A 72,089-nucleotide genomic window follows, 5' to 3' on the forward strand; every position below is an offset into this window, starting at 1 on the left:
AAAAAACTACTATATCCCAGATAAGTATTTTCAAAAGTGCAGGTGCAACTCATGTGTAGTCATTAAATCAATTATGTCCAGCTAAATTCTAATGAAATAGAACAAGATTGAATAGAATATTAGAGAACTAAACAGTTCAGAGCTTATATACATGATGGTTATAAAGAGTGGGTGAATGTGTGTATATCCTGGGTTTATGTAAAATATATTTCTTAATGGGTCTTACAAAAAACCTAGATGTTTGAAATCCACTCTTCTGGATCATAGTGAATTAAGTAAGTGTCCCCCTTGTGAGGAAACTCTCTGGACAACCAGTCAACTTTCAAAAGATGCTGGAGAATTCATTATTAATTCTTGTAATACATTCATTTTAAATTGTAATACAAAGCTAGCAAACACATAGTAAGACTAAACATACATCCATTAAATGAAAATAAATGAATGCCTAACACAATTATCCCAGCAGAACTGCTCAAGAAACAAGAACAGAAGTGTGAGTTAATTAGATGACTACTATGCCTAGCTTTTGAACCCAAACTTGACCCCAGGTTTCCTGACCATAACAGTACTCTTTCCCTTACAAGTAGGGCTTTCTAACTTTACCATTCTTCACAATAAAGAAATATAGAAATATCTGAGGGTTGTTATATGGAGGAAAAGGAGGATAAAACTATGGAGCTTGGGGCCCTCTAACCTATTGCAGTCAGAGAAGTTTGCTTATAACTGTTCTATATTTGAGATTTTATGTACCATATTTTGTGGAAGTGCTGCAATAAACTTTGTAGCTTTCCCATATTTACTTGCCCTAATTGGAGAAGACTGAAAACTTTAATCAGTATAACACCTGTACCACCCATTGTTCTCCTGCTGAGCTGTGGACATAGAACCTAAAATCCTCAAACCCTTTTCTCATTTGACATTTACTTTTTGTGAATATAAGAAGCATGAGTGCATTATGCTCAGTGATGTGCCCTCAAGGAATTCCCAGGTACTTTATTTTGAAGTAAGGTCACTGACACCCACCCACACACACACAAATAAAATAAAACAAATAAAAAGAAAAAAAAAAGAAAACACTCAAATTAGTTCTTAAGTTGAAGATTTTTACTATGGAAATAAATATATTTGATATTTATTTTGCTTTGGTTCATCTAGACCTAATTTTGATAAAGCAAATCAGAATCCTTTAGCTAATTCTTCTGATTATAGGATGGAATGGTAAGTGTTATACTCTGTGAGGTTTCCAAAAACTCAGTTCACAATACTCTATTCCACCTAGTTCTATTAGATAATTTTAGGGCAGTAGAGCATTTATACTTTTATATTTATAGCCTAAATACTTTATTCCTTTTAAATCTCTATTTGTATGGCATCCTACTTGCCCCACAACACACATGTGAACTATTGACCATATTATGTTTTCCTCCAGATTTTTTTCATTCTCATTACATATTTTCTGAAAAGGCTGTGACTAAAAGGGCCAAATAAGTATGGACACTATGGTTTAATAGAATTAAGGATAATGTTTCCATTTTGGTTTTCAGCATCCTTTTTCAGGTTTCCCAGCATTTATACTGACCTTTTTGAACTTACACTGTGAGCTTCACCTCAGATAAAGACCAACAAAGCTACCATAGCAAAATGTCTTGCTCTCATTTAAATTTGCCTTGGTTGTTCTAGACTGTTGATAAAGCAAATCAAAATTCTTTAGCTAATTCTTCTGATTGAAAAATGGAATGGTAAGAGTTATACTCTGTGAGGTTTCCCAAAACTCAGAAAAATCACCACATTACATTAATTGAGATTATTATATCATAGAACTTAATGGATATTAAACTTTTGCAGAATAAAAAGGCAGCATCAGACTTAATTAGTTAAAATTAACCATATATCCAATAATAACCACATACATTATAAAGTGCTAGGAGCCACAAGCAAATATACGATGTATGGCACCTTTGGTTGTAAAGTGACATGACGCCAGCTAGCCACTGAGATGATTATGTTAAGATTTACATTCATATGGAAATTGAACCCCCGCTGTTCACCTTGGCCTGCTACTGGACTCATGTTACGGACTCATGTTACCAGACTCTTGGAGAGTTCCCATTGGTTGGGGAAGGATAGTAGGAGGAAATTCCGGGGGAGGTCCGGGGGACCCCGGGTTCCGGGAGACACGAGGGTCCGGTGGACGCCCGCGTGGGAGGACCGGGTTTGGCTTGCCGGCGGTGGTTTTTTCGAAATAAAGTTTTGTTCCTGCTTGAGTGGCTCGTGATTCTGTGCCCAGCCAAGACTGCGGCAATAAAGATCAATTAAAACATATATATTTAATAAGTATAGCAGAATCCTACTGTCTTTCAAATACTCAGTTTTATAATTCTATTAAGCCTTACTTGATATTCTAGCCCAAGGTTTTTATTGTGCATAGCTAACAGTCCACATACATTTTTTACACTTAGTCTGATCAATGAAAATGTTTTTTTGAACATGCGCACCAATAGATTATATATATATATATATATATATATATATATATATATATATATATTCTGTGATAAATCATAAGGCATATATGAAAGTAGGACAGACAAAATTCCTTTAAAATTTTATGTTTTATGATTAAAACATCACTACACTAAAATATCATTACTTTAAGAATGGATGAAAAAACATGAATGTATCTTGCAAGAGACTCATCTTTAAATAAGAGATAATACAATAATAAATTATATAAGTAGACTTTAAAATTAAGGAATTAAATGGAAACGGTATAATATGCAACACAAATTAATGAAAAGTTATGAAATTACACTGAAGGTAAATAGACAACATCTACTGTGAATTCATAAGGAAAATATGATGATTAAAAATTGTATATACATAATAACAAAGTAGCATCAGTATATACAAGCAAAAATTATTTGTACTAAAGGGTTTTGCAGACAAAGTAGCATTCATATTAGATTTTTAATATACCTCTCTCAGCATCTCAGTAATTGACAGCATGGGGTGACAAAAATATCAGTGAGGGTATGAAAATTTGAACAATTCATGCTAAGTGAAAAAAAGCCAGCCCCAAAACATAAAGGTCAAATGTTTTGTCTGATATGCAGAAGCTAATCTAAAATAAGGTGGGAGTTTTTTAAAAAGTATAAAAAACATCAGTGGAGTAGACAAAGAGAAATGGAGGGAAAGGAGACAGGACATGATAGGGAAAGACAGTGGAATGAATTTGACATCACATTACTATGTACATATATGAATATACCACAGTGAATCTCACCAACATGTACATTCACAAGACACTAATTTAAAAATCACTATAAATAAATAGCAGAATTATCAGTACAGTAGAGGGAAGGGGAGAAAAGTTGGGAAGAATGGAGGGAAAAGGGAAGTATTGGGGAGTGAATTAGCTAAAATTATATTTTATGCTCTTATATTGATGTCAAGATAAATTCTATTGTCATGTGTAACTAAAAAGAAATAATAAAAAATAAAAACAAAAAAGCATTTTTTTTCTGGTAAATTAACAAAAATTGGTAGAAAATCATGTGATGTTTGCTAGAAAAATAGATATTTAACTACCAATTATTTTTTTTCATATTTCTTGATTTATTGCAAGAAATGTCTATTGATGTCTTAGGTATGCTTGGTGATTTAATATAAAACATTAAATCTAAAACTTTGGAATTTATTGTTATTTATTTTAACATTCTCATAAATATAAAAAAAGCAACTCTATAATCCATGTTGTCATGTTGCCCTGTTTGCTTGAAATATTTTGAATAAGTCTTTATTTTTATCAATATTATAAGACTCTTGTATATTTCATTATTTTTATATTCTTGATCAACTCTATTATTTTCTATTTATACTGCTAGATTCTGTCCATAACATTTTTTGTATTATTTTTTGTTATTTCCATCCTGTTTACTAGATAGAAGGTAACTAAATCCTTTTTCCAATAACATTTTGCTTATAATGAATATATCCAATGTGATTTACTTTTCTTAAATGTGATATTTAGATTCAAAATACAACATCAACTATATTTTAAACATCATTCAGATTTAATATTTAATAATTTGCAATGTGATTTCCTTTTATAATGCTTGAGTTATTTACATGTATGAATTTTAAACATACTTTTCAAATATATTTTAGACCATTGCCTTATTATCAATTATTATTTTATGGGTAGAGAATTTACTTTGGAAAAATTTACTTCAGAAATTAAAATCACTACTATGTCATAACAAATAATCAGTATATGTTACTATTATATACATGACTTATAATGGAATTTATATTTTTGTTATTATAAGTAGTGTTTATATGAATAGAAGGTATATATTTCCTGATGTACATGTGTAAAATTTGTGAAATAAGTAAATAAGTAGGAATATAATTACAGGATCATAAAGTTTCCCCATTCTCCATATTATTAGAACTCACTAAGCTGTTAACAAAAGAAGTTTAGACTTCCTGTTGGTTCACATTCTTACCAAATTTATTTTTTTCACCTTATTTTTGTATATTTAAAGACTGTGAAATTAACTTTGGCTATTGATTATGTGCCCTGAAACCTAATTTATTCTAATCAATTTGTTAATGAATTCACTTGAGATTTGCATATTCAATTGTGTCATATGCCAAACTTTTTCCTTTACACTTCATGTATAATTTCTTTTTTACTCTTTTGACCATTAAGCACAGTAGAATGTACATATATGAATACACCACAGCAAATCTCAACATTGTGTACATACACAAGACTGGGGTCCTAATTATTGAGATATATTACATGCTCTAAGAATTATATCAAAATGGACTCTACTACCATATATAACAAGAAAGAACCAATAAAAATTAAATTCTAAAAAGGAATGTTGAAATTAATAATAATCCCGTTCACGTCTTGATAAATTAGTCATACGTAACAAGTAGGTGCAAACAAGAACAAGAAACATAGTATATAACTAGGCAGTCATATGCCCAGCTAAACTTTAGGAGTTGTAATAAAATGGGGGCAAGTAAAGATATTGGTGGATAATTAGAAGGATTTTATACAATTTCCTTACTTCTATCTTTGTTATCTGACTTTGGTATCATAATTATGCTAGTCTCATAAAATAAGTTAGAAATAGCTTTGTATTATTTGATTCTCTGGAAGAGGTTATTTAACATAGATTTATCTTTTTTAAAAAATATTTTTTAGTTGTTGATAAACCTTTATTTTATTTATTTATATATGGTGCTGAGAATCGAACCCAGTGCCTCACACATGCCAGGCAAGTGCGCTACCGCTGAGCACAGCCCCAGCCCTAGATTTATCTTCTTTATGGGTTTTTTTTAATTGTAGTTGTAGATGCATACAATACCTTTATTCTATTTATTTATCTTTATGTGGTCCTGAGGATTGAACTCAGTGCCTCACGTGTGCTAGGCAAGCACTCTACCAATGAGCTACAACCCCAGTCCCTGAATATTTTTAAAAACCCATTTTCTTGGCTTTGTTAACCTTCTTTCTCAAATGTTTATTTTCTATTCCACTTAATTTATGTTTTTAGTTTTATTTTATTTTGTTTTATTTCGCCTATTATACTGCTGTGCTTTTAGTATCTTGTTTAATAGATACTCAACCAATGAATTCCAATTTTCCTTCATTTTTTTGTTTAAATAATTTCAGGGGAAAATTATCCTACCAGAGGTTTTTACTTGAAATCCACACCTGTGGCCAAAGACAGATTAAGAGAAAATGAAACAGAAGTTTATTAACTTGTATATGTCATATAACTGTCCAAGGTTATTTTCAGTGATTAACCTTTTTTCTCCATGGTAGAGGTAGTACAAGGTGCATTTTTGTCTTTGTAAATCTGTCTTGCTTTTAGGCCAACAGAGAGAGAGAGCGAGAGAGCAGAGAGCTTTCCTGTATCTGCTTCTTCTCAAAAAAAACTTTAGCTCAATAATTCTTCCTCTTTGGGGGTGGCATATTCTGGTCTCCCATTCACTTAAGCCTTTATGCCACTTAGTTGCATCTCACATGTTTGATATGTTCATTTTTGTTAACATTTACTTGTAAGGATTTACAATTTATAATTTGCATTATTATTTTGTCTTTAAAGGACAAGCTACTTGCAACTTTATTTTTCTTTTATAATTGTCCCAAAATAAGGGACTTTCTGGTTTCTTTTTGCTACTAATTTGTAATATTTTTCCATTGGAAATTAATAAAGTGTCCTGAATACTAGATACTAGCATACAATATTGGAGAGAACAGCATGTTTCCAAGCCTACATGAAATATTTTAAAAATTGACCACACTCATACTCTCAGTCAGAAAGCTAGTCTTAACAAATAGTCTGTGTAAGTCTAATAGTTATAGCTTATTAAATGTGTCACTCAATCTTTCTCTGTCTTTTCTAACTTCATTGACTACAGTAGCCATCTACCCTATTTGGACATGGTATGAAGAGGCATGTACTTTATTTAGGCATGGTGTGATAAATAGACTACCTTTGATTGGCTGAAACTTGGATGCTTGCGATTGGCTAAAACTTGGCTGTTAAACTCTTCAATTAGGTTTCAATTTGTTTAAATGCTGAATCAGGTTATGGTTCATTATATAGTAACTTAAAGTACAGAGACAGCCTCAGGCTAATGGCCTCCTGCTTACTTAACAGATCACTCTTCTATTAATTTTTAATAAACAGTGACTTTGTTTCCATTATATGTCTAAAGATATTCATTATCTTTTGCTTAATCTCAAACAAAAATGTTCTGTAAAATCTTCATTTTCATTGTACTAATTCTTTTTATCTACAATATCATTATCATGTTTTAGGCATGAGGATAATAGATACAGTCATCATTATATTTAATAGTTCACACATTTACCCATATATTTTGTTAATTCCTTTACTTAACATTTTTCTTGCCACTCACCTATTTATATGAGTTTGCTTTTTTTTTCCCCTAAATTGGCTTTGTTGGAAAATATTCTCTGTATGGTAAAATCACTTATTTTCTTGCATTCTGAAAATGACTTTATTTTGGTTCACTCCTAAATGATAGTTTGCTATGTGTAGAAATCTTGGCTGATGATAATTTTCCTACAGCATTTGGATGATATTAAACTTCACTGTGTTATTAAACTAATGATTGATGATAAGAAGTCTAAATTAGCTCAACAGCCATGTTTTTATAAGTAAATTTTATTTAAATCTCTGCTACATTTTTTTTTTTTTTGGTACCTAGGATTGAACCAAGAGGTGCTTAACCACTGAGCCACATCCCTAGCACTTTTTTGTATGTTATTTAGAGATAGGGTCTCACTGACCTGCTTAGGGCCTCTCTAAGTTGCTGAGGATGGCTTTAAACTTCAGTTCTCCTGCCTCAGACTTCCCAGCACTGGGATTACAGGCATGCACCACTACACTAGGACTCATTCTCTGATACTTTTTGAAGATTTTATCCATAGTCTACTAAATGCCATTAATATAAATTTAAGCCAAAATATTTTTAATTTGTTCTTTTAAGTTACACATTACAATAGAATATATTTGGTAGATTATACATACATAGGGTATAATTTATTCTATTTAGGATCTCCGTCTTGTTGTTGTACTTGATATGGAGTTACACTGGTTGTGTATGCAAATACAAAAGTAGGAAAATTATAACAGATTAATTCTACTTCTTTCTTATTTCCCTCACTTTTCTTTCCCTTTGTTTCCCTTTGTCTAATCAAGTGGATTTCTATAATTTCCTTCCCCAACCTCCCTTGTTTTGGTTAGTATCCATAATCAGAGAGAACATTCAGCCTTTGGTTTTGGGGGATTGGCCCATTTCACTTAGCATGATATTCTTCAGTTCTATTCATTTACCATCAAATTCCATTATTTTATTCTTCTTTATGGCTGAGTAATATTCCATTGTGTATATATGCCACATTTTCTTTCTTCATTCATCCATTGAAGTATATCTAAGTTGTTTCCATAGCTTAGGTATTGTGACTTGAGCTTCTATAAATATGGATACGAATGTGTCAATGCAGTATGCTGTTTTTTATGTATAGATTGAGGAATTGGATATATGGGTCAAATGGTGGGGGTTCCATTCCAAGTTCTCTAAGGAATCCCCATACTGATTTCCAGAGTGGTTGCACCAACTTGCAGTCCCACCAACAATGTATAAGAGTATGTTTCTCACTACATCCTTGCCAACATTTATTGTCACTTGTATTCTGTATAATTGCGATTCTGACTCGAATGAGATAGAATCTTAGTGTGGTCTTACTCTGCATTTCTGTAATTGATGGAGCTGTTGAACATATTTTTAAATATTTTTGAACATTTGTATTTCTTCTGTGAAGTGTTCAGTTCTTTGCCCATTTATTGATTGAGTTATATATTTTTCTGGTGTTAAGTTTTTTGAGTTCTTTGTCTATTCTGGACATTGATGCCTTCTTTGAGGTAACGGTGGTGAAGATTATCTCCCAGTCTCTAAGATATCTGTACTCATTTTGACTGTTTCTTTTGCTAAGAAGAAGATGTTTAGCTTGATATCATCCCATATACCGATTCTCTATTTTACTTCTTCAGCTTTAGGAGTTTTGTTGAGAATTCAGTTCCCAAGCTTACATGTTGGAGAGCTAGGCCTACTTTTTCTTCTAGTAAGTGCAGAGTCTCTGGTCTCATGCCTATTTCCTTGATCCACTTAGAGTTGAGTTTTGTGCAGGGTAAAATATAAGGGTTCAATTTCATTCTATTACAAAAGGATTTCCAGTTTTTCCAGCACCATTTGTTGAAGAGGCTCTATTTTCTCCAATGTATGATTATGGTGCCTTCCTCTAGGATGAGATAACTGCATTTATGTGGGTTTGTCTTTGTATCCTTTTTTCTATTTCAGTGCTCTTTATGTCTTCTTTGGTGCTGTTTTGTTACGATAGCTCTGTAGTATAATTTAGGATCTGATATTGTGATGACTCCTGTATCACTTTTTTCTCTAAGGATTACTTTGGCTATTCTGGGCCTATTATTTTTTCAAATGAATTTCATGTTTGCTTTTTCTATTTCTGTGAAGAATGTCATTGGGATATTTATAGAAATTGCATTAAATCTCTATAGTTCTTTTGATAGAATGACCATTTTGATAATATTATTTCTGTCTATCCAGGAACATAGGAGATCTTTCCATTTTCTGAGGTCTTCTTTAATTCCTTTCTTTAGTTGTCTGTAATTTTTATTATAGAGGTCTTTTACTTCTTTTGCTAGGTAGATTCCCAAATATTTTATTTTTTTGAGGATATTGTAAAGGGGATAATTTTTTTCCTGATTTCTCTTTTAGCTGATATATCCTTGTTATATAGAAATGCAATTTGATTTATTGGTGTTGATTTTTAACCCTACTACTTTGCTGAATTAGTTTATGAGTTCTAGGAGCATTCTAGTAGAATTTTGGGGTCTTCTAAATATAAAATCATATGGTAAGCAAATAAGGATAGTTTGAACATTTCTTTTGCTATTTGTATACCTTTAAATTCTTTCATTTGTCTAATTGCTCTGGCTATGGTTTCAAGAACTATGTTGAATAATAGTGGTGAAAAGGGACATTCCTGTCTTGTTACAGTTTTTAGAGGGAATGTTTTCACCTTTTCTCCATTTAGAATGATGTTGGCCTTGGGTTTAGCATATATAACTTATAATGTTGAAGTATGTTCCTATCATCCCTAGATTTTCTAGTGTTTTGAGCATGAATGGGTGCTGAATTTTGTCAAATCCTTTTTCTGACTCTATTCAGATAATCATGGGATTCTTATCTTTAAGCCTATTGCTCTGGTGAAAATGTTTATTGATTTCCATATGTTGAACCAACATTGCACCCATGGGATAAACCCTACTTAATCATGGTGCACTATCTTTTTAATATCTTTTTATGTGTAATTTGCCAGTGTTTAATTGAGAATTTTTACACCATCAGGGATATTGGGCTGAAGTTTTCTTTCCTTGATGTGTGTTTTTCTGGTAATGGTCAGGGTGATACTAGTTTCATACAATGAGTTTGGAAGGGTTCTTTCTTTGCTTTTCTATTTCATGGAATAATTTGAGGAGTATTGGTGTAAGTTCGTCTTTGAAGGCCTTGTAGAACTTGCTAAGCCTATTGATTTTTATTTTGTTCAGCATACAGTATGCATTTATACTTGTAAATCTATGTATTTCTTTAATTTAGGAAAATTTCAGACATTTTCAAGTATTAACTTTTTGTGATTCTCTCTCTCTCTCTCTCTCTCTCTCTATATATATATATATATATATATATATATATATAGAGAGAGAGAGAGAGAGAGAGAGTGAGAGAGAGGAATATGCAAATGTGTGTGTGTGGTGTGGTGTGTGTGTGTGTGTGTGTGTGTGTGTATATATATCTTTGAATTTTATCAGTTCTTTCTTTGTGTTCCTAAGAATATATAATCTATTATAATTTTGGAACTTAACATACTAAATTTAATTACTGTATTAAAAAATAGAAGTATTATTTTATTTTCATGATATAAAGTTTTCATTTCTAACATTTTTAATTTATTTTTATCTTCACTCTTTCTTTTATTTATATTTGTATGTTTTTGCTTAATAATGTTTTGTCTTAGTTTGAAAATGATTTTCCACTGGTGCTTGTGCTTATCTTTCTCTTATATAACCTTATTGACATAAAATTCAATACCAAAAATATTACTTTAAAGTGTGCAACCCACTGGTTCTTAGTATATTCACAGAATGTTATAACCATTGTCACTTTCTATTTTTCAAATATATTCATCTTTACAAAAGGAAGTCTTTTACGAGTCCACAGCGTCTCCTCATTGCTCCTTTTCCCAAAACCCTGACAACCACTATTTTACTTTCTATATTTATGGATTTGCCTATTCTGGTCAATTAATATAAATGGAATCATGTGTCTGGCTTATTTCACTTAGCATCATGGTTTCACTTGGCAGTATAAATCAAAACTTTTTATTGTCAAACTATATTCCATTGGCTGAACATACCACATTGTATTTATGAATTCATTAACTGAATGGCATTTGGATTGTTTCACTTTATGACTGTTGTGAATAGTGCTGCTATGAGCATATATATGCAAGATATTTGTGTGTGTGTGAGAATATTTCAGTTCCCTTGGGTATATATTTAGGAGTGGAAATGTTCCTATGATAACTATGTATTTAATATATTGAGGAACTGCAAAACTTTTCCATACAGTTGCACCATTTTTTATTAGTCCAGCAATATAAGAAGGTTCCAATTTTTATACATGCTTGTTAACACTTGTCTTTTTTATTATAGCCATCCTAGTGAGTCAGAGCTGATATTACCATGTCATTTTGAATTCCGTTTCCCTAATGACTAATGACGTTATGCATTGTTTCATGTATTCATTGGCCATTTGTATATCTTCTTTGTTGATGTGTCTCTTCAGATAATTGGCCCATTTTAATTGAATTGAATTTTATTTTTGGAATTATAAATGGACTTTATATATTGTAGATACAAGTCATTTTATCAGATATATTATTTGAAAATTGAAAATAGTTTGTCCCAAATAGTGGTGTCCACTCCCCCCACCCTGTTTTTCTTTTGGTATTTTTGTTGTTGTTTTGTAATAGAGATTGAACCCAGGGACATTTACCCACTGAGCCACATTCCCAGCCCATTTTATTTTGAGACAGTGTCTCACTAAGTTGCTAATACTGGCCATGAAGTTGCCATCCTCCTTTCTTAGCCTCCTGAGTAATGGGATTACAGGTGTGTACCACCATGCTCAGGATTTTTTCTCTTTATTAATGATATTGTTTGAGCACAAAAATTTCAAATTTTGATCAAGTATACTTTTTTATTTTGTCATCTGAAGTTTGGTGCCATATCTAAGAAACCATTGACTTAAGGAGAACCAACTTAAGAAGATATTCACATAAGTTTTCTTATGAGGATTTTACAGTTTTAGCTCATGTTTTTTGTGTCTTTGCTCTGTTTGGAATTATATTTTTGATATGGTTTTTAGCAGATGTCACACATCATTCTTTTGGATATGGATATCCAGTTGTTATAACACTATTTGTTGATAGTCCACTTTTACCCATTGAATGATCTTGGAACCCTTAATAAAAATCAATGGACCTAAAAATGATTTTTTTTCTTACACTCTCAGTTCTATGCATTTTCTGATATATCTGTCCTTGATGCTAGTCTTCATTAATATATTTTGGTAAGAGGGTTTGAAATGTGGAAATAAGAGTGCTCCATTTTTTTAATTGGGTACCAGGGATTGAAATAAAGGGCACTCAACCACTGAGCCGTATCCCCAACCCTCTTTTGTATTTTATTTAGACACAGGGTCTCATTGAGTTACTTAGAACCTTACTTTTCATTTATTTTTGATTTATTTATTGTCTGAAGCAAGGAAATATGTCAATACAGATTCAAATATAGGGGACATACACCCCAACTCTATTTTTTTTAATTTTTAAATTTTTTATTGATATTTTAAAATAAATGACAGTGGAATGCATTACACACATAGAGCACATTTTTTTATATCTCTGTTTGTATATAAAATATGTTCACACCAATTCATGTCTTCATACATGTACTTTGGATAATGATGCCCATCATGTTCCACCATCATTGCTAACCCCCTGCCCCCTCCCTTTCCCTCCCAACCCTCTGCCCTATTAGAGTTTGTCTATTTCTCAAATGCTCCCCCCCCCTACCCCACTGTGAGTCAGTCATCTTATACCAGAGAAACCATTTGGCATTTGTTTTTTGTGGATTGGCTAACTTAACTTATCTTTGTCTTCACCAACTGCATCCATTTACCTGCATATGCCATGATTTTATTCTCTTTTATACCTGAGTAATATTCCATTGTGTATATATGCCACATTTTTTATTCATTCATCTACTGAAGGACATCTAGGTTGTGTTCACAGTTTAGCTACTGTGAATTATGCTTCTATAAACATTGATGTGGCTGTGTCCCTGTAGTATGCTGTTTTTCAGTCTTTGGGGTATAGACTGAGGAGAGGGAATCATGGTTCCATTCCCAGTTTTCCAAGGAATCTCCATACTGTGTTTCATATTGGCTGCACCAATTTGCAATGCCACCAGCAATGCATGTGTGTACATTTTCTCCCACATTTTTGCCAACGTTTATTGTTTGTGTTCATAATAGCTGCCATTCTGACTGGACTGAGATGATATCTTAGAGTAGTTTTGATTTCCATTTCTCTAATTGCTAGAGATGATGAACATTTTTTCATATATTTGTTGATGGATTGTATATCCTCTTCTGAGAAGCATCTGTTCAGGTTGTTGGCCAATTTAAAGATTAGGATATTTGTTTTTTTGTGTGTGTTTAGCTTTTTTTTTTTAATGTACCCTAGGGATTGGTGCTCTATCTGATTTTTTAAGAAGTGAAAATTTGATCCCAAGATGTAGGCTCTCTATTCACCTCACTGATTGTTTCTTTTGTTGAGAAGAAACTTTTTAGTTTGATTCTATCTCATTCATTAATTCTTGGTTTTAATTCTTGGGCTATAGGATTCTTATTAAGAAAGTTTTGGCCTAACCCCACATAATAAACATAGGGCCTACTTTTTCTTCTATTAGACACAGAGTCACTGGTTTACTTCCTAAGTCCTTGATATAACAATATACCGCCTATGAATAATCTGTTGTGTTTAAGATGTTTACAGTTTAGTCTCAATGTACAGAAATGTTGTATTCAATTATTATCTCTAATGTAATCAGTAGTTTTGTAAAAGGGTTTATAGTTTCTGAAGGTGAACAATGAAGTGGGGGTGGGTGTAGGACGATATGCTGAGGGGGAATGCTGTGAGGGTATAGAGTTAATATATCTTAGGATGTGAAAGAGAAATCTAATGAAGAGGGTTAGTAGCAGGAGAATAGATAGGAATTAATTTAGAGGAGACAAGTATGTGGGAAGATAGTAGATAACATAAAACAAACACACATATGTATTTAAAAAATATATGATGTTAAAATAGTAAAATTTGGAGGGGGAAAGAAAAATGAAAGAAGAAAACAGAAAAGAAAAATAAAAGGGCATATATAACAACACCTCTATATGATATTATTCAGATGACTCAGTCCTCAAAATCCTGTTTTTTGCAAAGTTCTTGGCTTCTCATATATTGAGGATATGAGAGACAGAGGATAGAGGGGTAGAAGAAAAAGAGAATAAAAATACTCAAAGGAAGAAACCAGGATTGTTGCTAGTTTTAGAGATTTGTATCTTTCCTGCTTCTTTTCTCATCCAATAGGTGGAATTGTCTGTTGTAAGCTGGCATCTCTGCCCTCAAGATGGTGGAGGTAACCAGGGTGAAAATACTGGTTCTAGTGCAGGGCACCTGGGAGTGGAGAGTGGCACCTGCCAGTCCCTGCAGGAAGACTGCACCTCACAGGTCTCCTTTTGGGACTACTTGTATGACTCAGGCACCTGGTGCCATCTCTATCTTGCCTGGAGATTTCCCAGTACCTGTTCTCTCTGTTAGGCTCCAAATATAGCCCTGTCTCCCTCTCCCTTAGCAGTTTCCAATTGTGGAACCTCTCACATGGGGGCTCTCATGGGTGGTGCCCTGGTCACATTGTGCACCTGTCCAACTGAGAGTTGTTTTGTGTTGGGCAGTTATTGTGTTGGGTTACCACCACTGTGTAGAGCGGGGAATTGGAAACCTCATACCTGGCCAGCTGGTGATCTGATCTGGGAGCTGCCCCCACCAAATATGATGAGGAAGGTGAGCCAAGATGGAGGGAGTCTGCTTCCAGTGCCGGGGCATCTGGTGAGGTGGAGGGAGCCAGTCAATGGCCTTGTGCTGTGGGTAGGTAGCAACTGAGTGACCTGCATTGGAATAGAGTGATGTCTGGAATTTCTGCAGAGGTGCTGATAGGTGAATCTTCTAAGGTGCTTGCAAGCCCTGCATTGGCTAGAACTTCAAGCTTTGGGTATTGGGAGCCAGGAGTCCAGAGTCCTGCTCCAATGCTGAGGCTCAGAGCCCTGCGCAGGGTCAAAGCACTGGTGATTTCTGTGGAAAGCAGCTGTATAGTGATCCTGTAACACTCTCAGAGATGCAGTATTCTGAGTAGGTGAGATCTGGATCATGGGGTCACACAAAATGCTGCCTTCAGCTGGCCTGCCATCTTCATTCTCTCCCTTTAGCACCTAACTTTTGCTGAGTCTATCTTTGAACTCGTGATCCCCTTGCCTCAGCCTCTGAGCTACTGAGATTACAGGTGTGCACCACCATGCCTTGCTCCATTGTTTCTAAGATTAAATATGTATTTATTCTATAAATAAGAATAACTCAGGGTCAAGTCACTATTCACTAAACACAGAACCAATTATAGGCCAACTACATCATACAAAATCCCACAAGGAAGATTTCTCATTTACCTCTCATCGTTAGAAAACTTCCAAATAAAGATTACTTTAGGGGGCTGGGGATGTGGCTCAAGCGGAAGCTCACTCGCCTGGCATGCGTGTGACCCACGATAGATCCTCACCACCACATACAAACAAAGATTTTGTGCCTGCCAAAAACTAAAAAATAAATATTAAAAAATTCTCTCTCTCACTTTCTCTTTAAAAAAATCTCTCTCTCTCTCTCTCTCTCTCTCTCTCTCTCTCTCTCTCTCTCTCTTTAAAAAAAAGATTACTTTAGGGTCTTTCTTTCCCTTTTTTTTTTTTTTTTTTTTTTTTTTTTTAGTCATGGTCTTTATTCTAAGATCATATGTTGTCTTGCAATTTGGTAGTTGAAGGAATTTGTTTGCAGATATTTCACATACCACTTAAATACCAAGGAGAATGCCCTTACTCTACATTTTTTGCCAGTTGTATAATTATGAATCATGTGTCAAGTTCCATACGTCTTGAAATAATATCTTCATTTTTTTTACATGTTTGATACAGCTTTACATGTAAAAGTACGACAGTGGGTATCAAGGCCACCAAAGTGTTTGTAAGAATCATCTGTGCTAGAATACTGTTACTTTCCCTTCTCTAATTTCATTATGCTCATAATAGTTACAACAAGTGAAAATGTATTATTTAAAATTTTAGACATTTAATTCTCCCCATTGTAAGAAAAATAAAAGGAGACACAGAGACAAGATTCAGAGGTAGGAAAGGGAAAGAAAGAGTGGCTGCCCCTCCAAGTAGCTGTGTTTATCTATATCAAAAGTTACATCAGGTCATTAGTACCATGACTACATTATTATTTGGTGTTCCTTTAATCCCAGGTGCTAGATTACTCAGATCAAAGTCAAGGATAATTAAAACACAGAGCCCTTTTCTCCAAGGATATTACCATAGAAACTAGATACTGCACCTGTATAGTTATCTTACTAGCTTCAAGGAGAAACTGCTGGCTATTCCAAGCATGGGAAACAGAGTGCCTATTACCCACCAAGAGTTTGCTCACCAGAAAAATGTTTCACTGTACATTTTTATCCTCAAAATACTTACACCCCAACCAGAATACTGTTTTTTTTTAATTTATTTTTCCTATTATATCAGAGGAGGACAGTTTATTCATGTAGTGGAAATAGACTCAGAAATTAAAATTGCATTATGGAAGCACAAACAGGAAAGCAATGCTTCCATCTTAGCCAATGGTGTATGGTAAAAGTAAAAAAAAAAAAAAAAAGTACCAATATAATTTATTGTTTACAAATAACATTGTCATTTTGAAAAATAAGTACCTATCTTTCTGAAAACATTTAGGGCTGCAAAAAAATGAACATTTCTAAATGATCAAGTAACAAAAAGGCATAATTGCTATTAAGTTTTAAACTTTGCCACCAGTTCTCCTGGGATTCAATTTCCCATTTTTTTAAACTTGGTGCATTATAATTATACATAATAGTGGGATTCATTATGGCATATTCAAATATACACATAACATGATTTGATCAGTCTCATTCTTCAATACATACATTTTCCCTTCTCTTTTTCCTCCTTATGATCCCCTTGCTCTACTGGCCTCTCTCCTATTATTATAATACAACATTTTTCCTTTTTTTCCCACCCTCACTAGATCTTCCACACATAAAAAAAAAAAAAAATATTTGACTCTTGACTTTCTGAGTCTGGTTTATTTCGCTTAGCATGATATTGTCCAGTTCTGTCCATTTACCAGAATATATTTATTTTTCAAAAACATTTTTACTCTTCTGCATCCCTAGTATTTCTGTATTAATTTTAAGGTTCAGATTCTTAAATTTTGCAAAATGAAACCTGATATTTTGGTAGGTGTTACATTTAATAGGTTTTATTCCTTTTTTTGCTTTATTGAGGATTTGTAATAGACTCATTTAAATTTGCTTTCCTGAAATTGCTCTGATTTTTTAAAATTTTTTTTGGATGTAAATCTCTGATGTTTTAAGATTGGATTTTGAAATTTAATTTGATATGCTTAATCTTAGTGATAGTCTTTAAAGATCTCTATGTCAGTTTCTTTTCTTGAGCCCAACCCTCCATCTTTGATATTTTGACAGTTGATAGTGATGAATATATTGCCTACTTTGATTGTTGTTTTAGAATCAGGTTTTTTTTTGTTCAGTCTAGTGTTCTCCTCTTATGGGTTTATCATAGGCAGAATGACACACACATCTTGCTTGGCTATTTCTGCTTATATCCCCTAATATAACCAAGACTGTATATTGCTGGCTGAAACTGTAAATACAAGGTAGATTTTTTCTTAATCTTAGTTAATCAATTAGGAACCTCTGCCCAGCTCCACCATGTATAGGTATGGGGTGACATGGGGATTTTTCTCTTTATGCAAGATTTTTATCATATATGGGTTGGCCTTCTTGAAATAATAATTAGAGTTATCCCTTCCTGGTTCTACTCCTGTAAATTTAGTGTCCCTTGCTCTAGTCTCCACATGCTACTGATTTCACTGCTCCATGTCTGGTCCATGGAGTTGGCTGGATGATTTTGATCAATAATGCCTTGTTAACTATTTAGCAATTTATTTATCATTTATCTGTGTTCCCATGTGTAAGTTTCAATGTAAATTTAAGTTCATTTTGACTGAATAGCTCCTCCATGACATGTAGATTGGTAGAAACAGGTATGATGAACAACAATTATGACATAATCTTAGTTTTGTAAAATATATGTAAACTCCTATACTCACATATGGGTATATGTTAATGAATTCTAGCTAACCCTTTCCCAACCCCTATGTATTCTTCAAACTATCCCCAAAATGATCTTGTAAAAATTAGACATTAGATAAATATTTTTGGAATCAAATTTCCAAGTAATCTGAGTCAATTCCAGAAGCCCTAATGTAGTATTTACAAAGACTTTTTCAAGTTACTTTTAAGTACAATAATGTTCTTATTGGGCACTTACTCTTTAATGAGATAGATGTATTTGATCTAGACTTTTGAACCAATTTTGGTAAAATTTTTACTTTTGAAAATGTTATTGTCTACAAGTATAATTGCCTGTTAATTCACTGTTTGTTACACCAGTTCCACAGTGCCCCCATGTTCACATTAATATTTGATATAAGGGATGGGGTTGTTGCTCAGTGGTAGAGCACTTGCCTAGCATGTGTGAGTCCCTGGGTTTGATCCTCTGTACCACATAAAAATAAATAAATAAAATAAAGGCATTGTGTCCAACTACACCTAAAAATAAGTATTAAAAAAGATTTGACATAATATCTTCAACAAATAATTGCAGAGAATCTTCTTAGTGCAGAAATAATTGGAGCTACAATTTATATATTTATTTGTTTGTGATGGGCACAAGATGTGAGTTTGGCCTAGCCATAGATGAAGGGAAGACTACATACTCTGTATTGCATTCTGGTACATTTGCTTGTGCTCAGTAAGACAAGAGGTCTCTTTAACTTTAAGACTTATTTTTTTTTCTGACAAAGTTTTCCTACAAGCATAACATTTTTGCTTTTTTATAATCTTAATCATTTGGCTTATGATATAAAACCTTAATTAATAGTCTTAAGATGCAATATCTAGGATCCTGTTATATTGTTTATTGCTCCATTGGCATGTTGTCATTTTGTTACCATTGGTCACTTTCATAGTAACAAAATGAAAAGCTCTGGAAAAAATAAAATGAAGGCTTCACTTCTGTTACTATTGAATCACTTTAGTGCACAAAGCTGCAGATAAACCAAATACTCTATGTAATCAGATATTCACCAAATTATAATGGAATGACCATATTCTTCTTTCATAATTCACTTATAACATAATTCACCTGAAATTTTTTGATAAAACATTAGCTGTTTTATAAGAATATATTTTGAGTTAGTATATAAAATTAAGAGGGCATTTTATTGTCACTGGAAGTCTCATTGCCAAATGCACTAAAATCTGCTTAAAGAAAAAAATCATAATACTTTATATTGACCTTTTGCTAATTCATTTGCTGTGTTTTGCATCAGCTGCTATAACCAGTGGAGTGAGAGTTGAAACATTAATACATATACAGCTATGTAATATGAATTATAAATTGTAATTCCAGGACAATATAAATACTACCTATTAAACTGCTTAAAAATACAGTTTCAAATGTTTCAGTTTAGATTTTGATGTTCTGAGGAGGGCCATACAAAAGTGATCCTGTAAGATGCTCCAATCACATTTAAGTTATAGTGGGCTAGCTTAGAAACATACAATATTTATTGCACTTAATGAGAAGATGATATTTAAACACTACAACTTTAAAGTTCTCTTTTTCCATGTTAGTTGCCAACATCTATCTCATTTTAATCACCAACCTAATATTACTTTCTTGGACATATCACTTTTGATTTACCATTCCGTTCACTCAAGTTATTATTCTGTTCATATTTCTTTCAATCATCTCATGGCACATTTCATAATTCATCTGTTTGGTGATATGAATGATACTGATACTTTGATTTCTCATTATTCACATGCTGATCTCTTTAAAGTATACTTCCCTGCATGCAACATTACTTTCATTTTTTCCTATAACTATTACTATTACTTTATGTTGAAATCATGGCTTCATTATTTACTGACTTTTTAAAACTGTCTTAAATATTTCACTGACAGATATAGATATCATTGTGTGTTCTCATCTTGCATAGCATGAAGTTTGAATTAAATACATTGTAAAATCTACCTAATGAGCAAACAAAACCTCACATAATTTTCGTTTTTATGGTGAGAGTACATAATGTCCACTCTATTTTTCCCAGAAATACAATATATCACAAATAACTATAGTCACTTTGGTATATAATGGATATATTGAAATTCATTCCTCCTATCTAATTGTAATTCTGTGTCTTCTGAGCTTCTCTCCATCTTGATTTATTTGTAATCATCCTAGCTTTTGGTAGCTACTATTCTACTCTCTCTACTTCTAAGATAAATATTTTCAGATCCAAAATTTGAGTGAGATCATGCCTTATTTCACTTAACATAATATCCTCCATATTCATTCATGTTGTTACAATTGACAAGTTATCTTTGTTTAAGGTTGAATAGTATTACATTGTGTATGTATATACTACATATTCTTTATCTGTTCATCCACTGATGAGAACTTAGGGTTGAGATTATCTATTGCCTATTGTGAATAATATAGCAATAAACATAAGAGTGCAAACATTATTTCAACATACTTATTTTACTTCTTTTGTATATATACTCAGTGTAGGATTATTTAATTTTATTTTAGTTCTTTTCTTTTTTACTTTTAGGAGCTTTCATATTTGCCAAAATAATTACACTGATTTATATTCCAACCAAAACTGTACAAAGGTTCCCTGTTACCCCCAATCCCACCAATGCTTGACATCATTTGCTGTAGGGCATGATGTAACTTGTGGGGCATGTTGCATCAGAAAGGAGGAAACCTAACTTGCTACCCGCTTCCTGGTCCTGGGGCCCCACATGGCTAGATGGCACCTGGCAATCAGCCAGGAGGCAGTGCTGTGGGTGATGATGAAAAATCAGATGACCTCTCGTGGACAGCTCGTGTCTCCCATTACTGCCTGTAGGATGGGTGTACACATGAACTCTCCCCACCCTGCTGACCTTTACCCTGATTGGCTCCTGTACATTATATTAGCTGTGTGTGTTTTCTCAGTAAAGGAGATCCTGCTTTGACTGGGCTAAAAACCCCGACAATTTGCCTTTGTGGTAATGATCATTCTCATGAGGATGAGGTGCTTGCTACCTCAGTGTGGATTTGATTTTTATTCCCCTGATGATTAGTGATGCTGAGCATTTTCTCATACTTGTACATTTGAAAGTCTTCTTTTCAGAAGTGTCTATTCAGTTTATTTGCCAATGTTTTAAGTTAATGCAACAAAATTATACATTTTACAACATACAATAAGGTTGTATATTGTAAAATTATAAAATAGTGGGTTTCATTGTGACATATTCATATATGCACATAATATAATTTACTCCATTTCATTTGCCAGTATGCTGAGAGCCACCGCCGAGTCTGTATGGCCCCTGGCATTTTGCCAACAGTATTGGTTGAGAGAGGAGGCATTACTATCCGCCTCGGCAGCTACTTTTGAGTTCTTGGGCTACTTTGGAGTTCTCATGGGGATTCCCTGGGATTCCCCGAGAGTTCCCATTGTTTGGGGAAGTGCAGGAGGAGGGATTTCAGGAGGAGAGATTTTTCCGTGGCCGGTTCCTGGATGAGCGGCTGGAGTTTGGGAGAATTCCCTGGGAGCCTGTGTGAAGTGTTTTCTTGCAGTTCAAAAATAAAGTTTGTCCCTGCTTCAGTGGCTCGTGGTTTGTGCCCAGCCAGACTGCAGCACCAGTACTTCCTCTTTCCCTTCCCTCCTCCCATCACCTTCCTTTATTCTATGGTATCCCTTCTATTTATTCATTTTTTAAACTGTGCATTATACTTATACATGAAAGTATAATTCATTGTAATATATTTCTTCTTGGACTTTGCATAATTTGGTTGATTTTATTCCAATTTCATTCTGCAGTTTCTCCCCTTTTCCTTCCCTCCTCCCTCCCCCATAATCCAGTTTCTCTGCTCTACTATCCTGCCTTTTGTTTTACTGAGATGTCCTTTTTACCCATTTATTTCTCTCTAGCTTCTGCATAGGGAAGAAAATATTTGACCTTTTATGGTGTCTGGTTTATTTAGCTTAGCATGATATTCTACAGTTTCATCCATTTAGCAGTAAATGACTTTATTTCTTCCACCTACCTTCTTCTTCTCTTCCTCTTTGTCATCATTGTCTGATGTCCTCCTCCTCCTTCTTCTTCATCCTATGATTGGGTCCAAGAGGTGCTTTACCACTGACCTATATCCCTACTTCCTTTAAAAAATTGCAACAGTGTCTCAATAAATTGCTAAGAGTCAGAGTAAGTTGCTGAATCTACCGTTGACTCTCTTGCCTCAGCCACACATGTCACAGCGATTATGGGTATGTGGCACTGCACCCAGCATGATTTCATTATTTTCAATGGATAAGCAGAACTACATTGTGTATATATTCCACTTTTTCTTTGTCCATTCATGTGTTCACAGATACCTATGCTGGTTCTGTAACTTGACTATTGTGAATTGTGTTGCTATAAACATTGAAAGATAGGGATTGTTATAGTATGTTGATTTCTGTTCTTTTACATAAACATCCATCAGTGGAATGGCTGGTTCTTTCTCTCTACATAAATGTCAGCATTTATTATTGTTTATATTTTTGATAGTTGTCATTCTAATTGGGGTGAAATAAAATTTCAGTCTAGTTTTGATTTGCATTTCCCTGTTTGCTAAAAATAATGTTATTTTCCATATATTTTTGGCTATTTTCATTTCTTCTTTTGAGAAATGTCTGTTAGTTCTTTTGCCCATTTTTAAAATTGAATTATTTGTTTTGGGGTTAAGGTTTTTCAGTTCCTTATCTAATCTGGTTTAATTGCATGTCAAAAGAGTATCTCACCAAAATTTTCTCTCATTCTATATATTCTCTTTTCATATTCTCATTTCTTTTACTGTTCCAAAGCTTTTTAATTTGATGCCATCCCACTTATTGACTCTTGGTTTTATTTATTGAGCTTTAGAAGTCTTATTAAGGAAGTGGATGCTTGCAACAATATGTTGGTGTGTTGACCCTATGCTTTTTTTTTCTATCAGTTGCAGAATATCTGGTCTAATTCCAAGTATTTTATCTGTTTTATTTTGATTTTTTTGTGCAGGGTGAGAGGGATTTAGTTTCATTCTTCTTACCAATATCCAGTTTTCCCAGCAACATTTTTTTAAAAAGTTATCTCTCCAACATATGTTTTTGGCACCTTTGTTAAGTATCAAATGACTGTGTCTATGTTATTCATTCTTGTGTCTTCTATTCTATTCCATTTTCCTTCATGTCTATTTTGATGCCAAAATCATGCTGGTTCTGTTACTATGCCTGTGCAGAATAATTCAAGATTGGGTATTCTGATGCCTCTAGGACTACTCTTCTTGCTCTGAATTCCTTTGGCTATTCTTTTATTATTTTAAATTCTTTCATATGAATTTTAGGACTGTTTTTTCTACCTCTGTGACAAATGCCTTTGCTATTTTTATGGGTATTTTATTGAATCTGCAGATTGCTTTTTGTAATATCTCCATTTTAACATTATTAATTTTGCCTATCCAAGAACATGAGAGGTCTTTTCATCTTCTAATGTCTTTTTTGATTTCTTTCTTCACGGTTCTATAATTTTCCTTGTAGAAGTCCTTTGTGTCTTTGGTTAGATTAATCCCCTGATTTCTTCTATGGCCTCTTCATTGTTCAAAAGGCACATTATTCATTCTCCATGTGTTTAATAATTTTCTGGTTTTTCTTTTTATTGATTTCTGGTTTCATTTGATTCTGATCACATGCCCAGTTTTTTTAAAAAAATGTGTCATTCACACACACACACACACACACACACACACTCTCTCCAGGACACACAATACCTTTATTTATTTATTTATTTTTATTTGGTGCTGAGGATCAAGCCCAGTTCTTCACATGTGCTAGACAAGCAGTCTGCCACTTTGCTAGAACTCCAGCCCCACATGCCCATTTTTTAATAATGTGCTTTTTGTTGTTGTTTAGTTCCTTCTGCATTTTGACACCATTTCACATATATAGTTTCAAATACTTTCTCCCATTACATAGGTTGTTCCTTCTCTGTCATTTGTTTCCTTTGTTGAGCAGAGGCTTTTTAGTTTGATGTAATCTCATTTGCCTATTGTACTTTTGTTTCCTTCATGTTTTGGTCTTATCCAAAAAGTACTTTTCCAGATCAATGCAATAAAGCATTTCCCATATGTTTCATATGTTTTCTTCTGGTAATTATATAATTTTATGTCTAAAAAGAAGAAATTCTTCCAGACTTATTCTATGAGGGAAGTATTACTCTTAAGCCCAAATCAGACAAGAACACAACGAAAGAAGAAAATTACAGGTCAATATACTTGATAAATTTAGATGTAAAAATCATCAACAAAATAATAGCAGACTAAATTCAACACTGTATTAAAAACCATTCACTATGATCAAGCAGGATTCATTATAGGTATGCAAGCAGGGTTAAACACATAAAAAGCAACAAAAATACCATGTTATTTTAACATAGTGAATGACAAATAAAAGCAAAAAAAGTGTGTCAAATGCTTTTGAAAAAATTTAACCTCTTAATGATAAAAACTCTTTGCAAATTAGGTATAGAAGGAAAGTACCTTAACACATTAGAGGCCACATATAATAAACCCACAGCTAACAACAAAATGAATAGGGAAAAGTTAAAACATTTTCTCTAAGTTCTGGAACAAGAAAAAATATCCAATTTCACCACTCTATTTATGATATTACCAAATGTTCTCCCCAGAGAATTTCTTTGAAAGAAAAAAAATTCCAAGATGGAAATGAGGAAGGTAAATTATTTGTTTACAGATGACAATCTATTTTAGAAAACTCCACTAAAACTGTTAAATCTAAGAAATGTATTCTGTAGAGTTGTAGGTTACAAAATCAATGTACAATATTAATAGCATGTCTATACTAGTGAATGATCTCAAAAAAGAAATTAAGAAAGCAAACCCACTTACAATAGTTAAAAAATTTGAATACCTAGAAATAAGTTTAGTTAAGAAGGTGATATAGGTCTCTTTATATAATCTCTTTCCCTCTGCTGAATCAATACCAGAGTTTTATTACTTAAAGATGATCATACCATCTGTTTTTGTCTCTTCCTTTCCAACACAACTTATTACAATGGTAAAGAACTAATGTCTATAGTTTCAGCTTTACCTTTACCATTGACGGTAGGTTTTATTTTTATTGGAATGTCTTCCTCTTCAATATGAATTTTCAGTGTCCTCAAAGTTGTTAACATTTGTGTAAGTTCACTTCTTTTGTAATGCACTGCCTCAGAATAACTCTCTGATAAACTATGATATATAAATTTCTGATGTATGTGTTCCCATCTTAAAGATATTCATAGGGTTTTTAATGAATATGAATTTTCTGATGTCTAATATGGTATGACTTCTGGCTGAAAGCTTTCACACATTCATGCATTGGTAAGGTTTCTTACCTTTATGTATTCTCAAATGCAGAGCTAGGGTTGAGAAACGAGAGAAAGCTTTTCCACATTCATTACATCCATAGGATTTCTCACCTGTGTGGCTTCTTACATGTACAATGAGAGATGAACTCTGAGAGAAGGCTTTTCCACATGCATTGCATTCATAAGTTTTATCACCTGAATGAATTCTCACATGCACAATAAGAGACCTATGCATTTAGTAGAACTTGCAATATTAAAGAAATGCATAAGATGAGGAAATATGGGACTATTAACAAAATATTTGGAGGTAATTTGTTCTCTGAAGGGGAAAGGAAATAGACCATGAACACACAAGCAAAATTCATGGAATTGAAGACTGCAAGATAAAAAAGCCATGTACTGAAGTAGCTGTGACCATTGGAGTAGGGAAACATTCCTCCTTCTTAACAAATTTAAAAATATTTAACAGTTTTACTCGTGAGTGTATATGCTCAGGAGATACCAGGAAATTTACTGTGGCTTGATTTGTAGCCAAATATTGGAAACAACTTAAATGTTCATCAGAAACAAAAAGAAATTCTTATGGTGTGATTCTATACATCTGTAAAATGCAACAAATAAGATCCCCATGTTATTAACAGAAGGATCTAAAAAAATTTGCATTGAGGGGGAAAAAGAAATTGCAGGATGATGTGTATAGTTTGTGACTTTGTAAATTTGAATTAAAACTTTATGAAATTCAGTACTTTATATTAGTAATGAATACATATGTGTACATAAACGTTTTTGAAATGGAGAAATACAGACCAAACTTTTGATAGTGGTGGCCTATGAAGAATGAGAGGGGTTAGGGAATAAGTATGGGAGGTAAGGTGAGGAGGGGGCTTCAGCTTTTTATATATAAACATACATTTCTCTTGAAGACTTCAAGTAAATATATGAAGATACTGGCTAATTCTGAATTGTGGTACATGAATATCTTGTCTTATTTTTTGAACTTTTCTGTATTTTTAAAGTTCTTAAAGTTAATAAGAATGGGGGTGAGGATGAGAAACCTGTACTTGTAGAAGTTGTGTTATAATGGACTAATTCCCAAATACTAAACTTTTTATAGAAAATATCTCTAAAATTTTATCAACAATGAGTGGATGGATTTTCTCTCTATGTAATATGAAATTTTCTATTTTTTAAAAAAATTAAAATGACAGCATAAAAAAGAAGGTGATAAATCTTTACAATTCAATCTGTAAAACAACAATGAAATAAATTGAAAACACAAGTTAATTGAAAGATGTTCTGTTATTTTGAATGGGAAGAAGTAATATTTTTTTAAATGTTCATTCTATATATATTCAATTTAATGCCTATCAAAATACCAATGAAATTCTTCCCAGAAGTAGAGGAAACAATCTTTAAAATGGTATGGAACCTCAGAAGATACTATGTGACTTCAAAGTGTACTTCAAAGCTATAATAAACAAAACTGCATAGTAGTGTCATAAACACATATACATATAGACAAATGGAGTAGAATGAAGAGGCCAGAAGTAAATCCACATGTTTACAACCAATCAATATCCAACAAAATTGCCATGAACACACACTGGGGAAATAGTTTATTTAATATTTAGTTCTGGGAAAACTGGGTACCCACATTTAGAATAATGGAATTCAATTCCTGTATCACATGATATAACAAAATTAACTCCATGTGCATATTCTTTTTAACTTGAAGCAAGTTAGAATTTGCTTCTTATGTTCTATTACATGAATAATGAGATTGTATAAGTGCCAACATTATAGAAGTCTTATGATGCTTGAATGAGTTTAATATTTATATACCATTAAAAGGTCTTCTCTCATATTAATAATTATATAATCACTTGTACTAATAATATAATTTCCTGCTTAATTATTGATTTTTTCCTTTGTATTTAGGAAATGTTGATAAGATATGGGTATTTTTTTTATTTATTTATTTATTTTTATTGGTTGTTCACAACGTTACAAAGCACTTGACATATCATACTTCATACATTAGACTGAAGTGGGTTATGAACTCCCAATTTTACCCCAAATGCAGATTGCGGAGTCACATCGGTTACACATCCACAATTTTACATAATGCCCTATTGGTAATTGTTGTACTCTGCTCCCTTTCCTATCCCCCACTATCCCCCCTCCCCTCCCCTCCCTTTTACTCTCTCTACCCCATCTACTGTAATCCATCTCCCTCCTTATTTATTTTCCCATTCCCCACCCAGCCTCTTATATGTAATTTTGTATAGCAATGAGGGTCTCCCTTCATTTCCATGCAATTTTCCTCATCTCTCCCTTTCCCTCCCATCTCATGTCACTGATTAATGTTACTCTTTTCTTCCTACTCTTCCTCCCTGCTCTGTTCATATTTGCTCTCATTATATCAAAGAAGACATTTGGCACTTGTTTTTTAGGGATTGGCTAGCTTCACTAAGCATAATCTGCTCTAGTGCTGTCCATTTCCCTGCAAATTCTATGATTTTGTCATTTTTTATTGCTGCATAGTACTCCATTGTGTATAGATGCCACATTTTTTTTTATCCATTCATCTACTGAGGGGCATCTGGGTTGGTTCCACAGTCTAGCAATTGTGAATTGTGCTGCTATGAACATCGATGTGGCAGTATCCCTGTAGCATGCTCTTTTAAGGTCTTCAGGGAATAGTCCAAGAAGGGCAATAGCAGGGTCAAATGGTGGTTCCATTCCCATCTTTCCCAGGAACCTCCAAACTGCTTTCCAAATTGGCCGCACCAATTTGCAGTCCCACCAACAATGTACAAGTGTACCCTTTTCTCCACAACCTCTCCAGCACTTGTTGTTGTTTGACTTCATAGTGGCTGCCAATCTTACTGGAGTGAAATGGTATCTTAGGGTGGTTTTGATTTGCATTTCTCTGACTGCTAGAGATGGTGAGCATTTTTTCATGTACTTATTGATTGATTGTATATCCTCCTCTGAGAGGTGTCTGTTCAGGTCCTTTGCCCATTTGTTGACTGGGTTATTTGTTATCTTATTGTCTAATTTTTTGAGTTCTTTGTATACTCTGGATATTAGGGCTCTATCTGAAGTGTGAGGAGTAAAGATTTGTTCCCAGGATGTAGGCTCCCTGTTTACCTCTCTTATTGTTTCTCTTGCTGAGAAAAAACTTTTAAGTTTAATTAAGTCCCATTTGTTGATTCTTGTTGTTAACTCTTGTGCTATGGGTGTCTTATTAAGGAATTTGGAGCCCGACCCCACAATCTGTAGATCGGATCCAACTTTTTCTTCTATCAGATGCAGAGTCTCTGGTTTGATATCAAGTTCCCTGATCCATTTTGAGTTAACTTTTGTGCATGGCGAGAGAAAGGGATTCAGTTTCATTTTGTTGCATATGGATTTCCAGTTTTCCCAACACCATTTGTTGAAGATGCTATCCTTCCTCCATTGCATGCTTTTAGCCCCTTTATCAAATATAAGATAGTTGTAACTTTGTGGATTAGTCTCTGTGTCCTCTATTTTATACCATTGGTCCACCCGCCTGTTTTGGTACCAGTACCATGCTGTTTTTGTCACTATTGCTCTGTAATATAGTTTGAAATCTGGTATCGCTATACCACCTGATTCACACTTCCTGTTTAGAATTGCTTTTGCTATTCTGGGTCTTTTATTTTTCCATATGAATTTCATGATTGCTTTGTCAATTTCTACAAGATATGCCGTTGGGATTTTGATTGGCATTGCATTAAACCTATAGAGAACTTTTGGTAATATCGCCATTTTGATGATGTTAGTTCTGCCTATCCATGAACAGGGTATGTTTTTCCATCTTCTAAGATCTTCATCAACTTCTCTCTTTAGGGTTCTGTAGTTTTCATTATATAAATCTTTCACCTCTTTTGTTAGGTTAATTCCCAAGTATTTTATTTTTTTTGAGGATATTGTGAATGGAGTGTTTTTCCTCATTTCCGTTTCAGAAGTTTTGTCGCTGATATACAGAAATGCCTTTGATTTATGCGTGTTGATTTTATATCCTGCCACTTTGCTGAATTCATTTATTAGTTCTAGTAGTTTCTTTGTAGACCCTTTTGGGTCTTCTAGGTATAGAATCATGTCATCTGCAAATAGTGATAATTTAAGTTCTTCTTTTCCAATTTTTATGCCTTTAATTTCTTTCGTCTGTCTAATTGCTCTGGCCAGTGTTTCGAGAACTATATTGAATAGAAGTGGAGATAGAGGGCATCCCTGTCTTGTTCCGGATTTTAGAGGGAATGCCTTCAACTTTTGTCCATTCAGAATGATGCTAGCCTGCGGCTTAGCATAGATAGCTTTTACAATGTCAAGGTAAGTTCCTGTTATCCCTAATTTTTCTAATGTTTTGAACATAAAGGGATGCTGTACTTTGTCAAATGCTTTCTCTGCATCTATCGAGATGATCATATGGTTCTTATCTTTAAGTCTATTGATGTGGTGAATAACATTTATTGATTTCCGTATGTTGAACCATCCTTGCATCCCAGGGATGAATCCTACTTGGTCATGGTGCACAATTTTTTTGATGTGTTTTTGTATTCGATTTGCCAGAATTTTATTGAGGATTTTTGCATCTAGGTTCATTAGAGATATTGGTCTGTAGTTTTCTTTCTTTGAGGTGTCTTTGTCTGGTTTCGGAATCAGGGTGATGTTGGCCTCATAGAATGAATTTGGAAGAGCTCCCTCTTTTTCTATTTCCTGAAATAACTTGAAAAGTATTGGTTTTAATTCTTCTTTAAAGGTTTTGTAAAACAACGCTGTATACCCATCCGGTCCTGGGCTTTTCTTGGTTGGTAGTCTTTTGATGGCTTCTTCAATTTCATCCATTGATATTGGTCTGTTCAAATTGTGTGTATCCTCCTGACTCAGTCTGGGAAAATCATATGACTTAAGAAATTTATCGATGTCTTCACTATCTTCTATTTTGTTGGAATATAGGTTTTCAAAATAATTTCTTATTGTCTTCTGTATTTCTGTAGCATCTGTTGTGATATTGCCTTTTTCATCCCGTATGTTAGTAATTTGAGTTCTCTCTCTTCTTCTCTTCATTAGCATGGCTAAAGGTCTGTCGATCTTATTTATTTTTTCGAAAAACCAACTTTTAGTTTTGTTAATTTTTTCAATAGTTTCTTTTGTTTCAATTTCATTGATTTCTGCTCTAATTTTAATTATTTCTAGCCTTCTGCTACATTTGCTGTTGTTTTGCAATTAATGGGTATTAATTTTTGTTTTTATGTAAGATATTTCATTCAGTGCAATGATTTTGTTTTGTTTTTATTTATATTTTTTATTCCGATATTATTCACAAGAAGAAACTATGCCTTTGAATTTAGTTAAAACTGTCACTTAGTTCCTTTATAAGCTTTTATGTTATATGCTTTGTTCTGGAAGATCTGCTTCACTCTAGAATTATAAAAATAGTCTTCAGTGTATTCTATAATTTTTAAAATTGAATTGTCCATTATTATGAACTTGCTTTTTTTACATTATGTAAATTATGATTCTAATTTAATTTTTTTCCTGAATGACTATGCAACATTTCTAACACTTCAACTGGCCCTCCTTATAAAGTTGCTAGGTTCAATAGGGTTTCTTCTTGTGTATACCTTTCCATTCAATACAATATGCTTTGTTATGTTATGCAAATATATTTCTTTTTTTAGTATATTAATATATTTCTCACAATTTTCTGTACTCTTTTTTAAATGTTTATTTTTTAATTTTAGGTAAACATAATCTTCATTTTATTTTATGTGGTGCTGAGGATCGAACCCAGTGCCTCATGAATTCTAGGCGAGTGGTTTAAAACTGAGCCACAACCCTAGCCCAATATATTTCTTTTTTTTTTAATTTACTAAGTTTTTATAAGAATGTGGTCTCAAATTTGGTCAAATAGTTTTTGGTCATCTATTGATATCATAATAAAATTTTTAACAATGATGTTTTGACCACTGGTGCCCCTTTATAGATTTAAAAATGATCTATCTTTAGTTTCATGTTTATCAGAGGTAAAGGTCTCCTTTTTTAAAAAATCCCATACACACATAAATTGTCTCCTACTTACAAATATCTAGGACTATTAACTAGATACCTCTAAGTCAGTGAAGAATTCATACTTAAGTAAATATTATTCTTCATAATCAAGAAAGACTTCTTCAGTTTTGCTACCTAATTCACTCACTAAAAATTTCCATTACAGCTCCACCTTTTCTCCCCCTTCTCCCAGGCTAGAATTATCTAGTCTAATGGAGCAAATGGACTAGTTTTGCAAGCATGCAGGAGAAAAATCTTCATTTGTCATTTAGGTTACCTATTCACTTTTAATTTTTATTTCCACTTCAGTGAAGTCTATGTGAAAAAAAAAACTTATTAATGAAATATGGTGAAGAAGAGAAGGGTCAGAAAAATATTTGAGATTTAACTGTCAAAGATATAATTAAAACAGTAGATGTACTAACATTAGATTTCTTCTTATTAGACATGGTTAATTTAACATAAGCATTTATATATTTTAGGCATCATCAAATAAATAAAAAAACATAACCACACAAAAAGAAACACACAAAGATATGATGAATGATATATGTCAACAACTTAGGAGAAAGCAAATGACATAATGGCAACCAGCTTTGATGAAAAAAGAAAGCTGAAACCTCACTCTACAGAAGACCAACAAAAATCAAGTTTTTAACCCTATAGAGCTCACAAAAGTACTCAGAATACCATTGTATGTTTATTGGAAGGCAGAAGTACAAGGCTACTTATAAGGCAAAAATATAAGACAAGACTGGAAATAGGAAAATTCAGTTTTTTTAAAAAATGATATTAAAATCACCACTTTCCTTCTTAACCCTATGTAGCTAGACCTTCTTCCAAACTTACCCATCCTGAACCGTGTGCTTGAGATTTTATGTCTATAGCTACTGACCCAGACAACCTCTTAAAAAAATACACACACACACACACACACACACACACACACACATATATATATATATATATATATATATATATATATATATATACACATATGTTGTAGTTGGACACAATACCTTTATTTCACTTATTTACTTTTATGTGGTGCTGAGGATCAAACCCAGGGTCTCGCACGCGCAAGGCGAGTGCTCTACCGCTGAGCCACAAAATCAGCGCCCCCCAGACAAACTTTTGACTAAGGAAAATAGGAATAATTCAAGATGCACATGAGATCTTATTTTAAAAAATAGAAGAAGCAAATAGATTAAGTGACAGCCTCCAAAGTAGACACTGAAATATCCCATTTACTTATACTTCAGTCCAAAAATTGAAGAATTCTAATTTGGGGTCACTGACTAGTGAAAGATAAAATAACTACCAATAAAAGATATCTGAACAAAAGGCTAAGTATCCCCTAAAACTTTACAATAAAGCCATTTATCTAACAAAATCAATTTCCCCCATCCCCTGCCCTGGACTTCAAATACTATTTTACCCCCCTCCTTTTCTTTGTACCAGGGATTGAACCCAGGAGCACTTTGCCCCTGAACCAAATACCCAGCCCTTTTAAAATATTTTTTATAGAGACAGGGTCTTCCTGAGTTGCTAACGGCCTTGGTAAGTTACTGAGGCTGAGTTTGAACTCATGATCCTTCTGCCTCAGCCTCCCAAGCAGCTGGCATTACAGGCATGAATCACCATACCCATCTATTTCACCCCTCTTACTGCTGCTTTTACCGAATCACGCAGATTTTGGTATGTTGTGTTTCCACTTATATTTGCTTTAAGACTTTTGTTGTTTTACTTTCAATTTCTCCAATTTCCCATTAGACATTCAGGAGCATGTTGTCAAATTTCCATGTATTTACATATTTCCATTGTTGTTTTTTTGATTTCTTGTTTTTTTTTTCTTTTGTGTTCTAAGAAAATACATGCCAAGATTTAAATTTTTGAAAATCTTTTGAAGCTCAAATGTGGCCTAATATCTGATCTAATATGGAGGAATTCCTACCACTTATTATTTAATATCCTGTCATGATAAGTTTTATTTGTTGTTTTTAGATTAAAATGACATTAAAGTATATTTGACATATTTATACAAATATGCCATAATAAATTTTGATTCTTTTCTCTATTTTGTGAACTTCTCATGTTATAGAGTTTTGTACATTCTTATTTTCATGAGGGCTGTTACCATCCTTTTGTTTTTAGTGTAGAACTCCCTTAAGCAGTCCTCATAGGGCCAATATGGTGGTAAGGATTACCTCATTTTCTGCTTGAAAAGGCGAATTCTCCTTCATTTCTTAAAAAAAAAAAAAACAAACCAACAAATTTGGAATATAGTATGTTTTGTTGGTAGTTTTTTTTTCTTTTTTTTTCAGAACTTTTAATATATCATCTCATTTTCTTCTGTAAATTTTCTACTAAGAAATCTGCTCTTAATATAATGGCAATTCCCACATGTGATTTCATGCATTTCTCTTGCTATTTTTAGAATTGTTTCTGTGTTGGACTTTTTTCTTTTACAGTTTGTTTTTTTTAATGTATTTATTTATTATAGTTATATCTAATAATGAGTTCATTTTGACATATGTGCATAGCATATAATTAGTTCCATTTCAGTCCCCAGTACTTCCTCTTAATCCACCTACTACTCCCTCCCCCAATTTCCCTTCCTGTACTCTACTTGTCTTCCTTCTATTTCTTTAGTGACTTTTTTTTCATTTTATTAGTGCTTTATAGATATACATAAAGATGAAATTCACTGTGGTATATTCATATATGTACATAATATAATTTGGTCAACTTCATTCTGCAATTCCTCCTTTTTCTTATTCCTTCTCTCATGGTGTCTATTCCTTTCTTCTACTCCACTGATCTCCCTTCTGTTTTCATAGTGTCTTACTATTTTTTTCTTATTTTGGTCTAGCTTCTTCTGCATATGAGAGAAAACATTCAACCCTTGACTTTTTGAGTCTGGCTTATTCCACTTGGAATGGTGTGCTTCAGTTTCATTCAATTGCCAGAAAATAACATAATTTCAATTTGGGGGGGATTGTACCCAGGATTGAACTCAGGAGCACTCAACCACTGAGTCACATTTTCAGCCCTATTTTGTATTCTATTTAGAGATAGGGTTTCACTGAGTTGCTCAGTGCCTTGCCATTGCTGAGGCTGACTTTGAACTCACAATCCTCCTGCCTAAGCCTCCCAAGCTGGTGTGATTACAGGCATGCACCACCACACCCAACCATAATTTCATTTTTTAAAAAACATATGTGCTTTATAACTTTATTTTATTTATTTATTTTTATGTGGTGCTTAGGATTGAACCCAGTGCCTCACTCATGCTAGGCAAGTGCCCCATCTCATTTTTTATGACTATAATATGCTTTGTAAAAGGTTTTCTTTTTTCTTTCTTTTTTTTTGTGATTGAATCTAATTGGTATCCTTCAAGTTATAGCATCAGGATATCTATATCTCTTTGAATGCTTGGGAAGTTTTCAGCTATTATTTCATCAAATACATTTTCATTGTTCTTTTTATTTTCTTCTCCTTCTGAAATTCCAGTTATATGAAATCCTGTTCATTTAATGATATCCTATATGTCTCATATGCTTTCTCCATTCTTTTCAATTCCTTTTCTTTTTTTCCTTTTTTCTTTTTTTGGTGTGTGTGTGTGTGTGTGTGTGTGTGTGTGTGTATGGCAGGGGGTTCGGTTTTTCTAAAGGTCTACTCTCAAATTCATAACTTCTTTCGTTTGCTTTGTCTAGTCTGTTATATAAGCTCTCAGTTATAAATTTTATCAATTGAACTTTACAATGCTAAGATTTCTGATTAATTCTTTTTATGATATATCTTTGTAGAATTTCTCATTCAAATTATTAATTGATTTTCTGATTTCATTTTATTGCCTATCTGTATTTTCTTGTGTTTCACAGAATTTCATTAGCATAATTGTTTTGACTTCTTTTTCACATATTTCTGAGATTTCTTTAGATTGAAAGTCATTTCTTGGAGTTACTATATTCCTATGAGAGTGTCATGTTTCTTTGTTTTTTCCATGTTTCTTGTTTCCCCATATTGTTGCCTGTGAATTATACCAAATTCAGAAGTATAATTCACCTCTTCCTATTTTATGAATTAGCTCTCATAGAAACAAAAAAAATGTTTAGATGGGATATATGGTTACCAATTTTTAATTGTTTGGGCTTTGACTATATGTGAGGTGAAAAGTGCAGCCAGTAATCAAAGTCAGCAGTGTCTATGAATGCTTCAATAGTCTTGACTATAGATGTTCATGAAGGTAATTCTGTGGATTTACAGTGGACATTGGCTTCCAAAGGTATGTGTCCTGACACCATGTAGATTCAAATGCTAATAGTGTTGGAGCTTGTGACAATAGCAGCTGTGGTTCTGTTGCTATGGGATATAGAGGGACCTTCACCAGTTTCCACAATGCAAATGAAAGAGATCTGGAGTTATGGTTTCAGCATCCACAGACCAAGAGCAACAGGATGTGAGGAAAACCTTCTCTATGTATCTGTGGATGAATGTGGGTGGTGATAGAGCTTATCACATTTGTAGCTGCAATGCTGGAGGTAAAGTACATGGATGGGGATTTCTCTAGATCCTAGGGAAAAACATACATGAATCTGGATTCTGTGGCACTGGAAATCATGATCTCAAGTTTTTGGAAGTAAAAGAATACCTTTCTAGATTCTATTGAGTGAGTTGAAATGAAACCATGGATTATTTGCACCGGCAACTGTGGTCCGAAGGCCATGAACTGCAGAGGAGACATTTCCTAAGACCTGTGGAAATAAGTGTGGGTGCTTTCAGGCATTGTGTCACTGCTAGCTATGATCCTGGTTCTGATGAGCAAGCATGGTTGGCACCATGGCTTGACATGCTGGTCGCCATAGTCCAGGAGCTACAGAATAAGATGGTATACACACCTGGTCTCAGAGGTTGAGCATAGATAATGCTGAAACTTGTGGAACTGAAATTTGTGTTCCTACAGCCAAGGGACACACATATGACTTTCTTCTATGTCACCAGGGACAAATGTAGCTGATAATAGGAATTTGGACACAAGTAACTGTAGTACCAATTTTTTAGATACTGAAATTTTTTTCTAGGTGTCAAGGACTGAATATAAATGAACCTTGGGGTTATGGTACTGATATCCATTGTATTGGAACTGAAGAATACAAATGGGGCCTTTCCTCAATCTCACAGGCCAAATGCAGACAGCCCTAGGCTTATGGTTCTGGTACTCATGTGTTCTGAAACTAAAGGATATTGAGGGCCTTGTCCTTCACTCTGTCAGAGAAATACAGGCTCAACTCTTCTGGAGGTGTCAGAGAAGAAGCTAATGTTCCCTAAGGCAGGATAGAATCAAACAGTAACTGCTATATCAACTTGGGTTTGGGGGGTAGTGGGGCAAAAGACCCAACGTGATTTCCTTCTTAACAAAATAGTCACTCACAGCCCAGTTATACACTGAACCTGCATTTAAAGTTTGTGAGAACTGTGGAATTCTTCTATAGTTAGGATTGCTTTTTACCTGTTATGATAGAGGTTGTTGATATTTTGCTGCCAATGTGAAGTTCTTTCCTAGCCATGGAGACACTGTTGAAGTTGTAGTATACTTTGTTCCTCTTTCTATGCTGCCTTTCTGACTCAATGCTGTATTTGGTTCCTGTCACTTCCCTGTGATTATCAGAGTACTATTTTATTTCTTTCATTTTTATTGGCCTAGTGTTTAGGGCTAACTAATAGTTTTCTCTGTTTACATTTTAATATCATTGCACAGATTCTGATCTGTAGTAGTTTTTATCATCAATACCTTTCAGATATTTTAGATTTAAGTTTTATTTTACCCTTTGCCTGATTTTTTAAATAAATAACTTACATTTCCAGTTCAAAGGTCACTTTTATGGTTTTACTAATTTCTATTTTTATTGAATTTTTATTAAAATGTATTTTATTTTATCCTTTATTATGGAACTTATTGAGGGTTTTCTTAATGACATTGTATTTTCAACCGTTTTGAATGTGTGTTTGAGAAGAATGTATATTCTTTATTACTGCAGTATAAATGATGACACACACCATAATTTCATTATTAATTAAAATCTTTGGATTCTCTATATCCTTATATTTTGTCTACAAACTCCTTTGGACTAAGACTTATTATATGATCACAGAAGATTATTGATCATAGATTTTTCACTATACTGGTTTAGAATTATATTATCATACAGTTTTCTTTGTAACTGTAGTGGCTCTAGTGTCTCCTACTGTGAGTACATTACATTTCCCCATCTCAGTGATATGAAATAGCCATGTGACTTGAGCCAATAGAGGGGTTATGAATGTGACATAAGAAGAACTTTAAATATGCTTACATGGTTTGACTTGCTCTTTTGCATTTGTATGAATCTGCATTTAAAATCAAATTTAGACATACATGAAACTTGTTTGTATGTAGACTAAAATCTTTTAAGAAAAATTTTTCTTCAAAATTCATAAACTAAAAACATTATTTTTATTTTGAAATAAATCATCCTGTGAAATATTCTATGAGCTTCCATGAGTAGCAAAAACCCAGATAGTTATTGTCACTGTACACTAGCTCCAGAAAGTAAAATGGAGCAGACTGAATCCAAAGTGTAATACAGAGCCAGGACAGTGTTCTTTGGGTGTGTAATTTTTTTTTTTTTGCTGCTCCTGTGAAAATGTTAACAATTTAATCTTTGAACTTGTGTTTGGTAAGTGAAATCCAGTGGAATACTGGAGCATGTATATAATCCCAGGAAATACACTGTGCAGCAGTGTGCACAAGCTGAGAACTGGATCCACAGGCCTGACAAGCTGCATGCATACCAAAAACTTCTCTTGGCCTATGTAGTGTGCATGAATACATGAGTTTGAGGGAGTAGCCAGGCTGGGAACTGGGCCCAGATTTTGTGGTGGCAGTAGATGCAAAAGTAGCAGTGACAGTAGCTGTGGGAGAGTGAGAATCTTTGCATAGATGCAAAACCAACCTATGGTAGGGGACTAGCCTATATGTCCATTGCAGGAGCCAGCTGCTGTAGCATCTGCACAATGATTAACTCTCAAGTCTGAGTGCTGTGGTAGGAATTGCCAGTAATAAACTTTGACAGTAAATTATTACAAAATGTAAACTTGCATATGAACATTATAATGCATATCAGTCATTTATTATAATTCATCAGACTTTTTAATCTATGGTGTTAAAAAATGCTGCAACATTCTGAAGCAGATGTCTACAGCTTAGAAATTGAAATTAAATTTTAGGATAATTGCATTAGATGGAATGTACATTATTATTTTAATATGCATTTTATAAAAAATCATATATATATATATATATATATATATATATATATATATATAATGATGTATTTGCTTTGAATTGTGTACAAATCAAGAAACCACTTCTGGTTTCTTGGATGAACTTCAGAAGCTACAGTAAATATCAAGAAAGTATAAAATTTTATTGATATGAATTTACACTGAAAAATGATTTCAGACTTACATGAAACTAGTTTGTATGTAGAGTAAAATCTTTTTAGAGAAATTATTATGTAAATCTAATAGGCTAAATACATTAAAATTTTTATTTTGAAATAATTGGTTTACAAATTTATGTAACTGTTGTCAGCCTGTAAATATTCTTTTTTTTTTGTAGGGGGGGAGACTGGGGATTGAAATCAAGGGCACTCAACCAGTGAGTCACATCACCAGCCCTAATTTGTAATTTATTTAGAGACAGGGTCTCATTGAGTTGCTTAGTGTCTCGCTTTTGCTGAGGCTGGCTTTGAACTTGCAATCCTCCTGCCTCAGCCACCAGAGCTGCTGGGATTACAGGAGTGCACCACCACTCCTGGCCTGTAAAATATTCCTAATAGCACCAGTAGTCATTGCATCAGCAGAAAAATCTCTCGATAAAAAATAAATGCAAATTCATTTGCAGTTTTGCTTTTGTCCCAAGCGACTGTTATCACTGTTAATTACATTGATAAAAATTAAATTTCTAATAGCACTCATTTCATATCCTAAATTAATAAATCTGAAAACTGCTATGATAACACAAATTTTATCATCATTAAAATATCAAAATAATTAAACATTAATATTTATTGTACTATATACAATTATAATATGTTTTATAATGTATAAGATTATGTTGTTATTAAGATGTCATTATTAACTCTATTACATTTTATAAGTAGTAGAATTTCTTTAAAGTGAAAAGTTTTCTAAAGGAAAAATCATTATATTTTACTACCTTTAATAATACTTTTCCCTTTAGTTTTTGAAAAAGAGCATTCACATTTTCATTTTGCACTGGGCTCTACAAATTATGTACCTGGTCCTACCTAGAGCTGTCAAACTAAACTACAGCCTGAAGCAGAGTACTGTAGCCAAAACAGACCTTTGAGAAAGAAAAAAAAGTATAAGCAATAGTGATTTTGAAATTAATTTATATGCAGCATTGATGCAGAAATTACTGACTTGGTACAGGTGTTTTCAAGCTTCCTGTTGTTACTGTGCTTCTATTTCTCCTGGCATCTCCAACAGTTTCTGCTCTCTGAATATGGTTGCTGTGTTTAATGTATTTTGGCCTGAGTTATACTTGCTGTGGCAGTAGGATCATAAGCATGACTTTTTCATTGCATGTTATGCCATTGCCTTCTCTTTATTTTTAGCTTTTCTGTTACTTTGTCAAGTGAGATTCCTATGTAGCTAGAGTTCTTTTTGCTTTGTGAACTAGTCTAAAAAACGTTTTTAATATGTGAGCTAATCCAATTTAAATTTAATGACTTAACTATTGTATTTGATTCAACTCATATGGTTTTGTTATATGTGTGTTATCCAGTTTCATTTTTTTATATAGTCTGATTACATTCATTTTTCTAGACATTTTTTCATATTTAAAAGGGTTGTTCTTTTGTTTTAAAAGTTACTTCAATTTCTTTATAATGCTTTCAACTCATTGGCTTGTCAGTCTTAAGTGATATCATTTGATTACCATCTACATAGAAGAAAATCAGTGAAACAACTCTGTTTTCCCTTCTTTGTCCTTTATCCTTCCACTGTTTCAGTACATTATTTCAACTTTGTCAGATCATATAACATTTATATCTCCATTATCTATCACTATAGCAAAATACCAAACACTGGGTGATTTATAAAATAAAGAAGTTTTGCTTATGGCTCTGAAGACTGGAAAGTTTAAGACTGGGCAGTCACATCTGGTGAAGTCCTTCTTACTGGTGGGGACTTTGCAAAGTTCCAAGGTGGTCCAGGAAATTTTTTGGTGAGAAACAGCATTGTTGTTCAGGTTTCTCTCTTATAGAGCTGTAGTCCCATTGCATTAGGATCTCACCCTTTTGGCTTCATTTAACCTTAATTTTCTCCCAAAGGTCCCACTTCAGATTACCATAAGCAGATTAAATTTTCTAACCTATTAATAGAGATTACATTTGAACATGAGTTTTGTGGGGACACTTAAACTATATATCTGTACTTTCTTGTATTCAACTATTTTTTTTTTTTTTTTGCCTTTTAGTCCTTTTGCTGAAATTTTCTCAGTTACCTCTTGGTAAAGAAAAGATAGCTGCATTTATTTTCTAGAGCTTCCATAACAAACTCTTCCTGGGTGGCTGAAAACAAGAGAAATTCATTCTTTCACAATTTCATAGCATAGAAATCTAAAATCCAGGGATCAGCCAGATTGGTCCCTTGCAAAGATTTTGGGGGATAATCTATCTGGTGCCTTTCCCCTGTCTTCTGGTCTTCCTGGCAATCCTTGGTGCATTTTAGTGTGATTAGTTAATTTTATATGTCACCTTTAATTGGTAAGTGATAATCAGCTGATAAAACATTATTTCTGGATGTTCCTGTTTTGGTGTTTATAAAAGATATTAGATTTAAATCAGTAAACTGAGTAAAGATCTATCCATACCAATGTGGGCAGGCATTATCCAATCTGTGGTAAGCTTGAACAGAACAAAAAGTGGAGAAAATGTCAGTTCTTTCTCTCCTTTAGCAGAGGCATCTATTTTCTCCTTATCTTGAACATTGGAGTTCCTGATTCTTAGGCCTTTGGACTCTGAAACTAAACATTAGCTGTCCCTTTTGTCTCTTTCTTCTGCCTTTGAAATTGGACTGAATTATATCATCACCTTTCCTGCTTCTCTACCTTATAGACAGCATATCAGAGGACTTATTGCTTTTTATAGTCTCATAAGCCAATTCTCATATATCTGTATATATCTCTATCATTTATTTAATCTATCATCTATTTATAAATTTGGCTGCTTCTCTGGAGAACTTTGAATACTATATTTGGCTTGCACACACATTTCTCCAGTCTCTGCCTCCATCTTCACATGTAATTCTCCCCCACTGGTGTTTTTTCTCCTCTTACAATTACACCAGTCTAATTGATTGTGGCCTAACGTAATTGTGTAAGAACTAATTTTAACTTAATTACTTTTGTAGAGAATCAGTTTACAAATAATGTTTCATTTATAAGTATCAGGGTTATGATTGGAACATATTTTGGAAGGGTAAAATGTAAGCCCCACCAAGAGTCTTTTAGTGGGTTCCTCAGAAAAACCTTTTGAATACAGTATACTCTGAATCATTCCACATTTAAAAGTGAACCTAATGTTTGAAACAAAGTGTGATAAGCTAAACTTATTTGGCTTATATTTCTTGTGTTTCTTGAAATTATTGTTCCACAGTCATCCTGCTTTTTTTATTACTGTGAATATATCTGATGCCAATATAAATTCATTTTTGTGAGTTCATGTCTTTATTCAGAGGTTCAAATAATGACTTTTGTCGTTAATTTTAATAACTTTAGTAGTAAACGCTTTGGAAATAACTATTCTGGTTTCATTTTCCCAGGTGAGTATTTTCAATATGTAGATTAAGGTATTTTCCTTTTCTGGAAAGTATATTGAATTAGAGTTTAAAAAAATATTAGTCCTGGGGGCTGGCGTTGTGCCTTGGTGGTAGTGTGCTTGTCTGGCATGTGTGAGATACTGGGTTTGATCCTCAGCACCACATAAAAATAAATAAAATAAATATCTATCTTCAGCTAAAAAAAATTTAAAAAATACTAGTCCTGTCCTACTCTTTCTTTCTTTTCTCTTCAGGGAATTCTATTATTTGTTTTTAGACTTTTAAAAATATTTTTTAAAAATTTTTAAGTTTTAATTGACAAAATATCTTTAATCATTTATGTATTTATTTATTTTATGTGGTACTGAGGATGGAACCCAGGTTCTCGCATGTGCTAGGTGAGTGCTCCACTACTGAACCACAATCCCAGGCCACATTGTTAGACATTTTTGCATGTGCTTTATAGCAGCTACTTTCTGATCCTTTTTACTCCTTTCAATATATTATTGTTATAATTTACATTTCTCTTGCCTTTACTCAATTCCTTTTATTTTTTATTTTATTCAAAGTTGCTCTCCCTTGTGCACCTTGTAATTGAGTCTTCATTTTGGCTTCATTTGTAAGATGATTTTTTTCTTCAATATCTTTTCTGAGTTCTATCATCTTTAATTTTATATCTTCACATTATCTTCTGATTCCCTTCTGCATTCTTTAGATTCTAATGTACATAGTTTATTTTTTAAAATTTTGTATGTATGATAAAGAATATTTAAAGTTAGGGTTTTATTTCATGTTTTACTCTGCTTTGTGTTTGATTTTATGGGACATATTTTCATCAGATGAAGTATTTTGATTCCTATTTTCTGATCTTTATTATAGTAGTTTTGTATGGATAGTGTTTCTCATGTTTAGTTTATTCTGAAATGTCTTATGCTTTCTTTTATTTTTATTAGTGCATTATAGTTATGCGTAATATTGAGTTCATTTTGACATAATTATACATAATTATACAAACATGGAATATAATTTGCTCTAATACAGTCCCTTGTACTTCCTCTCCAATCTTCCTCTGTTCCCTTACCTTCTACTTTACTAGTAATCCTTTTTTGTGACATATATATATATATATATATATATATATACACACACACACACACACACACACACATACATACATATATATGTATGTATGTGTGTGTGTGTGTATATATATATATATATATATATATATATATATGAAATTCAGTATGGTATATTCATATATCCTCAGTGACTACAGAGGCTGAGACAGGAGGATGACAATTTCAGGGCCAGCCTCAGCATCCTAGTGAAATCCTATCTCAAAATTAAAAAAAATAAATAAATAAAATACAAAGCTCAGTGGTTTAGCACCCCTGGGTTCAATGCCATGTTAAAAAAAAAGGTATAATGATGCTGTTGAAAACAATTCTAGTGTAAGATACATATCTAAGCATCTATAAATATAAGATCAAACAAATGGAATAACAGAAGTTTTATAATTTAAATGTACATCCTTGCATTTTTGAATTAAAATAATTAGGAATAATGATCTATGGCTGTATTCAATTTTAAATATTTTAAGAATTTTAGTGTGTGTGTGTGTGTGTATATACAAAATAAACTTATAAGTTAGACTGATCAGGAATTTTCTGCCATTAAGTCATCCTTATTTCACTTTTGGAATTGGGATTTCGTCATTTTAGAACAATTAATTGAGAAATATTTATTTTCTACATTTTATTTATTTATTTATTTATTTATTTATTTATTTTTGGTACAGGGATTGAACTCAGGGACACTCAACCACTGAGCCAGATCCCCAGCCCTATTTTGTATTTTATTTGGAGACGGGCTCACTGAGTTGCTTAGTACCTTGCTTTTTCTGAGGCTGGCTTTGAACTCTCAATACTCCTGCCTCAGCTTCCTGAGTCACTGAGACTACAGGCATTCTCCATGACACCTGGCTATTTTCTACATTCTACATAATGCTAACACAATAGAAATTATGTTTTCTGATGGGTGTTAAAACTTGCCTGAAGGACTATAGCTTTTTTATTTATACATTGCACTGCTTTTTAATGTATATTTTTATATCAGTTTTCTATTCCATTTTGAGTCATTTTATTTTTACTATGTTTTTTTTAGTGTATTATAATTATCTATAATAATTGGGGTTATTGTGACATTTATACATATACACATAATAATTTTTACTCAGCTGCATTCTAAGTTTTCTCCCATTCTCTCCTTTCTTCCATTTCCCTAATGCCCTCCTCTACGCTACTGGTCTCCCTTCAATTTATTTATTGTATTTAATTGGTGCATTATAATTATATATGGAAGTGGTATTCATTGTGATATAGTCATACATGCACATAGCAAAATATGGTTTATTTAATTTCTTAGTATCTCTTCTTTTCCTTCCCTCCTCCCTTTAACTTGATCATTTTTAAATAGTTTATATTTTACTTGAGAATTCTTTTTCTCAAAAATTTAAAATTTATTGGTATAAATAATTTACATATTTTCATAATTTTATATTTCTATTCCTGGAGTTTTATTTTATCTCATACCAATTATTGTCTGTATTTTATCTAATTTTTAAAAGAATCAATCCTGATTAAAAACTCATTTCCACTAAAAGATGCATCCTACGTGGCCTCTGGAGTTGCTGTTTTAGAATTTACAGTCTTTCTAATAACTTCAACTATTTCCAAGATTTTATTCAATTTCTTTGTTTTATCTGAAACCCAAATTTCTAATAGAACAATGCATTTCTACAGACATAACAAATAGAAGATTCTCATTCACTCCTAAATATTAGGGATTCTATTTTGATGGAGAAAGGGAAAATGAATTGGGAGACAAAAAGATATATTTACTAATGAAGGAGAAATATATAGGCTCAATTTGCTATATTTTATTGGTTCTTTTTACTTATACATGACAATAGAATAGATTTTGATACAATTACTGAAGCATGGAATATATCTTATTGTAATTAGGACCACATTCTTGTGGATATACATCATGTTGGGATTCACTGGTATTTTCATAGATGTACATAGGAACATTATGTAAGATTCATCCTACTGATATCTTAACTCAAGAAAAAATTCTTTCTTGATATTCCTTAAATATATTTTCATTTATTGCACTAACAGGGAAACCTCTACATTGGTCCACATTTAGTAATGCTGATTATGACACAATGTGATTTGAACATGATGTTCCAATCATGAGTTATCTTTTTTATTTTTACTTCAAGGAGACAGTAAGTATAGGTAATACATATGGATACAGTCCATGAGAGAATTATATTGTATTATTTAGAATGTGGAACTCTCTTTATCTGAACAGTTCATATCATATTGCATATTTTACTTTACAGGGACAAATTCAAAATTTAACTGAAAGTTAAAAAATCTATCTAGAGAGAAAGTTGTGCTGCAAAAGCAGCAGTGGCATGTACTCTTTTCAGTTTAAAGCTTGGGGAACAAGGGGCTAACACATTTTATGCTGATGAACATCAGGTGAAAGATCTTGGCATGACCACTGCAATTTTCAAATAATAAGCCTTTGAACTAATACAGGGCCATTATGGCAGAGCAGCAGCCTAGCCCTCTTGTCATTTTTGATAAGGACATCAATATTAGTCATTGTCAACCTTCATTATGTTCAGATCTTATATGCTTCTATCCCTAAGGGTGTGTTTCATTGATGTTTTTCTTAGCAAACAACACAAGGACACAAGGACACAAACTCATATCAAATTGGCATTTAGAGCTGGAATTTTTTTTTTCCTTCCATGGAACATTTACTACAAAGGAATATCAATGTTTTTCAAAATCCTTTCAGTTTTATTAATGTTATTATGGGTGCTCAAGTGAATTAACTAACTTTAGAAACTTTAACATGGGAATAAATATTATAACAATATATGTTTTGCCATTATTTCTACATGCATTTTTATTTTATTTCATATCAAGAAAGCATAGTAAGCATAACTATTTTTATATTATAGCTTGTCTTTGATGCCATTTTCATTTATTAAATTCAACTGGGATTTCATTTCCACTACTATTCATCTATTAATGAACTTTTAAATCATTTTATGATTCCTTGCAAACAATGAAATCAACTCATGCTCTGAACTCTGTAACCCCACTTCTGTGTTGACAAGATGCCCATCTATATATGATCTATCAATGAGAAATTTTTCATTGGAATATCTTCAAAAACAAAGTGTTGGGCAGTATTTCAAGGAACTTCCATACAACCACACGTAAAGGACCTAGATATAGCATACTGTGGGGCAACACAACAGATTTCTGAAAAGGATCATACCAAAAGAGATTTAAGAAAATGACAAAGGGAGGAAGCAAAATAAATAAAATGACTTCCAGACCTTTGCATTTCAAATGCTGGCTTTAGTTTAGCTCAAACACTTTATAAATATGCAGAACTCATTCAGTTGTCAGCCATAGGGCCCTTTCTAAAATTTTAAGGGGAAATGTAGTGTTACTGCATCATTTATGACTGCCTGTTCAAGATGGGGAACATGTCTGATTACTAGCACTTCAAATTTTCAGGTTGTTGTGAAATACTCATGGAATTAACCAACGATTAGTCATTCTCATTTCAAATGTGATATATTTATCTGTGTAAAAACAAGGAGGGAAATCCTGTGGAAGAGTGAATGATATCAATAATCCAACATATAGAGAGATTTGATGGGGGAATGAAAATCATGAGAAATAAAAGCTAGAAATAAAATTGTTAAGTAAAATCTTGACTTATTTCTGGTTCTAAATATATTTCTTACTTTTTTTAAATATGAGAAAGTATTTCACTTACATATTTATATGGGCTTCATAAATTGCATCAGTGTGATTTTGTGACTCACTTTGGTGGAGCTTAGCTTTACCTTTGTTGATATACATATCTCTTTATGTAAATGATGTATAAAAAGTGTGATATAATCAGAATTAACCATGGCTGATCCTTACTTGATGCAGGCTCTAAACACATTCTCTCTTGCAATAGCCTAGAAAAAAGTAAAAAATTCTTTACTTAGAAGGAAGGTGCTTCCTCTCACTATTTTCTTTTATTAAGCTGCTCCCTAAGATCAAGAGGCAATCTTTTGAGAACTCATAGTTTTCTATATTGATACTAACATTAAAACACATAGTCCTTATTACAGTAAGAAAATTATATATTAAAATTCTGTGAGGCATTTAGCTAATCATATATATTGATTAAACTCCAACTGTACAACAGGCAGGATATGGACAGCAAAGCATGTTGACTTATGTCTAAGAAGTAATTAAAATTGCAGCAGCTACAAGGGCACTTGACTTACCAGAACAACCAGACAGATTTAGGTCAATACTTGTTCATTCTTTCCATCCTTATAATAAGGCCTCAGGGACTTGCTCTGTTCATTCCATCTTTCTATGGCTAACATTTCATCCTTTGGCTTTCCTCACTCTCAAACTTACTAGATGTATTATAGTTTATAGGTTTTTTTTTTTTTTTGCTACTCTGGAAGAAAAACATACTAACCTTTTTCCCCCCAAGGGCTTTAACATGAAGTACTAAGAGAATGATAGAAGTTGAAATAGCAAATGTGAGCAAGAGATGACAAAATTGAGAAATTCTAATACTTGTGGTCCTTGGTCTTAGAACCTGAACTGCTTAACTGAAGTGATACCTAGAAGCTCCCTTGAATGCTTTTCCCTTTTATTTTGAACAGAAGAAATTATTTACAAACTGTTTTAAGAAAGGGGCAACATGATTTGGAATGACCAGAGAAGTGGGCACAGAGGTGCCACGACATTCACTTCTTTCCTGCTGATAATTTTCACTTCCAAGAAACTATGGACTTAAGGATGTTTATTTAGATAGATTCATTGCTACAACCTTATATAACAATGACTTTTAATTATTTTCCTTTTAGAAGGAGTACTGTTTATTATTTTCTAAATAAAATATTTTGATGATTCTATACATAAAATTGATGAATTGTGAATACTTTTATTTGAAATCAGGATGGAGTCCAAAATTCCACTTACATAGATTTCCCTCACAACCAAGTAATTTCATGGAATCTTAAGACCTCAGGAAACATAACCAAAAAAGTACTGTCTTATAGAATTTCCTCAAAAGTCCTCTTTCCTGAAACATAAAATTATTCCTTTTTTATTGTAAAATACAGTCTTAAAAATAATCTGTGTTCATAGTAAAAAAAATTTACAGAGTAGAGTTAAGCATTTTAAAAATTGTGGGAAAAAAGTCATTATCCTAGCACTCAGTAATGTAATCACTATTAACATTTTTTGTTTATGTTTCTGGTCTATTTTTATGGGAATTCTTCCCCATCCCTCTCATCTGTGAAATTTTTATTATACCTAGGAAAAAATTAATTTAGATTTAAATTAAAATTAATTTAAAAGAAAGTGTTTTATAATCACAAAGTTCTACATTTAAATCTTAATTTCTAGGGATGGGGATGTGGCTCAAGTGGAAGCGCACTTGCATGGTATGCACGCAGCGCTGGGTTCGATCCTCAGCACCACATACAAATAAAGATGTTGTGTCGCCAAAAACTTAAAACAATAAATATTAAAAAATTCTATCTCTCCCTCTTTAAAAAAAATCTTGATTTCTAGCATAAAGAATCCATAAGCTTAACTTCTACAAGTCTTAACTCTGTCCCTTTTTTTAGTAGACATAATAAAACCTCCATTAAGTGCTGTTATGAGGATTAAATGAATAATTATGCAAAGTATTTTGGAAAGCACTGACACAATAATTATCTATTTCCAGTCTTATTTTCCTTACAGAAATAAACCTTCCACATTAAAATGATGAAACATCAGGTAGTCATTAGATGGTTGAAAAAATTTTAAAAGGTTGGGCTAGGATTGTGGCTCAGTGGCAGAGTGCTTGCCAAGCATGTGTGAGGCACTGGGTTCGAGTCTCAGCACTGCATATAAATAAATCTTAAAAATAAAAGTTCATTGACAACCAAAAAAATAACTTAAAAAATTTAAAAAGTAAACAGAATTTGGGTTAAGATGCATTCCATTATATTCTCAGAAATTACATCATGTGGATCATCTTTGCTAACCCTTGCCTTCTCAATGAATAATTACTAATACAAGCCAATATAAATATCTATGCAATTTGTCCTCACTAGTGTACTATACATGTATATGACTAATATTGAAAGCATAGTGTTAATAGTTCAAATTCTAGCTCTTCTATTTGGTACCACTCTGACCTTGGGACATCACTAAACTTTCTAAGCTTCAGTATCTTCTTATAAAATGAAGATAATATATGATAATATATGTAAAGTCTTTGGGAGAGTGCCAGCCATACAGGAAGTGCTAAGTGACTATTAGTGATCATTACCAAAATTATTTGAAATTTAGTATAAACTCATAGATGGGAAAGGATTTGTAATATGTTCTTAGCATTTAAAGCTGTTTAGTATTTTCATAAGTGTTCTACTTTTTAGGTGCTAAATGTCATAATGATGACATTTTATAACTAAAGAGACATCAAGAAGTGAAAATTAATCATAAGAACTACAACTTAAATCACAAGGACAACAAAAATCAACCTACAAGCTACAAACTAGTTTATCTTGCCCTTCTCCAGTAAGATTCAAGGGCATGCTAAATTGAGAATTGATTAACCAGCTAAGAAAGAAAATAATCCAAAGAAAAGGAACTTTTCTTAAGGAAAGTGACAAATGGGCTTCCCAAAGTCAAACCTGAAATCTCTTTCATGAACAATTATTCACTCCCTTTTGACTGAGAAATGCTTTTGAGATGCAGTACAAAGTTTCATCACTTTCAGAAAATAAAATGTTACACTGGAAAACTATTAACTCTGTAGTGCAGATCAAGATGTAGCCTGAAAATATTCCTTCTGAAAACCCTGCAAGGATTTAATCAGTTGCTGTTCTCTCTATATATATGATTCCTGGTCAGCAAAAATTCTCATAGTAATGGTCTTAGCATCTAAAGCTAAGAATAAAATATACACACTTTTCAGGGAAGACAGGACTATGAAACACTGATTATTAGGATACAGCTTTGGTATACAGAAAAATTCTGAGGTGAATTCCTACATATACACTAACAATAGCAGGAGGTGCATTCATTGTAGCAGTTGTCAACATGTGTCCTTGGAACATTTGTAGAGTTATAGGTGTTGAAACTATCATATGCATACAAAATACCAAATACCAAATGTTAAATACCAAATTTTAGCAGACAAAATGCTAATTCTTGGGCTACATCTCAGAATTTTGCACTTATATTTTGAATTTGAATATATATATATATATATATATATATACACACACACACACACACACACACACACACACACACACACATGCATATATATTTCAAAACACACGCTTTGAAAACAAAATATTACCTTTTCATAGCATGTGAGGCTTCAATATGGATATAGCTAATAGGCAAAGATCTATGTTTTAAGCCTCAGTTACATATCTCTCCACATTTATGCACTTAACCACTGTAAGTGGTTTTCAAATTTGGTGTGGGTTCATTTTGAAAAGTTGTTCAAATGAAAACTCTTAAAATCTGCTGCTGGTGATTCTTATTCAATAAAGGTAAAATGGAGCATATGATTGTGATAACTGAAAACATTTTTTTATTTAGTTTCTATAGTAGTTTCCCCTTATGCATGGAAGATTTTTTTTCGATATCCTCAGTTAATACATAGAAGAGTGAATAGTACTGAACCCTATGTATGTTGGGTTTCTCTTTCCCCCATATATCCTGCAACCTTACCATATAGTACCAGAGTTAATCTGTCCTTCCATATTATATGCTCTGGTGCCTCCTTTGTGTCACTGCCTTTGTGCTTTAGGGCCATTATTAAGTAAAATAAGGATTATTTGAACACAAGTATTGTGGTGCTGTGATAGTTGATGTGACAATTGAGATGTCTATCAAGTAACTAATGGGCAGGTAGCATACACAGTGTGAATATACTGGAAAAAGGGATGATTCACATCCTGGGAGAGAAGAAGTAGGCTATTATGGAAGTTCACCATGTGTCTCAGAATGAAACATAACTTAAAATATGAATTTTTATTTTCTGGACTGCATTTTATCATGGGTAACTGAAACTGTCAAGAAAGAAACCATAGGTGCTAGGAGACAGATATATATATATCTGTCCCAAACTAAGCTACTATAATGAAGAACTCCCAATAAAAGAAATTTGTTTTTCCTCTCTGTGGCTGGTTTTAGGGTAGTTAGGTGTTGCCTGATCTACAAAGTCACGGACGGAGTTACTTAGATTCCTTCTATATTGTTGTTCTGCCATATTTTGAGTCTGTCTTTTTCAGTAGTATTTGAGGCTTTGCTAACCAGTTGGCCAAAGACCGGAGAGCTGAAAAGAAGTTAAATTATAAGACATTTCCTTTTAAGGAAGTGACATAGCAGTGAGCACATTGCTTTGGTTCACATAATACTGATGAAACTTTAATCAAGTAACCATACCAAGCTTCTTGAAAGTACAAAAATGCAGTCTTTAAATAAACAACCGTGGGCATTGTTAAAACTTGAGGCAATGACTATTACTGCAATGAAGGTCCACAGTTACTGGGGAGAACTAGTGGCACCTACGTTAATAGATTACACTTTTTAAACACTGAACATTTATAAACTATCATATAAAAAGTGAATCCTGCTATCACAGATAGCACTGTGAGGGATGATTGTTAGCAGAGGCCCTGAGAAAACTTGTTGGAACAGTTTTCTTTCAAAACCAGAATATTTAGATCAATTCTAATAACTAAGACTGGTATTTAAGTAAAAAAGACACTCCAACTACCTACACCAAAGGACAAATTAGTTTGTGTAATAGGGCGAAAAATCTGAACTCTAGCACCTGATGTGATCTCATTTCCAAAACTCTTGACACTGGAATAGGGATTAAATGCTGTAGAAATAACAAAAGAAAGAAAGATCACTTTAATTGATACAGCTCAAAAGAAGCTTTTATAATGAAATAAGATTTCAAACATCTTGCAGAATGGGTAAAATTTTGAGAAGTTGAGTTACAGGGATTTTAAGTTTCTCTTCAGGCAAACAACATAAACAGAAGAATAGAGAGAGAAAGCATGAGACATTCTTAATGAATTTCTAATTCAACTATGAGGTTTTTCTAGAATAACCTCAACAAAAATATGAGAATATGACAACATGGGGAGAGCAAACATTTAAAAAATCCAGCTCATTGTACTTCTTAGATTTTTTTTATCTGTATGCATTTTAACTTAGTTTTTCATGAGTTAGGAATGATATTACAGATTTGCAACTAAATTCAGCATTCCTCTGACTTGATACCAAGCTACATACATGCACTAACAGATTAAAGGGGGAACGGATAAGCACACCAGAGGCTTCTCTAAAAGCTTCTCTTAAGTTACCATTATATTATCTCCCTTGAGAAGCTACACTTGTGCAATGGACAACTCTAATGTCCTTTTCCAAGATTTTGATGTTTTCTAGTCCATATGGTAACATTTTCATATATTATTTTTGCTATGTGAATATGCAATTCATCTTTATTAATATTTCTAACTCAGTGAAGGGAACACATAATAGAAATAGCAGTTTTTCATCTGAGTGTATTAACAGATAGTTTGACAGTAGCTAGAGGCAATGCTGAAAAGTGTTGCAGAAATTGTCAAATGTTCTAGCCTTCATTGATGTAAGATTCACACAGCACAATTCAAATGTTTTTCTGTCTTTTTAATGTATCAATCCTCCTTTATATAAAGCCCTATCCCCATATGTTCTTATATCATTTTTAAAAAGTTAACTATGGACTACTGTCACAAGTCATTCACATGAATAAGAGTAAAAAATATTGGACCAGTCCATGGTAAATTTCTGTAGTTTAGTTATGTCAGAAAAATATATCCTTACTAACTTGACAATTCTATAATAGAAAGACAACATTGAGAATCAATCATTAAACATTGTATTTGTTTTTATAGTATAACATCAGCTTTAGAGTCATAGAAACTGGACTAAAAAGCCTGTGTTCTGTGACCTGGGTGAGTTTTTTAAAGTTAAGGAAAATAGTACATGTAAAATAATTTGCATATTACCCAGCACAGAGTAAATGCTCTGTAAATAGTGATTTTTTCCTATTTATACATTATGTGCAAAATAAATGATATCCTCTTTAAAATTTGTTTGTTCTAATTAGTTATACATGACAGCATAATGCATTTTGGTTCATAGTACATAAATATGGAGCACAATTTTTCATTTGAAATAGTCACACTATTCATGCCATCATATATGTACCTAGGGTAATGAAGTGGGTCTCATTCCACCATCTTTCCTACCTCAATACCTCCTCCTTTCACCTGCCTCCCCTTTACCCTATCCAAAGTTTTAACATTTCTCCCATGCCCACCCCATTATTGATCAGCATCCACTTATCAGAGAAAACATTCAGCCTTTGGATTTTGGGATTGGTTTGCTTCACTTAGCAGGATGTTCTCCAACTCCATTCATTTACCAGCATATGTCATGATTTTATTTTGTATTAATGCTGAGTAATGTTCCATTGTGTATATACACCATAGTTTATTTTTTCATTCATATACTGAAGGGCATCTATGTTGGTTCCACAGTTTAGCTATTGTGAATAATGCTGCTGTAAACATTGATGTGGGTGCATCACTGTAGTATGCTGATTTTATGTACGTTAAGTATAGACCAAGGAATGGAATAGCTGGGTCAAACGGTGGTTCCTTTCCATGTTTTCTAAGGAATCCTATACTGCTTTCCAGATTAGTTGTACCAATTTGCAGTCCCAACAACAATATATGAGTGAACTTTTCCCCTTACATCCTTGCTAATATTTATTCTTGCTTGTGTTGTTGATAAACTGCCATTCTGACTAGAGTGAGATGAAATCTTAGCGTAGATTTAATTTCAATTTCTCTAATTACTAAAGATGTTAAACATTTTTCATATATTTGTTGACCAATTGTATATATTCTTGTGAGAAGTATTTGTTCAGTTCTTTAGTTCATTTATTGATTGGGTTCTTTATTTTTTTCGTGTTAAGTTTTTTAGTTGTTTATATATCCTGGAGATTAGTGCTGTATCTGATATGCATATGGTAAAAATTTGCTCCCAAAATGTAGGCCCTATCTTCACTTCATTGATTGTTTCTTTTGCTGAGAAGAAGCTTTTTAGTTTGAATCCATCCCATTTATTGATTCTTTTTTTTTTAAAGAGAGAGTGAGAGAGGGGAGAGAGAGGGGGGAGAGAGAGAGATTGAGAGAGAGAGAGAGAGAGAGAGAGAGAGAGAGAGAGAGAATTTTTAATATTTTTATTTTTTAGTTCTCGGCGGACACAACATCTTTGTTGGTATGTGGTGCTGAGGATCAAACCCGGGCCACACGCATGCCAGGCGAGCGCGCTACCGCTTGAGCCACATCCCCAGCCCCATTTATTGATTCTTGATTTTATTTCTTGTGCTTTAGGAGTCTTGTTAAGGAATATGGGGCCTAATCCAACATGAGAAAGATTTGGACCTAGTTTTTATTTTATTAGGCAATTCCTAGGTCCTTGATCCACTTTGATTTAAGTATTGTGCATGGTGAGGGATAGAGGTTTAATTTCATTTTGCTGCATATGTATTTCCAATTTTCCCAGTATCATTTGTTGAAGAGACTATGCTGTCTCCAATATGTTTTTGGTGCCTTTGTCTAGTTTTTGATAACTGTATTTATGTGGACTTGTATCTGTGTCCTCTATTCTGTGCTACTAGTCTTCAAGTCTATTTTAGTGCCAATAACATGCTGGTTTTGTTACAATTTCTCTGTAGTATAGTTTAAGTTCTGGTACAGTGATGCCCCCTGCTTCAATCTTCTTGCTAAAGATTGCTTTAACTCTTCTGGGTTTCTTATTTTTCCAGATGATTTTCATTACTTATTATTCTTTTTCTATTTCTATGTCATTGAAATTTTGATTGGAATTGTTTTAAATCTGTATAGTGTTTTTGGTAGTATAGTCATTTTGACAATATTAATTCTGCCTATCCAAAAACAAGTGAGGTCTTTCCATTTTCTAAGATCTTCTTTAATTTCTTTCTTTAGTGTTCTGTAGTGTTCATTGTAGAGATCTTTCATCTCTTTTGTTAGGTTGATTCCCAAATATTTTATTTTTTGTTGAATCTACTGTAAAAGGGGTAGTTTTTCTAGTTTCACTTTCAGATGAAATGCATTTGTTTATGCATGTTGATTTTATATGCTGCTACTTTGCTGAATTCATTTATTAGCTCTAGAAGTTTTCTGGTGGGATTTTTTGGATCCTCTAAGTATACAATCATGTCATTGGCAAATAGTAATAGTTTAAGTTCTTTTTTTTCCCTATTCATATCACTTTAATTTCTTTTGTCTGTCCAATTGCTCTGGCTAAAGTTTTAAGGTTGATGTTGAATAGAAGTTATGAAGGAGGACATCCTTGTCTTGTTCCAGTTTTTAGAGGGAATGCTTTCATTTTTCTCCATTTAGAATTATGTTGGCCTTGGGCATAGCATAAATAGCATTTACAATGTTTAGATATGTTCCTATTATCCCGAGTTTTTCTAGTACTTTGACCATGAAGGGGTGATATATTTTGTCAAATGCTTTTTACTGCATCTATTGAGATGATGATCAGATGATTGTTATCCTTAAGTGTATTGATGTGATGAGTTACATTCATTGATTTCCATATGTTGAACCAACCTTGCATTCTTCAGATGAATCTCACTTGATTGAGGTACACTATCTGTTTAATATTTTTTTTGAGTTGCCTGAATTGTATTGAAAAATTTTGCATCTATGTTCATTAGAGATATTGGTCTCCAGTTTTATTTTCTTGATGTGCCTTTGTTTGATTTTGGATTCAGGGTGATACTGGACTCATATAATTAATTTTGAAGGGTTTCCTCTTTTTACATTTCATAGACTAAATTGAGGAATATGGGTATTAGTTCTTTTTTGAAGATCATGTAGAACTCATTTGTGAATCTGTTTGGTACTGGGATTTTCTTGGTTGGTAAGCTATTGATGGTTTCTTCTATTCCATTGCTTGAAATTGACCTGCTTAACTTTTGTATATCATCCTGATTAAGTTTGAGTAAATTATATGACTAGAAATTTGTTGATGTCTTCAATATTTTCTATTTTATTGGAATACAAGTTTTCAAAATAATTTCTAATTATCTTCTGTATTTCTGTAGTGTTCATTGTGATATTTCCTTTTTCATCATAGATTTTAGTAATTTGAGTTTCATTTTTCCTTATCTTCATTAGTGTGGCTAAAGGTTTATCCATTTTATTTATTTTTTCAAAGAACCAACTTTTGATTTTGTCAAAGTTTTCAATTGTCTTTCTTGTTACAATTTCATTGGTTTCAGTTCTGATTTCAGTTATTTCCTGTCTTCAACTGATTTTGGTGTTGATTTTTTTTCTTCTTTTTCTAGGGCTTTGAGATGTAATGTTAGGTCATTTGTTGGCTTTTTCTTCTTTTAAGGAATGAACCCCATGCAATGAACTTTCCACTTAGTACTGCCTTCATAGTGTCCCAGAGATTTTGATATGTTGTATAAGTGTTCTCATTTACTTCTAACAATTTTTAATCTAATCTCTGATATCTTCTGATATCCATTGTTCTTTCAATAGCATATTATTTAGTCTCCAGTTTTTGGAGTAGCTTCTATCATTCATTTCTAATTTTATTATCTTATGATCTCATAGAAGGTGGTGTATTATCTCTATTTTTTGTATTTGCTAAGAGTTCATTTGTGGCATAATACATGGTATTTTTAATGTATTTTTTAAGTTGTAGATGGACACAATACTTTTATTTTATTTATTTATTAATTTTTATGTGGTGCTGAGGATTGAACCCAGTGCCTCACACATGCCAGATGAGTGTCTACCACTGAGCCACAAACTCAGCCCTGGTCTGTTTTTAAGAAGGATCTATGTGCTGCTGAGAAGAAACTGGATTCACTCATTCATGTTTGAAATATTCTATATATGTCTTTTAAGTCTAAATTATTGATTGTGAAATGATTTCTATAGTTTCTTTGTTTAGTTTTTTATCCAATGGTGAAAGAGGTGTGTTAAAGTTACCCAGTATTATTGTGTTGTGGTCTGTTTGGCTCTTGAAATTGAGAAGAGTTTGTTTGATGAATGTAAATGCTCCATTTTATGGGGCATATATAATTATAATTGTCATATCTTGTTGATGTAGGGTTCCTTTAAGCAGTATGAAATACTCTTCTTTATTCCTTTTAACTATCTGTGGCTAGAAGTCAATACTTTATCTAATATGAAGATGGCCCCTCCTTTGTTTACACCATCCATTTGGATAGTATTTTTTTCCCCAACCTTTCAACTTCAATCTGTGGATGTCTTTTCCTGTGAGATTAGTCTCTTGAAAACAAACATCATATTGTTGGGTCTTATTTTTTAAATCCAACCTGCCAGCCTGTGTCCTTTTGATTCATGAGTCTAGGCCATTTAACACTCAGGGTCATTATTGAGACATTGTTTGTATTCTTAGTCATTTTTAAATTTTTTTAAACTTGACTTGGTTTCTCCTTTAATTAGCTTTTCATTTAGTGTATTTCCTCCCTTAGATGATTTTCATTATTGTTTTTCCTTTCCTCATTATGGAATATTTTGCCAAGGATGTTCTGTAGTGCAGGCTTTCTTTCTTTCTTTCTTTCTTTCTTTCTTTCTTTCTTTCTTTCTTTTAAGAGAGAGAGAGAAGAGAGAGAGAGAGAGAGAGAGAGAGAATTTTTTAATATTTATTTATTTTTTTTTTTAGTTTCTGGTGGACACAACATCTTTATTTTATTTTTATGTGGTACTGAGGATCGAACCCACCCAGTGCCCTGTGCATGCCAGGTGAGCACGTTACCACTTAAGTCACATCCCCAGCCCCCAGTGTAGGTTTTCTAGCTGTAAATTCTTTTAACTTTTGTTCAGCATGGAAAATTTTTATTTCATCATCAAATCTAAAGCTTGATTTTGCTGGATATTAGTTTCTTGTTTGGCTTCCATTTTCTTTCAGAGCTTGGTATATATTACTCTAGGACTTCATAGCTTTGTGGGTTGAGAAATCTGCAGAGATCCTAATTGCTTTCTGTCATATGTAATTTGATTCTTTTCTCTTGTGGCTTTTAAATTTTTTTTCTCTATTCTCCATTTTATGCATTTTCATTATAATTATCCTTAATGTAGTTCTGTTGTGATTTTGTTTATTTGATGTCCTATAAGACTCTTGTATTTGATTTTCCAATTCATTCTTCAGGTTTGGAGAATTTTCTGATATTATTTCATTTAATAGATTGTTCATTCCTTTGATTTGTAATCTATGCCTTTCCTATCCCAATAATTCTTAAATTTGGTCTTTTCATATTATTCCATAATTCTTGCATGTTCTGCTCTTATTTTCTTACTATCTTTACTGTGTGGACAACTTTATTTTCAAGCTTGTATATTTTGTCTTTATCATCTGAGGTTCTGTCTTCCAAGTGATCTAGTCTGTTGATGATGCTTTTTATTGATGTTTTAATTTAGTTTATGATTTCCTTCTTTTCAAGATTTCTCTGTTTTTTTTTTTCTGTTGTTGTTGTTTTCAGAATCTTTATCTCCTTTTGAAGTAATCTTTTGCTTCCTGTATTTGCTTATTTAGTTCTTTATCTAAATGATCTTTTGTTGCCTGAGTTTGCTCTCTTATATCATCCTTTAATTCACAGAACATTTTAATTATGTACATCCTGACTACCTCCCTGACATTCCTTTTGCTGTGCTGGCCATGGTTTTTAATAATGTAGTATCTTGGTTTGTTTGGGACACTTTCTTCCCTTGATTTTTCATGTTATTCATGTGTCTTCCCCTCTAGCAATATGGATCCAAGGTATAAAACTTTCTACTCTATAAAATTACAGTGTCTTTTAAGGATTTCAGTACCTCCCCTTATAAGGAGGAGATCAATATTAGCAGATCTCAATGCAAACAATATGCATCCTTAAACCAAATAGCTCATTAAGATGTTTATACTTTTGTCACAATATACAGAAATGGTGAGTTTGATTAATATCTATAATACAAATAGTAGCTTGCAAATTTGTCTACAGTTTCTAATGGTGGACAAAAAGAGAACTGGGGGGTGTAGCATAAGATGTTAAGGAAGTAGGAGGTGAGGATATTGATTTATTAGATCTTAGGAACCCTGAAAGAGGAATCAAAAGAAGTTGGCTGGTAGTAGGAGAAAAGAGAGAAAGAGACTTTGGGGAAGCAGGTAAGTGAGAAGAGAATAGCAAGAGAACATTTAAAGAACAAACCAAGATTATTAGCAAAAGAAAGAAATGTAAAAATAAAAGATGAAAGAGTATACAACACGACTGTAATATACTATTAAGATAGCCTAGTCCTCAGTAGCCTAATGTGAAAAAAGTACTTGGTTTCACAAATGTTGGGGATGTAAGGGTGGGAAAAGAGAGAGGAAAGAAAGAAAGAAAGAAAGAAAGAAAGAAAGAAAGAAAGAAAGAAAGAAAGAAAGAAAGAAAGAAAGAAAGAGAAAGAAAGAAAGAAAGAAAAAATATCGTAAAGCAAAATTAAAGGATTGTTTCTTTTGGAGTTCAGTATCTTTCTTGGTTCCCTCCTCTATCATCTGGTAAGAGGGGTTGTCTATTATTTGCTGGTATCTCCACTCTCAGGATGGTGAAGTTTATTAGGGTGGAGTGGTTGGTCTTGGAGGCAGAACTCCTGGTGGTGGGGTATAGCACTTGCTGGTCCCTGTTGAAAGATTGCATACCAAGGATCTCCTTTGAGGCCTGCTTGTGTGATGTGGGTGCCTGATCTTATCCCCTTATATTGCCTGTAGACCCCACAATTCATGGTCTCTATTTTAGTGTTTAAACAGTATCTTACTCACCCCTCTTTCAACTTCTGAATCAGGAACCTCTGTCTCCAGAGGTTTTTTGGGATGCACTGTGGGGCTTGCACACCTGTCGTGTTTTGTATCTGGACCAGGCTTTTCAAGCTACAGGTTGGTCACATAGCTGCAAGCACTATTCATGGTTAGCAGCTATTGGGGGAGGAAGGTTGAAAGAGTATAGGTACCTTGATTTTGCTTCTAGTCCCAAGCTGGTGTCCCTAGCTTGGAGTTGCCCCAACTAAGGATGGTGATGGTAATAGCAAAGATAACCCAAGATGTTGTTGAAGGTGTCCCAAGGTGGAGGTGGCTGCTTTCAAATATGGGACATTGGGGCATGCCAGGTTGTGGCGTTGACAGCGTGTTTGGAGATGCTGCTCTGTGGCATACAGTGCAACAGTGGATGGCTGTCTCCAGACCATGTCCAGAGTCCCCAGTTTCAGGCTACCACATGGAGGGGACTATGGCAGTGGTTGCAGTGTCCCAAGATGGAGGTGACTGGGGGAGCCCCACATTGGTAGATGGGGTCTTCATGGGCATGGGGGCTGGGTGTTCTGCATGGGTGCTAAGACCAGGGGTCCTCTAGTAACTTGCAGACAAATAGTATTTCTACTGCTTAAATCCCAGGTCATGAAGTGACAAGGAATGCAGCCTCCCTCTAGTCTGCCATCTTGGATGGGTCCTGATATTCCTTTTTTTTTTTTTTGGTTGAATCTTTCCTCTTTTTAAATTTATTTATTACATACATGACAATAGTGGAGTGCATTACAGACTTTTTTCAAACAGATGATTTGTAAATATTTTTGTGACCTTAAATTTTTAACACCAACTTTTTAGAAATTCTAAAGACAATGAAAGATATTGATATAATTTTCAGAATAGCTAGTGACAGATTCAGAAATTATTGCCCCAGGGACTGAATATCATTTGAATCAGATGTTTGAATGATTAAAATTAATTCGTTTCTGTTATAGTTAGAAATAAAATGAATCATTTGAAGCCCTGACTTCTCTTCTAAAAAAGAATTGACATCAAATGAGTCTTATTGCTTTCATTTTCAAATGGATTATTCCATTTTCTTCTGTGGTATAAATCTTCTCACTTTGTTTTATACAACAGAATATATTATATTAAATTAAAATTTCAAAAATGATGAAATATTTGAAGAACAACTAACTAGTTATAAAGTACTTAGAATATTTAATAGACTATTTTTGAAATAGATTTTCTGTTTGATAGATCTTTTTAAACTTCAAAATATTTTCAACATAATATAAAGCTTCAATCCTTCTCCAATCTGCTTTTGGCAACTATATGTACATAATAAAACATTTTTGTTTACTTTGCCTAATTGAAAAAAAATATTGTTTTTATTCATCTTTTCATCTATGTATGCATCTATATTATTTTTTTTTTGTAAATTAATTAATATCCATCCACATTGAGAAAAACCCAAAGGGAATACTTTCATAAATACTTATCTACATTTAAATGTTAAATATTATTCCCCAGTCAAATCTGTATGACAGATATGAAATATGTAGAAATATGTAGAAGTACATAATAAATGTTCTCTAGAGGTAAAAAAGACTAAGGTAGCATGGTGTGGTAGAAAGAGATTGCCTTTGCATTTTGACATTTTTTATTCAAATCCTTCCTCTTGCCATTTATATGACTATAGCTTTCAATAGCTTAATTTAGCTTTTAGTTTCTCTGTAATAATATCTACTTCCAGTAATGATTATTGAAATAGAATTTGATCTTAGAAAAGAAGCAAGGAATGTCAAATGTGAAGTAGACCCCTATGCAATTAAGATTATGGATCTCAAACAAAGCTGGGACAAGACAGTCTAAAGTATTTCCACTGGTTAGAAAATTTCAATGTTGCTAAGGAGACAGATGGAGTGAGATCAACATGCCTTTCACTGATCTGTTGGACCATAGGATGTGATTGTCATGGGTAAGATAAATTTCATAATCTCAATTGTAGCCCACAGGAACCCACCCCTATATTCAAATTAATTATGACAAGGGATAACTAATCCTTTATCTTTATTATATATTATATTATATATATTTATGTATTTTCAATACCATTGATTGAACCTGGGTTGCTTCACCACTGAACTACGTATCCAGCTCATTTTTTTTTTTTTAAATTTTAGGACAGGGCCTTGTGAAGTTGCTGAGTCTTCCCTAAAACTTGTGATTCTTCTGCCTCAACTACTAACTTGGGACCCCCAACTCCCAAGTTGTGGGGATTATAGGCATGTGCTAGCATGACCTGCTCCAATCTATTTTATCCAATAAAACCCTTGTTCCACAGAATAAAGAGTCCCTCCAAAGAAAAGGCTATGTTCTGTCAAAGACAAAGACAATGTGTGTTACAATTGCCAACTTGATTGAAGAAAGGCACTTACATAGATTAATTAAAAAAATCTTAATGTTAATTACTTTCTTAGGTTAGGTATGAAATTGATTTAGCCACAGAAACAAGATACAACTTGTAATACTAACAAAGAACTAGAGTTATCTTAAAGTATGTACAGAAATATTCTAGAAGTAGAGAAAATAATCTTATGAGTGATTATATTATCTCTGTGCCTTATCATTGGGAATTTTGGAGGAACATAACAGGGAATTTTACTTTATTTATTTATTTATTTTTAATAATATTTTTTAGTTGGGCACAATACCTTTATTTTTATTTATTTATTTTTATGTGGTGCTGGGGAACAAACCCAGGGCCTCACATGTGCTAGGTGAGTGCTCTACCACTAAGCCATAGCCCCAGCCCCAGGAATTTTACTTTATTATTTTCATTCTTTTACTTTTTTCTTCCTTCTTTGTTCTTCTATGGGCTTATAGAATACTTTTGATTTTAAAAAGTAGTTAATAGAATTGGCATGAAAAATCAGTAGAAAAAAGAAAGATAATACAATATATAGTTTGGAAATAATGAATTCTCTAAAGGAAATAATAGTAATAGATCTCTAGATTGCACCAAACAGAAAAATAAAATTTTGTTTAGATTGAAAACCTGACCATGTAAAACAAAATTTGCAAGCTTTTCAGAATTATATATTAAAGTAATTTATGGCTTCTGGGTAGGAGAGAGTTTATTTAAAGCCATGTACACAAAAATCATAAAGCAGAAAATAGTTAAATTTAACTACATAAAAAGTCAAAGTTAATGATAATAGATCAACAAAGAAAGCAAAAACATGTTCAAAAATATTTTTATTCCCAGCCATGATGGAGTAATGAGGATCAAACTTACTAGCTCACCATAAACAATTACAAAACTGAGCTAAATATGTGAAACAATCGTTATCATTTTGTATGAGAGGCAGCATAGGAATTTCATTCTTGTGTAAAGAGAGACTAATGAGGATAAAGTTATCACTGCCTAGCCTTCAGCTTTAAGACACATTCTAGACTATGGATCAAGGAAGGATACAAGCAGAGCCTTGTCCTTACTCTGAATTTGAGTAAACCGAATATAATTAAGGGGGATTTTAGTGTATTGAATTTATGTATAGAAAGTTAGCTGTACCAAACACAATCCCCAGAAATACATAGAGGGGTCTTTGTGAGTTGTCGTTAAAGATTATTTTGAACATGCATAGGGTAAAATTCAAAGAAGTTGAGCAAAGAACAACTATGGAGCTAGATTTGAACAAGTTTCATACATTGATGGGTGACATTTGAGTTTAAGCAATTCAGAATGTGAGTTCTTGCTGATGAGCTAAGGCCATCAATAAACACTTCAGAAGGGTCAAGCCTTAATAATAGGGCTTTACTAATTATAAAATTACAATAGTAAAGTTTAAAAGCAGCTCCAACAAATCAAAATGAGGGCTGGGGCTGTAGCTCAGTGGTAGAGTGCTTGCCTCGCAGGTGTGAGGTCCTACATTTGATCCTCAACACCACATGAAAATAAATAAATAAATAAATAAATAAATAAATAAATAAATAAATAAGCGAGCATATTGTGTCCATCTACAACTGAAAATTATTAGATAAATCAAAATGATGCAAAAGTAAATTAAGTCCCTGTCAGAGTGAACATTTAGACTCTAAAAAGTTAAATAAAATGCAGAACGTCACAATATAAACTTCTTAAAATCTGGCATCTAAGAAAAAATTTCTATACATTTCACTCATAATCAGAAAAAAAAATCACCCAATACAAACAGATCCAAATTGACAAACAGATGATATAATGTGTAGACAATGATTTTAAAACAACTATTATAGGCTCTCTGCAACATGATTTAAGGAAATGCATGATCCTCATGAGGTGATAAATGGGAGTTAAACAAATAGCTGGAACCATAGTATGAACATGTAACAATTTGTTTATCTATTTGTCTGTTGATGGACATCTGTCCCCCTAAACCCTAGGTTTGTTTATTATGTAGGTTTGCTATGAACATTTGTGGGCACATATTGAGGTATACATATGTTCTCATTTCTCCTGGGAAAACAGGTAAGAATAGTATTTCTGGGTTTCTAGGCTATGTAGTAACATGGTTAACTTTATAAGAAACCACCAGTCAGGCACCATAGATTGCAAACTTGAGGCTAGCCTCAGCAACTTAGTGACGGACAAGCAACTTAGCAAGACCCATCTAAAAATGAAAAATAAAAAAGGCTGTAATATTGCACAGTAGTTAAGTGCCACTGGGTTCAAGCCCCAGGACAAAAAAAAAATAAAAAGAAAAAGAAAAAAGAAAAGAAATAAAGAAAGAAAAATAAAAGAAACCTCCAGACTGTCTTCCAATTTTTATTCCTAAAAAGCAATGTATGATTTGAAATACTTAACACCAATTGGTATTGTCATTATTTATAACTTTAGCCATTTTAGTGAATGAATAAATATTTCATTCTCACTTCAATTTTTCATTTCTCTGATGTCAATAGATGTTTTCTGTGCTTATTGTCTATTACTATATCTTCCTTTTAAGAAATGTCTATTGAGGTGCTGGGGTTGTGGCTCAGTGGTGGAGTGCTTGCCTAGCATGTACAAGGTGCTGGGTTCGATCCTTAGTACCACATAAATGTAAAATAAAAATATTGTGCCCACCTAAAACTTAAGAATATATATTTTTTTAAAAAGAAATATCTATTGAAGTGTTTGCTTGTTTTTAATAGAATTATCTGGATCCAAGTCATTTGCTATATCTGTGCAGGGAACATATATTTTATTTCTAATTAATTGTTTATGGTGTAAAATATGAATTGGTGCTTTTCTTCATAAATCTATACACTTTTTTCTATAACATTTTTTGAAAAGACTACCCTTTCTCTGTTGAATTATTTTACACCTTACTATAGAATATCAATGTGGGATTGATTTTATATTTCATTTGGTTTCATTGATCTATATATCTATCCTTATTCCATGTTGCTAAATCAGTTTAGATAGATTGAGATCTTAATTATATTGAGTCACATGATCTTGCAATCACAGTGCATCTGTCTCTCCATTGTTCTCTTGAATTTCTTTTTTTCTTGAACTTCCCTCAACAAAGTTCTATAGTTTTCAACATAAAAATATTAAGCATTTTGATAAATTTATACCTGTTTTTCATGCTAATTTTCTTGTTTTATCTTCCAATTGTTCATTAAAATTATACAGGGATAGAAATGATTTTTCTGTACTTATAGTGTAACTGCTAAATTTGTTAAATTCACTTATTAGTTCTTAAGACTTTTGTAGATTTCTTAATTTTATATATGTACAATTATGCCATCTCTAAATACTTACTTTTCAATCGCTATGCCCTTACTCTTTTTATGTAATTATTACAATAGCTGGTACCTCCAGAAGAGTATTAAATAGAAATGAAAAGAATGAACATTGTCATCTTTTTCTTGACCTTAGGGGGAAAGAATACAGCTTTTCACTATCAAGTAAAGTGTAAGTATATTGGTGTTAGTAGTAGACTTTTTTGTTAACCGGATATTGAACCCACAGGGTCTTAACCACTAAGACACATCCCAAACCCTGTTTATTTTTTATTTTTTTAAATTATTTTATTTTGATACAGTGTCTCACTAAGTTGCTTAGGGCTATGTTATTTTGCTGAGGTTGACTTTGAACTTAGGATCCTCTTGTCTCAGCCTTCCAAGTCACTGAGATTACAGGCATGTGACACAACACCCAGCAGCTATAGATTTTTAATATATGTTCTTTATCTGACTGAGGAACTTCCTTTCTATTGAGTACTTTGATTGAATTTAATTAAATACTTTTTCTACATCTGTAGAGATGATGTAATATTATTTCACCTTTATTCTCTTACTATAGTGATTTATGTTGACTGATTTTAAATGCTTATATTCTGGCTTGAATCTCATTCATTCATACTGTAATAACAATATATTTTTATAAAATTTTGTAATCCTGTTTTAGTTTTGTTGATTTCATGTGGTTCTGATCTATTAGTAATTCTAGAACCAAAAATTATGAGAATTACCCACACTCATCTATTTTTGAAAGAGACTTATATGATTGAATTTATTTTTCCCTTAAATATTTAATAGACTTTTAGTTAGAAATTTAATTTGTTTAAAAAAACAGTGCTACTCGTATTTTCTTCTGTGTTGGTTCAGCAAATTTGTCTCCTCAAAGAAATTTGCGGAAGTTACCATAACAAAAGCTATTCTTAGTACATTCTTTCTATCCTTCTATTAGCTGTAAGGTATCTAATGATGTCCCCTCTTTCATATTGATATCAGTAATTTTTGTCTTCCCTTTTTCCCTTTATTAGTCTATTGAATGGTTAATTAATTTTGCCAATCTTTTTGAAGAACCACTTTGTGTCTTTAAATTTATTTTTATTTTTATATTCAATTTCATTGATTTCTGCTTTTAATTGTTTTCATCCCTCTCTCCTTGGGTTTAATTGATTTTTAAAAATATTCAAGTCAATTTTATTTGTTTATATCAGCAATGGATTTGAAATGTAAAGCACAATACCACTTAAATAGAACTCAGAAATAATATAAAAATATGAATGTGACAAAGATCAAATATTTGTTTTCTACTTTCTTTTTTAAGTAATTAATTAATTTTACAGTAGAATGTATTTTGACATATAGTACACAATTGGAGCACAACTTGTTTTTTATTTTCTTAATGCGGAAATTCACATGACTGACTTAAGACCTTCCTTCATAAGTATTTTATATTCTAAAAAAGAATCTAAGTACTTTTTCACCTGTACCCAATTCAGGTATATGTGTTGTTTTCAGTCTTTCAATTTTCTAAATTCCTTTGGAAGTACTTTGATACAGTAGTTAATTAGAAATGTGTTTTTGTTGTTGTTTTTAAACTTCCCTAGTCCTGGAAAAAATTATGTATTTTTCACAGAATGGTTATTAATGGGATTTTTTTAAACTGGTAAGAAACTTTTAATAATTTAAATTTATTTAGATTTATTGAGACTTGTTTTACTTTATACTGTATAATATGTAGTGAATGTATCATATTACCTTGAAAATAATATGTAATTTTTGGTTGTTTAATGGAGTGTTATCTAAATGTCCTTTAGCTCAGGATGTTTGATAGTTTGGGTAATATAAAAAATAAAGCTGGATAATAAAGTGATAAAAACACACTTTATACAGTAAATACTGAGTGTAGGGGAAAGAGCTGAGCTCCATTAATTTTTTTTCTTGCTGAATCTAGATAAAGGTTTGTCATTTTCAAAGAAGTAATTTTTTAAAATATTTATTTTTTAGTTGTAGTTGGACACAATGCCTTTATTTTATTTATTTTATATGTGGTGCTGAGGATCGAATCCAGGGCCTCGCAAGTGCTAGGCAAGCACTCTATGGCTGAGCCACAACCACAGCCTCGAAGAAGTAATTTTAATTTTGGTGTTTGTAAAAATACTCTTTTTCTTCTTTATCCATTTATTTCCACTTTATTCTTTGTTGATTTTCTTTTTTTCCTTGCTTTGGGTTTAATTTGCTCTTTGATTCTAAGTTTCTTAAGGTGGAAGTTTGAGTTACTGATTTCTGATATTTCTTCTTTTTTTTGTGTGTATTTACAGCTACAAGTTTTCCTCTAAGCACCATTTGTTTTCTATAAGATTCTTAGGTACTTTCTGTATTTTCATTTATCTCATTGAATTTCTTATGCATTGTTATTTGATCTATAGGTGATTTAAGAGTGTGTTGTTTAATTTTACACATTTGTGAGTTTATCAAAGTTATTTTTGTTATTAATTTTTATTCATAATTGTGATAGAAGAACATACTTTGTATCTTTGCAATCCTTGTAATGTCTGAGGCTCACTCTATGATCTGGTATATTATGGAGATGTTACCTGTCTTTTGATAGTTTGACTGAATGATTTTTTAAAATAATTTTTAATTGTCAATGTACTTTTATTTTATTTATTTATATATAGTGTTGAGAATACAACCCAATGCCTCACACATGCTACGGCCCCAGCACCTGAATGACTTTTTGATGATGCAAAATTGATACACATTGAGCATAGAGGGAAGGGAAGAGAGGGTGGGGAAAGGGAAAGGGAAGGAGAGGTACTGAGGTCCTAATTAGAATAATATACATTGAATGCTTGCATAATTATATCAAAATACATTAAACTCTCATGTATAGTTAAAAAGAACAAATAAATAAATAAATAAATAGTGCTTCACATTTGTATTTTGATCTTTTCTTGAGCTAGTGATGTGATAACATACTCTCTCCTGACATTGCGCAGTGGAAACAGTGGCAGTGAGCTGCAGCTACTCCTCAGTCATATAATCATGAGAGTAAATAACTGACATTGTGCAGGTGTACTATCTTGTTAAGCTGAAATTTTTGTTAGGTTAGGTCTATTAAATGTATTTTTTTAAAAATATTTTATTGGTTCTTCTTAGCCATAAAGAAGATGACTTTATGACATTTGCCAGTAAATGTATGGATCTGAAGAAAATCATGTTTAGTGCAATTTGCCTCATACTATTTTCAATTTATGAAGGATTTATCAGCATATAAACCCATCATAAGTTAAAGAATATCTATATATCCAGCAGGATATTCCATGTGCATATGAGAAAAATTTGTATTATATTATTGGGTTGAAATGTTCTATAAATGTTTACATACTTTGTGTAAACTTGTTAAAGTTTCTAGTTCCTCATATATATTAGGCCTACTTTGTCTCTTCATTATTGAAAATTAGGCACTGAAGCATTGAGACACTATTCTTGAATTGTCTGTTTATTATTTCAATTTTTGAAAGAACAATTCATCATTAGGTGAACATGTATTTATAAGTGTTACATCATCCAGAAGAACTGATTATTTTATTATTGTAAACTATTCCATTTTAACTCTAGTAAAATATTCTTTTATAAGCCTATTTCCTGATATAAATGTAACCACTCAAGTTTTCTGATCATCACCATTTTTATAATATGTATTTTCCCAATATTTCACTTCAATTTATTTGTAATATTGATTTTTTTTAAGAGAGAGAGAGAGAGAGAAAATTTTAATATTTATTTTTTTTTTAGTTTTCAGCGGACACAACATCTTTGTTTGTATGTGGTGCTGAGGATCGAACCCGGGCTGCACGCATGCCAGGCGAGCGCGCTACCACTTGAGCCATATCCCCAGCCCTGTAATATTGAATTTTAAATATGTCCTATGTACACAGATTGAGGTGGAAAAAATCCAGTCAGAGATTATTTCCTTTTTGATTGAATTGCTTAATCCATTCATATTTAATGTTATTGTGGAAATAGGTTTATGTTTTCTATTTTGTTTCTTTGTTTGATTATCAAATGTATTTCTGTTCTATATATCCATTAATATGATATTTTTCATGAACCAAATATTTTCAAGTATAGCAATTTAATTACTTTAATGGTTTGTATCACTATATTTTAAAATTATTTCCTTAATAGTTACTCTAGAGCTTACCATGTACAACATATCAGAGTCTATTTCAGCTTCATACTAATTTTATTTCAGTGAGTTATAGGATCATTAACCCTAAATAGCTCTATAACTTCTTCCTGCTTTTGGTGGCATTATTGTTGTCCAGATAATTTCTAAATATCATTAACTCAACAATACATGATTTTATGAAATTCTTTGTAAAACGTTGGGACTTTTAAAGAATATGGGGAAAAAAAGGAAGCAAATAATTATATTTGTTATATTTACCTTATCATCTATCATGTATTATTTTCTTCATTTATCCTGTAATATTGAGTTATTATGTGCTCAAATACAACATTGCTCATCCACATCCCTTGCACTGTTATTTTCAAATGTATTTCTGATTGCTGTACTCCCACAATACAATTATATACATCATTTTATACAAATCCTGTGGATACAGATTTCCATTTGTTATCACTATACTTCAGCCTAATAATTTCTTTTAGTATTTATTTAAAGTGGGTCAACTATTAGTAAAATCTCTGTTTTTGTTTATCAGAAAAATTATTTTTATGTTCATTTAAGTATATTTTGTTATATATGAAATAATTGGTTGACAGATTGTTACTGTCACCATCCCACCACTTTCTACTCTTTATGGTTTCCAGTGAGGAAATAGTTGCAAATCATACTGGATATTCTTTCTTTCCTTCCTTTTTTTTTTTTTTTTTTTTTTTGGTGGTGCTGGGGATTGAACCCATGGCCTTGTGCATATGAAACAAGCACTCTACCAATTGAGCTATATCCTCAGCCCCCCATACTGGGTATTCTTTCTATGTAACAAGATGTTTTCATTTATTGCTTTCAAGAATTTCTGTATGTCTTTGACTGCTGGTATCTTTACTGCAGTGTATTAGAATGTCTTTGTGTTTATGATATGTGGAGTTGAATTTTTGAGGCATAGATTAAAATTTTTTCATTAAATTAAGGAAGGTGTCAGCAAGTTTTCTTCAAAAATTCTTCTGCTTTTTCATGTTATCTTACCTTTATGTTACTCTAATTATGTGTATGTTGGGGTGTTTCAGAGTACCCTACCTTTCTCTGATATTCTGTTAAATTTTATTCATTATTTTGTTTCTCTGTTGTTCAGATTGCATAATATCTATTGATATATCGTTAAGCTTTCTGATTGTTTATCCTGCCATATCAAATCTATTGTCAATACTGTAGTGAATTTTTCATTTTGATAATTATACATTTTGAATCCAAATGTTAATTTTATTCCTTTGTTATACTTTCTAATCATATAAATATATATGATTTTCCTATTTAAAATATAATTTCTCTATCTGATTGGAAAGTGTCATTGTAGCTCCCTTTACATATTTAAGTATGATTTTTTTGTATCATGTTTTTGTTTAGAACTATACATTTTGTATGTGTGTGTATATATATATATATATATATATATATATATATATATATTTATTTATTTATTGTGGGACCTCTATTTACTTATTCCTCTTTCCT

This window comes from Spermophilus citellus (genome assembly GCF_964194105.1).
Source record: "Spermophilus citellus genome assembly, chromosome: X".
Classification (NCBI taxonomy): Eukaryota; Metazoa; Chordata; class Mammalia; order Rodentia; family Sciuridae; genus Spermophilus; species Spermophilus citellus.